At 37.8% G+C, this 56,974-nt stretch overlaps 7 protein-coding genes across 7 annotated transcripts; 6 read left to right on the top strand and 1 right to left on the bottom strand.

Annotated features, from left to right (window-relative positions):
• Positions 1 to 1,672: 1,672 nt before the first annotated feature.
• LOC114539798 lies at positions 1,673 to 2,694 on the top strand. Its single transcript, XM_028560374.1, has one exon. It carries the CDS (start codon positions 1,695 to 1,697, stop codon positions 2,544 to 2,546), a length of 852 nt encoding a protein of 283 aa, XP_028416175.1. The 5' UTR covers positions 1,673 to 1,694; the 3' UTR covers positions 2,547 to 2,694.
• Positions 2,695 to 6,560: 3,866 nt separating this feature from the next.
• On the top strand, positions 6,561 to 9,128 carry LOC114539799. Its single transcript, XM_028560375.1, has 5 exons — positions 6,561 to 6,781; positions 7,337 to 7,613; positions 7,945 to 7,989; positions 8,136 to 8,243; positions 8,888 to 9,128. The coding sequence occupies exons 1-5, from the start codon at positions 6,669 to 6,671 to the stop codon at positions 8,981 to 8,983; spliced, it is 639 nt and encodes a 212-aa protein (XP_028416176.1). The 5' UTR covers positions 6,561 to 6,668; the 3' UTR covers positions 8,984 to 9,128.
• An 85-nt stretch (positions 9,129 to 9,213) lies between these two features.
• LOC114539800 lies at positions 9,214 to 11,806 on the bottom strand. Its single transcript, XM_028560376.1, has 2 exons — positions 11,485 to 11,806; positions 9,214 to 10,266 (listed from the first exon to the last, which is right to left on the bottom strand). Exons 1-2 carry the CDS (start codon positions 11,658 to 11,660, stop codon positions 9,810 to 9,812), a joined length of 633 nt encoding a protein of 210 aa, XP_028416177.1. The 5' UTR covers positions 11,661 to 11,806; the 3' UTR covers positions 9,214 to 9,809.
• A 5,611-nt stretch (positions 11,807 to 17,417) lies between these two features.
• On the top strand, positions 17,418 to 24,182 carry LOC114539792 (kelch domain-containing protein 8B-like). The gene is made up of 5 exons (XM_028560367.1): positions 17,418 to 17,582; positions 17,679 to 17,772; positions 20,384 to 20,870; positions 22,771 to 22,866; positions 22,951 to 24,182. Exons 3-5 carry the CDS (start codon positions 20,394 to 20,396, stop codon positions 24,010 to 24,012), a joined length of 1,635 nt encoding a protein of 544 aa, XP_028416168.1. The 5' UTR covers positions 17,418 to 17,582; positions 17,679 to 17,772; positions 20,384 to 20,393; the 3' UTR covers positions 24,013 to 24,182.
• A 1,825-nt stretch (positions 24,183 to 26,007) lies between these two features.
• Positions 26,008 to 30,796, top strand: LOC114539791. The gene is made up of 2 exons (XM_028560366.1): positions 26,008 to 26,105; positions 28,856 to 30,796. The coding sequence occupies exon 2, from the start codon at positions 28,858 to 28,860 to the stop codon at positions 30,598 to 30,600; it is 1,743 nt and encodes a 580-aa protein (XP_028416167.1). The 5' UTR covers positions 26,008 to 26,105; positions 28,856 to 28,857; the 3' UTR covers positions 30,601 to 30,796.
• A 396-nt stretch (positions 30,797 to 31,192) lies between these two features.
• On the top strand, positions 31,193 to 35,178 carry LOC114539801. The gene is made up of 2 exons (XM_028560377.1): positions 31,193 to 31,373; positions 33,500 to 35,178. The coding sequence occupies exon 2, from the start codon at positions 33,502 to 33,504 to the stop codon at positions 35,176 to 35,178; it is 1,677 nt and encodes a 558-aa protein (XP_028416178.1). The 5' UTR covers positions 31,193 to 31,373; positions 33,500 to 33,501.
• A 7,599-nt stretch (positions 35,179 to 42,777) lies between these two features.
• Positions 42,778 to 43,905, top strand: LOC114539790 (kelch-like protein 14). Its single transcript, XM_028560365.1, has one exon. The coding sequence runs from the start codon at positions 42,778 to 42,780 to the stop codon at positions 43,903 to 43,905; it is 1,128 nt and encodes a 375-aa protein (XP_028416166.1).
• The last annotated feature ends 13,069 nt before the right edge of the window (positions 43,906 to 56,974 follow it).

Genomic DNA, 56,974 nt, shown 5'->3' with positions numbered 1-56,974 from the left:
GGAGTACTCCATATTCGTACCCGAATTGTCAAATTGTGTTTGCCAAAGTGAAACGTTGTCAGAGCTGCTTAGGTTAGGATTAGGGTGAGGTTTAGGATAAAGGTTAAATAATCCACCATAATCTAACCAAACTCTAATCTTAATCTGAATGTCTGGGAAAGATTGAGCTTTGACATTTACTAGAAATTTGCAATTATTTCACGGTCGAGCACTTCCGCATTCGGCTTTTGTTTGAAAAGTCGAGTGAATATGTCTGCTCAGAACTCTTTCTCGTCCTCATCAGCGAATGAAGTTTACATCAAGGGCGATAAGTATAATCCACCCTATGCAAACGATCCAGAGTCATACAAAGATCTTCGCAGAAGACAGGCTTTGAAGCGAGAGGAACTCTTGAAAAATTCAAAGCGTTTTCAAAGAACTAGCGAACGAGAGGACCGCACCGATGTGCCTTTGCAAGCTAGAGTTAATACAAGTCTCGGAAAACATATACCAACCTACCGTGGTTTTGATATATGCAAGTGTCCCGTGGATTATGTTTTGTATCGGCAACTTTTTCAGCTTGTCAGACCGAAAACCGTGATCGAATTGGGAACTCTCTCAGGCGGTATGGCGGTATGGATATCTGACACACTTCGCTTGCTTGATGTTGAAGCTAATGTTTACAGCATGGATATCGATCCGAGCCATCGCAGCGAGCTGGTGAACAAGTTGAAGCCGGAGAATGTCACTTTCCTTCAAGGAGACTCGCATAAAATCGAAGAAACTTTCACAGACGAGTTCATGAAAAGCCTTCCCCATCCTTGGGTCTTCTCTGAAGATGCCCACGCCAACCTAGACGGTGTCTTAGAGCATTTTCATCGCTACATGAAAGAGGGAGATTACATGGTTGTCGAAGACACTGGCCCGGATCTTGTCTTGCAAGTTGATTCAAAAACCGACGATGGTAGCAGCGTCACTCCCGTTGGACCGAAGCAGTTGCAGTGTTTCAAAAGATTCTTACAAGACCACGAGGAATTCTACGCTGTGGACAGCTTCCTGACTGATATGTATGGATACAAGTTTTATGCGACGTATTGAAATGAAATATTTCGAATAATCAAATAATAATAAAAATATTAATAATAATAATAATAATAATAAAGACTTTATTTCTGTGTCAGTATACATCTAGCTGAGGAAAATTTCCTCTACTAATTGGGGACACTTAACTATCTGTTACGATATACCTATACCTAATAATTTAAATTAAAAGTAGTACTATCTTATACTATCTTAGTAGGCTTAAATAGGCGTTGCGTTTTAATAATATAATACGCCACACTAGTTTTGCGTGGTCACGACATCTAAATTAGCTATATCAAAGCGAAATTTACCCCAGAAAATATGATAACTTGATTGCTTTGACATTATCAACCGAACGGAAAAGTTCTTTGGTCAGAAATACCGTAAAACACCACCAGTTTTCCACTAGTGTGAGCTTGCTTGATGTCGAAGCTAATGTGTTGAGCATGAATATCGTATTTACTCGTTTGAGCGCTCTAAATTTTTACTAATCCACCATAATCTAATCCAAACTCTAATCTTAATCTGTATGTCTGGGAAAGATTGAACTTTGGCATTTACTAGAAATTTGCATTATTTCACGGTCGTCGGCACTTCCGCATACGGCTTTTTGTTTGAAAAGTCGAGTGAATATGTCTGCTCAGAACTCTTTCTCGTCCTCATCAGCGAATGAAGTTTACATCAAGGGCGATAAGTATAATCCACCGTACGCAAACGATCCAGAGTCATACAAAGATCTTCGCAGAAGACAGGCTTTGAAGCGAGAGGAACTCTTGAAAAATTCAAAGCGTTTTCAAAGAATTAGCGAACGAGAGGACCGCACCGATGTGCCTTTGCAAGCTAGAGTTAATACAAGTCTCGGAAAACATATACCAACCTACCGTGGTTTTGATATATGCAAGTGTCCCGTGGATTATGTTTTGTATCGGCAACTTTTTGAGCTTGTCAGACCGAAAACCGTGATCGAATTGGGAACTCTCTCAGGCGGTATGGCGGTATGGATATCTGACACACTTGGCTTGCTTGATGTCGAAGCTAATGTTTACAGCATGGATATCGATCCGAGCAATCGCAGTGAACTCGTGAACAAGTTGAAGCCGGAGAATGTCACTTTCCTTCAAGGAGACTCGCATAAAATCGAAGAAACTTTCACAGACGAGTTCATGAAAAGCCTTCCCCATCCTTGGGTCTTCTCTGAAGATGCCCACGCCAACCTAGACGGTGTCCTAGAGCATTTTCATCGCTACATGAAAGAGGGAGATTACATGGTTGTCGAAGACACTGGCCCGGATCTTGTCTTGCAAGTTGATTCAAAAACCGACGATGGTGGCAGCTTCACTCCCGTTGGACCGAAGCAGTTGCAATGCTTCAAAAGATTCTTACAAGACCACGAGGAATTCTACGCTGTGGACAGCTTCCTGACTGATATGTATGGATACAATTGTAGCTGGCATTGGCACGGCTTTGTTAAAAGAATGAAATGATTTGGAACCGACGTGAACCGTACTTTTAGCAAACTGTACTTTCTTCATTTAGTTTTAAAGGAATATTTGATATATTTTTTAATCTTTTAGTATTGCTACATACGTTGTTATTCATACGTTACACGTCTGAGCTTTTAATACAATAAAACAATAATTTTGAACATTTTCTGATGCAATTATTTTATCGTAACAATAACAGTTTCGCTAAATAATTATCTAATCATTTCAACGGCGTTTAATGCAAGTTTTATGCGATGTATTGAAATGAAATATTTCGAATAATCAAATAATAATAATAATAATAATAATATTAATAATAATAAAGACTTTATATCTGTGTCAGTATACATCTAGCTGAGGAAAATTTCCTCTACTAATTGGGGACACTTAACTATCTGCTACGATATACCTATACCTAATAATTTAAATTAAAAGTAGTACTATCTTATACTATCTTAGTAGGCTTAAATATAGGCGTTGCGTTTTAATAATATAATACGCCACACTAGTTTTTCGTGGTCACGACATCTAAATTAGCAATATCAAAGCGAAATTTACCCCAGAAAATATGATAACTTGATTGCTTTGACATTATCAACCGAACGGAAAAGTTCTTTGGTCAGAAATACCGTAAAACAACACAAGTTTTCCACTAGTGTGAGCTTGCTTGATGTCGAAGCTAATGTGTTGAGCATGAATATCGTATTTACTCGTTTGAGAGCTCTAAATTTTTACTAATCCACCATAATCTAATCCAAACTCTAATCTTAATCTGTATGTCTGGGAAAGATTGAACTTTGGCATTTACTAGAAATTTGCAATTATTTCACGGTCGAGCACTTCCGCATACGGCTTTTTGTTTGAAAAGTCGAGTGAATATGTCTGCTCAGAACTCTTTCTCGTCCTCATCAGCGAATGAAGTTTACATCAAGGGCGATAAGTATAAACGATCCAGAGTCATACAAAGATCTTCGCAGAAGACAGGCTTTGAAGCGAGAGGAACTCTTGAAAAATTCAAAGCGTTTTCAAAGAATTAGCGAACGAGAGGACCGCACCGATGTGCCTTTGCAAGCTAGAGTTAATACAAGTCTCGGAAAACATATACCAACCTACCGTGGTTTTGATATATGCAAGTGTCCCGTGGATTATGTTTTGTATCGGCAACTTTTTAGCTTGTCAGACCGAAAACCGTGATCGAATTGGGAACCCTCTCAGGCGGTATGGCGGTATGGATATCTGACACACTTTGCTTGCTTGATGTCGAAGCTAATGTTTACAGCATGGATATAGATGCGAGCAATCGCAGTGAACTCGTGAACAAGTTGAAGCCGGAGAATGTCACTTTCCTTCAAGGAGACTCGCATAAAATCGAAGAAACTTTCACAGACGAGTTCATGAAAAGCCTTCCCCACCCTTGGGTCTTCTCTGAAGATGCACACGCCAACCTAGACGGTGTCTTAGAGCATTTTCATCGCTACATGAAAGAGGGAGATTACATGGTTGTCGAAGACACTGGCCCGGATCTTGTCTTGCAAGTTGATTCGAAAATCGCCGAAAGTGGCGTCTCCACTCCCGTGGGACCGAAGCAGTTGCAGTGTTTCAAAAGATTCTTACAAGACCACGAGGAATTCTACGCTGTGGACAGCTTCCTGACTGATATGTATGGATACAATTGTAGCTTGCATTGGCACGGCTTTGTTAAAAGAATGAAATGATTTGGAACCGACGTGAACCATAGTTTGATTTGAATTGTACTTCCTAGATTTAGTTTTAAATCATATATAAATATTTGACATTTTCATGTCGAAGAGAATTTTACTCCAGAGAGTATGAGAATGCAAAAGTTCTGTGTACGGAGACAGCTTAAAACAACGCAGGTTTTCCACAAACCGCGTGGCGATATTTTTTTGGCGAAGCGAATTTTATTGTTTTGTATTTGAGCAATTTGTTACAGATGGTTGTTGTTTAGAGCTCTGAAAGAGAATTCAAACAATCATCAATTCATAAGCATTTTAGCTTATGAAATCAACCCTAATGACATGAGGTGGTTTATGTGTAGCAAAGTAGTAAAAGTACCATCCAAAGGATGGCACATCAGTCTAGTTTGTCATGTTACATTTAACAATTGCCATTTGTATTATTATAGCAAATTTAATGCTAAACAAGACGCCTGTTCTGGCGTTAACTCCGGCGCACGTGCCAGTCTTTAATATAGAGCTTCTGAACATAAACAATACAGTTCATATTCGCATCTATATTCGCGAACCTATAATTATAAATGTTCGATCGCGAAATTCAGAAGCACATCGTACTTTAAAAAGTATAGAAGTTCAATTGTTCAAAAATGTAAATAAACCGCATGATACATTCGCTTTGTCTTACACTTTGCCTTTGGAATTCGCGCTTATATAGTTATATTAAATCTTCAATCCTGTGCAAACTACGACGTGTGAACGCGCCCATACACGACCACATCATCTTGTTAAACGGCGAAATAGCAGTGATATCATTAAAATAGGACCAGAATCAACATGTATTAATATATTCTTACCCCAATTCAATCTAAACTTAATCGAACAGCATGAAAATAACGGTTTATTTGTTCCTCTTGGAAGAATTGCCGTATAATGCGAGCGAAATCGAATCGCGCATTGGAAAATTAGCCAAAGCTGTGCACCACAACTCTTGGGAGATAAGACTGAGACGTAGATAAATACGATTACATACACGTTTCAAATACTAGAATGTTTCGCGCCATTTCAGACTTGCGACGCATCCTCGTCCCCAGGGCCTATGTGGAGAGCAACGGAGCTAGGCCCTGGGGACGAGGATGACTTGCGACGACGAAAAATAAAAAAAAAAACAACAACAAAACAAAACCGAGGCGAATTTTCAACTCCGTCGCTGACGCCGGAGTAACAAGACGCCTACTCAGGCGATCACTCGGGCTGCAGTTATCTCGTAGTAACATGGCATGTTCGTGACACTCGCGCGAGAAACGATCCTAGGACGATTTTGATTGGTTCGAAGACTTCGTGCCGCCCACGCGTGATTTTTGTAAACTCGCGACGCAAAAAAACACCGAGCCCATTTTACAACTTGGTCTACCTACGGTTGTCCGAGTAACAAGAATGCGGCGTATTTGAAGTATAATTTAACTTAAACACTTGAACTCACATTGATAAAAGTCGTTGCAACAAAAGTCAACAGTTGTAATTCAGATTAAAATCGATTGTAAACCCATTGTATATATTTTCAATCTAAAATGGGTAATAAATATTATTAAAATATTACATAAAGTATCTCTTTGCTAGAGGATTTTTGCGTTCGATGAAGAGGAACGCTTCCTAATTGTCACGTCACGGCTGGATGCTATGTCGTTTTGAGATTTTTGTGTGGCATTTGCCTCGCTTTCGTGTTTTTGCATTTGCTTCGCCGGCTGGATTTCGTGCCGCGTCCTAATTTCATGTGCTTTCCGTATTCCGGTTAAACCGAAACGTTTGAAACGTAAACAAACGTGACAAAAACTTCAGGATTAACGTTGGCTTGCAAATAACTGTAAGGTATTGTAGTGGGGTTGTATTATAGAGCTTGACAGATAAGGTATAAGGGATAAGGTATGTTTCTGATGAAACAACAGACCTCAAACACTTAATAACGCCGATATTAGAAGCTCCTTTTTTAGTTATTTTGTAGACAGAGTAAAATACTAACGCGTTATTTTGTGAACTCATTAACTTGGATTAAAATCAAGGATTATATCAAAGGATTAGAATCAAGGATTATATTCTGAACATGAAATTATTAACTATAGTGCAGCGGTGAAATCCATTTAAAATACTTCATGAAAGACAAAGCATGAGTATCAAAACAAAACGATGTCTGCGTTTTAGGAGATTCTTCCTTGAAAATTGGAATTCAAAAAAATGCCTTACAATTATACTGAAATCGTACCAGGAATTTCAACTTTTTATTCAAGGAATTTGCAAGTTTCCTTCGTGTTGCAATTAATGAGAGAATTGTTACTCGTGTACAAAATTGATTCGTCAAAAACTTGAAAAAGTTTTCTTTATTGAAAAAGATGTTTATGATTCACATCTGCTTGTATAATTCAAGCCATAAATGGCTCGTCCTGTAGTCCAATTGCTCGTCTTATTGCTCGCAATCCCGGCTCAATATTTGATTACAATTTGGAGCTCACAAACCACCAACGATTCTTCCATCAAAGTCCGAAAGTGAGTTTTGTTTATAAATTTAACGTTTCAAGTGACTCGTCGTTGAAATATTTCACTAAACATGGAACCTTAGTTCAGCTTCTTGGCGTTGTAGAGCCGCCTAAAGACTAATTAGGTTTATAAATTTCATTAACTGATAGTGCTCTTCCACTGATGAGTAAAATCATCTGACATTAGACAGAGTAAAATACTAAAGTAGGTCACATCTGGGTGCATTGCAAGCTAATGTGTTAACAAGAGACACTGACAGATAGTTTTGATAACTTATTAACCGAAAGTATTCTTCCACTGATAAGTAAAATCATCTGGCATTAGACAGAATAAAATACTAAAGTAAGTCACATCTGGGTGCATTGCAAGCTAATGGGTTAACAAGAGACACTGACAGATAGTTTTGTTAACTTATTAACTGACAGTACTCTTCCACTGATGAGTAAAATCATCTGACTTTAAACAGAGTAAGATACTAAAGTAGGTCACATCTGGGTGCATTGCAAGCTAATTCTTCAAGGATCAAATCTAGCATAGTTTTCAACAGTGTATTTGCTTTTGTAGGCTTGTAACTACCTTGAGTGATTTTGGTAAAAAATGGATTCAACCAAAAACATGGCTGGACGAGTTGAAAAGGCTATGGTTTTACCTGACAGACAACAGAGGTGAATGCGTCGCAGTGGAAGTGATGAAATATCGTAGCAATGTCGGGTATTTTGCCAATAGCCCTCGACCGAGACATGAAAGACCTCCTAAAATGAAGTATAGGATTGGTCAAGTATTTTTGCACAAGTCTGCTGGTTACCATGGCGTCATTGTTGGCTGGGACGATCATGCCAGGGTAATGAATTAAACTGTTTAGAACTGATAGAGCTATCCAGTATAAATAAAGTAAGTTTAGTTTAGGTTTCCTCCTGTAGTAACACTGGATCAATAAGAGATGATCCTTACTGGACCTCTAGGAAGAAAAGTTTAGAACTGATAGAGCTATCCAGTATAAATAAAGCTAGTTTAGTTTAGGTTTCCTCCTGTAGTAACACTGGATCAATAAGACATGATCATTACTGGACATCTAGGAAGAACAGTTTAGAACTGATAGAGCTATCCAGTATAAATAAAGTTAGTTTAGTTTTCGTTTTTTCCTGTAATAAAACTTATTGTTTTTAATTCAGGCAACTGATACCTGGCTTGAAAATGTATATGGCAGGGAAGCTGCAGTAAGTAAACACAAGTCAAATGACTTACAGACAGATTACTATGAAATATGTATATTATATTTTCTTGATAATATAATATGTTGCAGGATCATTTTGTAAATGAATGATTTGTCATACTCATTGCAATTATATTTTTTTTAAAACAGGAAAAAAGACTGGAACCTCATTATGCTGTTCTGCCCGACCAATCAGAAAATGACAATTTACATGCTTATGTCAGTCAAGATGACATAGAGATTGTCCTCAATAGAAAGGTAAAATTTCATGTTTAATGATTTTTAAACTTACTGCTATTAATACTCTTGTTAAAGTAGGTCACATCTGGGTGTATTGCAAGTTAATGGGTTAACAAGAGACACTGAAAGATAGTTTTGTTTACTCATTAACTGACAGTACTCTTCCACTAATGAGTAAATTCATCTGGCATTAGACAGAGTAAAATACTAAAGTAGGCCACATCTAGGTGCATTGCAAGCTAATGGGTTAACAAGAGACACTGACAGATAGTTTTGTTAACTTATTAACTGACAGTACTCTTCCACTGATGAGTAAATTCATCTGGCACTAGACAGAGTAAAATACTAAAGTAGGCCACATCTGGGTGCATTGCAAGCTAATGGGTTAACAATTAAGAGACACTGACAGATAGTTTTGTTAACTTATTAACTGACAATACTCTTCCACTGATGAGTAAAATCATCTGACATTAGACAGAGTCAAATACTAAAGTAGGCCACATCTGGGTGCATGCATTGCAAGCTAATGGGCTAACAAGAAACACTGACAGATAGTTTTGTTAACTTATTAACTGACAGTACTCTTCCACTGATGAGTAAAATCATCTGGCATTAGACAGAGTAAAATAATCAACTAATGCCCATTTGCAATTGGTTTTCAGATTGAAAACAGTCTTATCGACGATTACTTTGAAGCTTTTAACGGAATTGGGTACGAGCCTAGGCAATTCTTGAAGAAACTGTATCCTAAAGATTAATCAAAACCGTATCCTTGGATATTTGAATAATTTGTACAGAAGCCACCTGAAATCATTTGTATTATACAAAATATAATTGAAATGCTCTCAATAAGAATGATTTATATTGTTATTGAAAGCGGTAAAAACGACTACAAAACGTCGATAAAATGTGGACTTTGCAAAAACTCAGCGCCGATGTGAAAGAAATGTAATTGAAATTTAATTGCAAAGATATTCCAAGAAAAAGTACGGCTCTTTTGACATTAATAGAATTTATGCAAACTGAACCATTATTCCATATTTGGGAATATAAAAAATTAGAACACTACAGCGGGCCAATCATCGTGGATTCCAGATCGACGAACAGCCAATCAGCGCACGTTATTTGCATCATTCAGCGCACGCTATTTTGGATATTTTACCTGGAGTGAGGGAAATTGTCAACCTTACTCCGCTGAACTCGATTTAAACTGGAATGATAACTGCTGTTTATTTGGCCGCCATTTTTGAGACCAATCGTATTTGTAGCCGAATCATACACCAGTGCCATTCCCTTTTTGATCGTTTGTGTAAGCGCGGTCGTCAACCGCGCCTACATAAGCAAAAAAAGGATTGGCACTAGTCCTGTAATTCGGCTTCAAATCGGACTCAAAGATAGTGGCGTAGTTATTATTCCAGTTTATATAGAGTTCTGATCTAACAGTTCTATACAAGCTGTTATGTTAGACTTTTAATATAGACTTGAAGCTAAAAATCTTTTTTAAAAAAACATAGAAAAACATAAACACATCGCCAATGCAATGCAAATGTTTCACCAAGGTATTTTCTCGCACTAAAATTAATTTTATAGTTGAAATATGTGCATATAACTACAATATACAATTATAAATATGGCGCAAATTTTTTCTCCACTCGTATTTTTCAAGCTTCCTTTATTTTGTGGAAGATTCGCGATCTCATTGTCAACTTCCTTAAATTTCTTCCACAGTTTTGAAAATTCACTGTTCGTCGAATCTTCAAAACTTTCCAGACCTGTCTGAACTTTATCCACATTCGTATTCATATCAGAGACTTGGTTCTGTACACCTATTATCCATGAGGTCAGACTACTTTTAACGTTGGTAATCTTGTTTTCCAAAGTGGATTTTGTTTGGGCGATCAGATCGTTGAGGCTCGCGTCAATTTCATCGATTTTCCTCGAAAGACTTTGAATTCTTTCATACGTGTTGTTCCAACATTCATTTATTTCCTCTCTGACAGAATCCAGTTCGTTTTCATTTTCGCCAAGTTTTGTTATGTCTCTATAGAAATTAAAAACAGATGAGCCATGCCACTGATCTGATAATACACTGGATATATTTTGGTTATATCTGTATACTATCCAGTGATCTCTATATACACTGGAACGATAACAGAATCTGTGGCTGGTGTTATAAAACTCTTTAACTCAGAAATACACGACTCTGAGTGGCCAATTCTGTCCTTAACTACAGTTAAATGTTAACTTCTCTTTTTTATATAACTGGCCTCTGGGCGCCATCTTGGTTCCTCAATTCGGATCAAGCTGCCAAGATGGCGGCCGAGTTATCGTTCCAGTTCACATAGAGGTCAGAGGTGCGACGGGGGAGTCTTGAGGAATTAAAATAGGAATATTATTACTCGGGCTACCGTAGGTACACCGAGTTGTAAAATGGGCTCGGTTTTCTGTCTTGCGTCGCGAGTTTACAAAAATCACGCGTGGGCAGTACGAAGTCTTCGAACCAATCGAAATCGTCCTAGGATCGTTTCTCGCGCGGGTGTCACGAACATGCCATGTTACTACGAGATAACTGTAGCCCGAGTGATCGCCTGAGTAGGCGTCTTGTTTATAATAAATTCAAACCGGCATCTCGAGCTCTTTCATCCGTCGTTACGGCTGCTAGGAAGCCGGTCAACTTGTTAAAGTCATTCGCAATTTTAATTAATTTTAAACACCCAACACTTCACATTTAAGCACACGTTAAGGGGTTGTTTTTATGATCCTCAGCCGAGATTCAGCGAAGCGTGAGATGACTTTGAGGTATTGAAATGAGCATATAATATGATCCTGGCAGCATTGTAGTCATTAATAAATAATAGCATGTACTTGTTTGGTATCAAAAACATTTTTTCAATACCTCAAAATCATCTCATGTTGGATAACTGGGCTCATGTAACAGCCGTAATACATATGTAAAATGTACCCAATCGTGCATACTGACATGATTTGTGAGAGTTTTCGCCTTATAAAGCACATCTTAGCAATCACAACACCAAACTAACGTATTTATTCATATATGGTCGGAGACGATTTAGTTCAAATTCCCTTTTAACTATGAACAAAACATAAACAGTATTGCCGAGCAACGACACATGTCATTTTTTTATATTCTACGAGTGTCGCCAACAAAGTTTGCTTTTATTTATAGTTCTGAAACAACATTTCAAAACGATATCGATTGCAACAATCGTGAAATATCTAAGTTAAATATGAAACTTACCCGGCAGCAAGCACTATGGCTGTAATTGCCAATCCGATCGAGGCAAATGTCGCCAAAATAGAAAGATTTTCGAATATCATTTTCCACCGAATGTTTTGAAAGCATTCAATACATGTCGAACAACGGCCTCCTTCTACTCTTCGTTCTTGAATCGGAGGTCTTCGTTCCTCACCCATTTTTGCTGGAATAGTGGAATTTTTCAATGAATACAATTTAAAGCGCGCTTGTGAAATGTTTGCCAAGGAAATTACCTGGAAAAGCAGCGTGTGTTTCCTGGAAACACCCACAAACGGAACTCAACGACACATGCGCATTAACCCCCCGGGAATTGGGTAATTTGATAAAAGGTTACGGGGGAGTCGTTGCTGGGTAAAATTTAACTTCGGAGTGTCCAAAACGAATCTCATCGACATATGTAACAGAACCTTAAGAAGGGTCAATTAATGATATATCTGGCATTTTAGAACCGTTTCAAGAGTCAAATAGCTCTATATTATCACCTTCTTCAATTTTATTGCGTTTTATCGAGCATCGAACTTCATGCGATTGTTGAGAGAATTTCTGTCTGAATATAGTCATCAACTCCGGTACCTCCATATGGAAAGACGAGCAATATTTACAACATTCAATAAACAATCTCGTCTGTATTGTTTTTTGTTACATTAATTTTATGGTCTTGTAAATGGTTAGTCATGCAAAAAAGCTTCTTCCGCCCCAAGCCAAGCGTATCAATTATTCTCAATTAACATCGCAAAAGCCAATACAATTCAATATGAATTTGTATGTATTTCAATTGATTAATTAATTGCTATGTAATATCGGTCAAGTCAATAACGGACCTTCCAAGTTTCTTTGTAAATCAGCCATCTCAAATCCATGCTTTTATAAGTTAGTACATGCGACCTAATTTTGCCTTATTCCATAGCTTTTGATAGATGTTTTGTAGGCTAATGTCGTGTAATGTATATAGACAGCAAAACAACTAAAACCAGTGCAGTACCGCTTTATCAATCAACATACTACATTCCATACATCAGAAGTAGCTAACTTTAATCGGACAAATACGGTTCTTTTAAACATGGTCTGTTACAAAGCGACACTTATATTTCGCCTGGAATACAAGTTCATTGTTTATTATTTATCAATAGACAATACCATCGTCTATTAAATGGATTCTGTGACCCATGTTTTGTAACATTGTAACGTTTTGCAATATATCAAGTGTAGATAACCCAAGTTATAGCGACCTGCTTCTGTTATTGACCACGCTTTTTCGCAATTTCCGCTTCTATTTTGTCAAATTTTTCCCAAACCTTTGTAAATCTCGCTCCTATCAAGTCTTTAAAGTTTGCAAAATTCGTTTGAAGTTTATTTACATTGGTTTTCAAGCTCGAGACCTGACTTTGCAGAACAGTCAAACGTTTATTTAACATTGTTTTGGCATCGCTAATATTGTTCGCCAACGCGGATTCCACTTCAGCAATAAGTCGCGTTTTGCTCGACTTAATCGCCTCGATTTTTTCTAGAAGTTGAGAAATTCGTTTTAAAAATATTGGATATGTACCGTTCACTAGACACGGTGTAATCTTCAATCGAAGAGATACAATCTCTTTGTGCCTTTCTGTCAAAGTATCATCGATGTTGCCCTCTTGTATCATTAACACCGCGCAAATCGATAAAGCGAGCGTCGAAATTGTAACAATATGGTAAACGTACTTCTTTGAGGCTCGAAAATATCCAGTGATATCTTCTTCACAGTATTCCATCTGATCATTTTCAAAGTCAACCGTTTCCCAATTAAAAACCATTGCTTCGACCACGTTTGCGAGCCGATGACTTTACGGTTTAGTCGGTATGAATTGCTATATCGCGTTCAAATCGAAAGTGCGAACTTTAGCGGTTTACCGGGAATTTGAACGGAAATTTAGCGGTTTACCGGGAATTTGAAGTGTTGCTTAGCGACCTCATGCATGAATAAACGGTTGCCATGGGCGAGTTGCCATGAGAGGTTATGCAAGCGAGAGTTTACATGAGAGTTTCATCAACTATCATTGCTTGATCAAACGAGAACAAGAGTTGCATGACAGCATGAGAATTGACAAGCGAGAGTTTACATGAGAGTTTCATCCAGTATCATTGCTTGATCAAACGAGAGCAAGAGTTGCATGAGAGTTGACAAGCGAGAGTTTACATGAGAGTTTCATCATTTATCATTGCTTTTATAATCAAACGAGAACAAGAGTTGCATGAGAGTTGACAAGCGAGAGTTTACATGAGAGTTTCATCCAGTATCATTGCTTGATCAAACGAGAACAAGAGTTGCATGAGAATTGACAAGCGAGTGTTTACATGAGAGTTTCATCAACTATCATTGCTTGATCAAACGAGAACAAGAGTTGCATGAGAGTTGAGAAGCGAAAGTTTACATGAGAGTTTCATCAACTATGATTGCTTGATCAAACGAGAACAAGAGTTGCATGAGAGCTGACAGCGAGAGTTTACATGAGAGTTTCATCAACTATCATTGCTTGATCAAACCAGAACAAAAGTTGCATGACAGTTGACAAGCGAAAGTTTACATGAGAGTTTCATCAACTATCATTGCTATATAGATCAAACGAGAACAAGAGTCGCATGAGAGTTGACAAGCGAGAGTTTACATAAGAGTTACATCGACCTTTGTTGCTTTACTAAACAAGAACCTTTGACGAGCGTTGAACAAGTTAATAGGAATTACGAAGCATAAAGTGCCTCGCTGGGATTTAACAGTGCACAACCAGTACAGCAATGTCCTGGTAGTTTACCAAAAGATGATGAATGTATATATAAAAAAAATGCTAGGATATCTGCCAACAAACTATTCTATAATATCTATCGATTTATAATTCGTTTAATGATTGGTTGGTGTTACGACCAGAGTCAGACAGGATCCGTTTCCAAATCAATTCACAATCCTTTCATTGTTAAGTTTAATTTATATATTGAGAGCTCAATATTTTTTTTCAAAAGTGGCATGTGCTTAAAAGTATTTTTTACATGCATTAATCCGTCATATATATAAAGATAAAAAAATGGAAAATATTTTTTTGCTGAAAATTTCAACAAATCTTATATGGCTTCGGTTTTTTGTCCTTTATTTACCCAGACACTTTTTGAAACACATTTGATCGTTGAAAACAAAGGTCCGAAAACATGTCCGAAATCAATCAGCTCAAAAGAAAACCTCGATAATTGTTTCCTAAATTCTGATTTTTGAAAAAAATCTTGCTATGGAAAAAGTTTAAACAGAGTAAAAATAGCCAAAAATGCTTCATCAGCCACCTGTGCTCCTTGTGGAGAAACTATTGTATTTCACCAGCAAAAAAATATCTTTCAACTTGTGGTAATATTCATCCTAGCTACGGGAGTTAGCCCAAGTCAATACAAAAATGAATGATGTCTTCCCAAGGGGTATATCGCATTGCCATTGATTAAATGAATCTTTAACTGTCGCGCTGTTCTGCTGTTGTTTTAGAACGCTTTGTATTTCGAGCAGTTCACATTTTGAAGCGAACATTTTGTAAGCAGTTTTCTACCTTCGAATGGTCGTTGAATTTCCGTACCATAAAATTGTGGGAACACCGATTATGTATACTGTAAGTTTGTTAAAAAGTTGTTTGTTTGATCTTTTTTAACAAATCGTATGTAATCTCTTGTATGTTGTTTGGATATCAGTTCTAAACTGTTCTTCCTAGAGTTGCAGTAAGGATTATTGATCCGGTGTTACCACTAAACCAAAGTAACTTTATTTATACTGGATAGTCCTATCAGTAACTGTTCTTTCTAGAGGTCCAGTAAGGATCATCTCTTATTGATCCAGTATTACTACAGGAGGAAACCTAAACTAAACTAACTTTATTTATACTGGATAGCTCTATCAGTTCTAAACTGTTCTTCCTAGAGGTCCAGTAAGGATCATCTCTTATTGATCAGTGTTACTACAGGAGTAAACCTAAACTAAACTAAATAGAGAGTTTAAAAAAAGTTAGTTTAGTTAATATTTCCCCCTGCAGTAAAACTGGACCAATCAGTGCCGATCTTTTGGAACGACAGAGCTATCTAATTTAAAAAGAGTCCTTATTTTAGGAAAGAAACATGGTTTTTCAGATGATTTCGCTGCATTTTATGATATGTTTGAGTCTAATGTTTCTTGGAGCAATGGGAACGAGCGCTCCGGAAGAAGGCGGACTTGACTTCGCCACGCCTCGGGCTGCGGTCGTAAGCGAGAGTGAAAAGTCGGAAAACATCGATTACAATACCTTCTGCAAAGTGAAAGACAGTATTCCTGATGAAAGCTTGTTTGGTTGTGAGCTGAAGGAACCAAATGATGGCTTTGAATTGCGGGTTTGCAAACTCGAAAGTGGTGAGTTTGGTTTCACAGCTGAAGAAGCATTCCAAAATTAGTAAATTGGGAAGTTTGGCTCGTGAAATGTTTAAAAATGTGGCAATATAGCGCTGAAAATTTAGCAATTCTTCTATAATAAATTAGGATTAGGATTGGGTCTGAGATTAAGATTAGGTCTAGATCTTAGCTTGGGATTATGATTGGGTCTGAGATTAAGATTAGGTTTGAGATTAAGATTAGGACTAGATCTTAGGTTGGGATTATGATTGGGTCTGAGATTAAGATTAGGACTATAACCTAGATTGGGATTATGAATGATTATAGTTAACCGTAATCCTAAATCTAATCCAAACCCAAATCTCAAGGATTAAATTCGTTTTTGTCGGATTTAATACTGAACATGGATTATTTGATTAACAATTGCTCTGTTGTTTGTTTGTTTTTAGGTTGTGCCGATTTGGTAAAATCGAGCATTCGATTCCATGATTCCGTTCACGGCTCAGAGGAGAAGCTGAGCGTTGTTAAATACAGCAAGATAATAACCGATAATTTGAAATGCAAGGAGGAGACTGATCCCGTGAAGACCACGTGCAAGGGCTACCTCGAGGAATGGATTCCGGAGGGGCAGGCAAAACTGGTCCGATTCAACGAACACGTGTTTAAGAACACGGAAGATACGATGATCTCCGAAATCATGGAATACCAGACGACCGCCGGTGCCAAAGCGAAAACTGTCACTGATCTCCAAAACATCGTCAACTGGATGACACCGCCCGACGGGGAATGCACCATGTACAAACAGCTGTGCGATTTGGAGGGATTTTTCAAGCTGAGCGGGGGTTTTGTGATTCACAATCCAAACGTCAATGAAAAAATGATGCTCTCCAGCCATTGTCACAGCGGTGAAGGTGATCCAACGAATAAAAGAGTTCTGGAAGTTTTGAAAAAGTTTATTAAAGAGTTCAAATCAGTTGCCGTGGCACCCACGTCAGAGTCCGACTAAACACAACGGAATTGTCGATCTACTTCTTCAAAATCGCCTGAATTTCTAGGATTTCATTAGGTCTTTCATGAAAAACGATTTTTTCATGAAAATGGCAAGTCTGGGTGATTTAAGAGGATAGCCTAATTTGATTCAAGGCCATTTTAAGGAGTAGATCTGAACTTTCTATTTTTTTGTCATGGTTATGAGTGTTTAGATATCAACTCTTGTTGAACTGACAAGAGCAATTAATTCATTTAATTGTTGTCAGGTTTTTGAGATATCTCGCTTTAATAAATAGTAATGCGATTGTGGTATTGGTGTTTTATTTTTCGAGCATTTTGTTCACCGTTATGCTAGTTCATACGAATGAGTTGCTTTTGATTACTTTGTAATGTCACAATTTACCCACATTGATCCAAATTAGAGAAAATTTTACCACTCGTGCGGGCTCGAATTCTCAGCGGATATCTTTTGTAAATATCGGCTTCTTCGGTAAAAAGCAGCGCTTTCTAAAGAACTGAGCCCGTTGTACTAAGAACAAGATCATACAAGATTGACGCATTCCACTTGGAAGAAAATGAAGATTTCAATTTTATTTCTTCATGTGGAAGCACAATTCTTGGAATGCTAATTTCAGGAAATGTAATTGTAACAACGTGCGAGCAATTTGTAACATTTTCCAACATTTTTGGGAACTCAAACAAAACATTTCGCCGAGAATCCTATATGGTAAGTTTTTTCTTATTCTACGGTCAATCAAACGCAACTTTTTGTGTTTATTTATTTTCTGTGTAGATTTATTGTATTTATTTATTTTCTTTGCAGATCGATTGTGGATAATAATATTTGGTGACGCTACTATGGTTTCCGCTTTCATTTTACGAGAGTATTCTGTTTTACGAATTTGAAAGAATCCCTGGTGAGTTAATTTGGACATCTATTTAAAATTACAGGCGAGAAATTGTTTGTGTTTTAATTGTTTATATCTGTCGTTGCCTAAATTCTTTTCAAAATTATCCGGTTTCGGTTTGTCTGATGCGGAACGAAAAGTCGATGGTTCACGTACCCGCTGTCATATGTGAACTGACAAGGCTTTTATATAATAAGAGGAAGCAGGACAAATATTCCTCCAAAAGGCAAAATCCAATGCTTCAAATGTTTCTCTGGACCCGAACTTGAGATCATATTCATTTAGCTAGGTTAGATTGGTTGTGGCACAGTTAATAGATTATACGTACATGGTTTAGAGACTACATAAAATGATAAAACTACAATAGAACTCGATCATTAACTATGTTGGGGAACATTTATGCAAAAAAATGTTATTTATTCGTCATGTGTCTATTGTATTTTGAACAAATAAACCAATAGTAAGGTCTGAATTAACATGTTGTTCAAGTCACGGTTGAGGAGCTAAGCCAAGCCATTGCTATTGGTTAGTTTGGCAAAAATACACATAGACATGTGTTGGATAAGGAACCATTTTTTGCATAAACCTGGACAATAACATAGTTAATGAGTTGTATTGTACTTTTATTTAGTCTCCAAACCATGTATATTCTAATAACTGTGGTTGTGGTGAGGGGGTGTTGCCTTGATCCAGCCACAGGGTGGGTGTAAGGGATATTAGAGTTTGTGTTTGTTTAATGACAAATTCCTTAATATGAGATGCTGCTCAATGTGTCCAGATCTGGTCATTTTTATTACTAGATTGGGTCGGATGTAAACAGCCCCATCTGATTTTGATAATTACCAAATTTATACCAGGAGGGGACTGTCTAACTAGATCTTGAGCAGCTTTGGTTATAAAATATTTATATATGTGCTGCATAGATTTTCAGAGCTGTGGTCAAAATTCTAAACTCCACAGTACACCAAAATATTTAATATATAATTAGGTACAAATATGAGTTTTTCTACATAGTCATACCCAAATTTGCACTCTGCCTGCACTCTCTCTGGTCTACGCTAAGGATATGCACCCCCCGGCCCCTAAGACCGTCTATTGAACCCATCCCTGCATTCGAGGTAGTTAGCTTGTTGTCTGCAGTTCATGTGGTAAACCTTATCTGGTTCTTGCTGGCTTTGAGTTGGACTTGAGCTTTGAGATATATATATATATATATATATATATATATATATATATATATATATATATATATATATATATATTATAATATATATATATATATATATATATATATATATATAGTTCTTCCCATGCAGTTAACTCAAAAAAGACTGGAATGCTCCCCTCTGATATTCCCTCATTAATGAGTGAAGCCAAGATGGCAGATCATGAAGCCTTTCTTGTAGGTATGATCCAGGCCTTTGGCACGGTAAAATTATGATTGCTGCCATTTTATTCCGTGTGGAGGCCTGGGTCATACCTACAAGAAAAGGCTTCAGTGTCCGCCATCTCAGGTTCAAACTTCCGACAGAGTGAGTGTTCCAGTTTTATTCAAGTTCACTGGTTCTGCCAGTCAGACTGATATCCTCTTGCACTGTAATTAATTGTTTGCACTTTAAAGCCTGCATGATGATCGAAAGGGGAGACAAACAGGGTTTGGGAGTTAGGGGTATTTTTACCCATGAGCATAATTTACACTTCTTTTTACTGTTGTATAATCATGCATTCAACTTACCCCCTCTGCATGTGCCAAGATGTTAGAATAACTGAATGATTAGGGTCTGTGTAGTGATTAGTAGCTATATAATGATTAATAATTTGCAGGTTAGGAACTTAGAGTAAGACTATTGCAATAGCAACTCTGTATTACAAGTTGAACAAGATGTTTCTAGTGCAAAGTATTCTTTACAAGTGACAGTGGTTGAAGATATTTTGTATTCTTCACTTGCATATGACTTCATGTACAGGCCATAACACATGTCAAATTATTTTTGCCCATTTTTGACAACAAACACTACCCGTTTCTTCAACCGTGTTTACACTTCAGGGACCGGTTGTATTAAGCGCGTTTAGCTTAAACGCGGTGGTTATATTAAGTTCAAAATAGAAAGCAAGTCTATCGTTTTATTCAACAAGCACACTAAATGTTTTTAACCTTAATACAAAGATACTGTTTACAACTACATATTCAGTGCATAATATTCAAGTTGACTCATTCAAGAGAGATGTAAGAGTGTTATTTAATTTTGACCTATCCACTGTTTAAGCTAAACGGGCTTGATACAATTTACCGGCCCCTGAAGTGTAAACACGCTTGAAGAAACAGGTAGTGTTTGTTTTGTTGTCAGAAATGGGCAAAAATCATTTGACAAGTGTAATGGCCTGTACATAAAGTCATATGCTAGTGAAGAATACAAGATGCTTTGCACTAGAAACATCTTCTTCAACATCTAATACAGAGTTTCCATTGTAATATATAGTCTAGAATTACTCTAAGTACGGATGAAAGAGACGCCGGTTTGAATTTAATAGTTAAGTTATATACATATTCTAATTCCTCAAGACTCCCTGGTCCAGGCCAGGTGAAAGCACGTAGTCTAAATTGTGCTTTACATTTTAGATCATTTCCAATGGCAGCGAGATGGGAAGACGATTTGCAAGGTTATGACGTGGATCGTTTTCAAGGAGAAATCAGCGAGGATCTGCTTTGTTCCATTTGTCAGGAAGTTCCAAAAGATCCCAGACTTTGCCAACACAAAGATCATATATTTTGTTTCGCTCATATATCACAACATCTCGTTCAAAACTCTCAAACATGTCCAGTTTGCAGAGATCCTCTGACTCAAGAAACCTTAAGACGACCAACAGGATTTCTGAAGAATTATTGGGAACGTCTTAGACTCAAGTGTGATCATCATGAACGAGGATGCCCTGACTACGTTCGTCTGGAACATCTTCCAAGACATGCCGAGGAATGTGGATATGGTCCTGTCATGTGTCGTAATGAGGGATGTGAAACAGAGGTCAATAGAAGAGATATTGAAACTCACGAGAAAGATCTTTGTCAGTTCAGAATCGCTAAATGTCACGACTGTAAAGATATCAAGGTATGTCAAGATTTCGGTGAAATGTTGGGTTAACTCCCGTTTACACTAGCGATTTTCGTCTTTTGATAGATGTGAACGAGTAATTAGTCACGAATGCTCTGATGTGTACGAGTTCCTATTTCAACATCCGTAACTAATTCGCTCGTTCACATCTCTCAAAAGAAGAAAATCGCACATGAAATCGCAGCAAGGTATTGTCAAGATTTCGGTGAAATGTTGAGTTAAGTCCCGTTTACACTTGCGATTATCTTCTTTTGATAGATGTGAACGAGTAATTAGTCACGAATGCTCTGATGTGTACGAGTTCCTATTTCAACATCCGTAACTAATTCGCTCGTTCACATCTCTCAAAAGAAGAAAATCGCACATGAAATCGCAGCAAGGTATTGTCAAGATTTCGGTGAAATGTTGAGTTAAGTCCCGTTTGCACTTGCGATTATCTTCTTTTGATAGATGTGAACGAGTAATTAGTCACGAATGCTCTGATGTGTACGAGTTCCTATTTCAACATCCGTAACTAATTCACTCGTTCACATCTCTCAAAAGAATAAAATCGGGCCTTTAGAAAATGCTTCTTCTATAGCTGCACGATGTTTAAAGGAACATATTAGGCGGAGAATTTCGATATTTTCACTGTTAGTTGCTACATCAAAGAGTCACATGCTTGGCCTAAGGCCTTGTAACAGTGTACCCGTCCCGATTCACATTTTCACAACATCCAGATTAACTACTTAAAGTTTAGTCTCGATTTTAAAATAATAGCAAATAATAACTAAATAATTTTTTCGCTTTAAACGCGTAAAAACGCACAAGTTGTAACAAGTCTGCAACGATTTGCTGCAAGTCTGCAAACAAATTGTCAACAGTTGTGTTCGCACTTATTGCTGCAATTTGTTGTAACAAGATTGGGACAAGCTGTTAACAACTTGTAGCAAGTCCGGTGGCATTATCAGACTTGTTACCAGATTGTTCTGACAAGTCTTATTAGATATGATACAGCAACATTGCTACGAACTTGACAGAAAACGATTGTAGCAATATTGTTGCATCATGTTTGTACCAGACTTGTTGGAACAGCCTTGTAGCAAGTTTTTAGATTCAACAAGTTTGTTACAACTTGTTGACAAGTTGTCCCATCTCGTCGACAGCTTGGAACAAACAGAGCGAACAAATCTTGTTACAAGCAAGTGAACAACTTCCTAGAAGATATGATATTTTTACGCGTGTAGTTAACATCCCTCTCTAATATCGCCACTCTCTAAAGGCCTGTTCCCACGATCGAATTCTGTCGGAAAACGTTATTAGCGTATCTCAATGTTTTAAACTCATTACTTCTGGTTGAATACTTCGGAAACAAAGAAACGTAACGTTAGGTTACGATACGATAGAGTTGAAGTGGAAAAACAAGCCTTATAGTTTGGTAACTCGGAATGTGTGTAGCAGCAAATCAACTCAAGCGAATGCTGGCATTGTCAATAACAGACTTCATCCCCATACGTCAGAAATGAACTGCATCCGGCAAAATTGGACAGTGTGGACAGGCCTTAATATAACCCCACCCTTCGTAGTAATTTCATGTCCCCAATCCACGAATATAATCCTAGCCTTAATCCTATATCTGAACCCTTATCGATTAGATTCTAATATATTAGATCCTAATCTAATATTGAGATTGATTTATTTACACCTCCCTCCCCCCCCCCTTGCCGCCATTCAAGTGTCCGAAGTACAGAATAACCTCCCCCCCCGTGGCCTTATGTGGAAAAATCGATAGATAATTAGTGTGGCAATGTATATTTTAAACTTTTTCTTCAAATGTAAGATTTTCTCTTCTGCACGTTTTCGTCAACAAAGCAAATAAAAAAGTTAAATTTTAATCAAATTTCATCCTGTTTCGCAGGTCAGCATGGCTGAAGTGAAAGAAGACTTGAAAAATAAAGTGGACGAATTGGCTGAAAAACAAGATGAAATAAGTGTCAAAGTGAATCGAATGGAGGTAATTTTGTTATACTTTATTATCTATTACATTACAATTGTCCTTTGTATTGATAACCGTCGCGTCATCAATTTTTGAATTCAGGAAAATGTTAACGAAATGAGACGAAGCCAAAAAGAAATGAACGCACGTCAAGTGAAGTTTGAATCTGTGGTCACGCAACAGTTGCAAAGGATGACAGAAATGTTGAATCAGTTATTGCAAGGAGGAATACGAAGTGAAAAATGCTTGCAACCAATTGCTTCGGTCGAGAATCAAGAAATCATAGTTCTTGGTGGGTATTCCTCCCGAGATTTTACCAGGCCTTTGAAAACGGTCGAAAATTTCAACATGGTCCTGGGAAGATCGACGCGGTACCCAGACATGTTGGTCGCCAGAGGAACGCCCGCGTCCTGTGTTCACAATTCCGATGTATTTGTCTCGGGTGGTTACGATGGTAACACGGGCACTGGCGTCATCGAAGTGTTGAAGATTGACCAGCAAACTTTGCAGTGGGTCGAGTTCGCAGATATTTCGCATGTCAAGTTATCAGATCACGTCGCTGTTGTCTTTCAAAAACGCCTCTACCTTATTGGCGGGCAAGATCGGATCTCTGAGGAGATGAGTGATCGTATTTACGCCGTCAATCTTATTGGGCCCAGCCTTGCGCTTATGATGGCTAGGATGCCTCAGCCAAGACGACATCACCAAGCAGAGCTCGTGAACGGAAAGCTGTTCATCTTGGGAGGAAAGTCGATCAACGCTAAAGCACTTGACAGTGTTGTCGCTTATGATTTGGATAAGAATGAGTTTACGACGTGTCCATCGTTACCTCAGCCTGTTACCGCCATGTCCACAGTTACCTGGGGTAAGATGATAATCGTTGTTGGCGGCGAAGATAAGAATGGTCAGGTTTTAAATGATGCCTACATGTATGACACTGAGACGGGGCAAATTCAGCGAGTGCCCTCCATGATTTACAGAAGAAAAGGCTGTTCAGCTGTCATAGTGAACAACGTCATTGTCGCGTTTGGTGGACGGAATAAGGAGCAGGGATTTCTCAACTCAGTGGAATCTTTCACCATTGGTGGAGATCGCTGGAAAGAACTGCCAGGAATGATAGAAAAACGATGCTGGGCAACTGCTGTAGTGAAACCTCACATCTGAAAAAAAAACTTCATATTGTGTTCTTGTTTGATAAGATATCAAACCAGGTGACATCAATAAATAAATTAGCTTGTAGGTAGCTTATAGATTGATTAGATAAGGTAAATTAGTTATGTTATATTAGTTCTGTTTAAGGGCTGATTACATGGAGTGTTTTCAGCCAGGGCTGAGTTTCAGCCTGGCTAACTGGGCTGAAACTTCAGCCCGGGGTTGTTATAAAATCCTAACAAAATCGCGCACGCGATTACATGACAAGAATTTCAGCCCGGTTTGAGTTACTCGGGCTGAAACTTCAGTCTGGCCTGAAACTTAGTGTTGTTGCCATGTAATCGTAAATAAACTTAAACCCGGACAGAAAAATTCGCCTTGACAATGCTTTTTCGTTTGTTTATTTCACTTTTATGTGCAGTCATAGTCCCTTAAAGGTCAAGTTATTGTCATTCGGGGTTTTAAAGCGCTCGAAGAATCGAAATAGGTCTACTACCAGCCTTTACAAACTCAGCCAGGGCTGAAATTTCAACCTGGTTTTAAAATAATTCTGACGTGTCCTAAACACAGCCCGGGTGGAAACTTTCCATGTAATTGAAAAGTATTTTGGCCCCGGTTTGTTGGGCTGAAAAGACACCATGTAGTCAGCCCCTTAATCTGTTATATTACTTTGTGACAATGACATGTGTCAGTTCGACGCGACAAAGTAGATTGCATGTTAAAGTTAAATCCAATTGAAACTACGAACTTCTATCGAAAGGATCTTAAAAGAAAAGCTATTCTGTATTGTAGAATATTCAGTACATTTGCTAACCAGATAAATATTTAATGTAGCCCTGAGGTCTCAGGACACGCCAAAGAAGTAAGTAGCAACGATTAATTTTCTTAACTCATTTACATTACTTTTTCCCCTCATCCGCATTTTATCCCTTAATCCGCATTTTTCCATCCGCATTTTATCCCCTCATCCGCACTTTCCCATCCGCATTTTATCCCCTCATCCGCATTTTATTCCCTCATCCGCACTTTCCCATCCGCATTTTATGGCCCTAATTGGCATTTTTCCATCCGCATTTTATCCCCACATCCGCATTTTATTCCCTCATCCGCATTTTATTCCCTCATCCGCACTTTCCCATCCGCACTTTATCCCCTAATCGGCATTTTTCCATCCGCATTTTATTCCCTCATCCGCTTTTCCAATCCGCATTGTATCCCCTCATCCGCATTTTCTCGTCCGCATTTTCCCATCCGCAATCCGTATCCGCATTTTGCCCCCACCCATTACTTTACTTATAATTCTTAATATTGTATATATAGATCGAATAGCATCAGTGTTAATAAACAATCAAAAGTCAAAACTATACAATTACGTGTCTACTATAGTAGACATTCATCAAAATAAAACGCATAACTCCAACGGACCTATTTAATACCGCAAAGCTTTCGGTCCGTTAACCCGGGCCTTCGTCAGTTCAATATTGCAGTATTAACTGATACTAACGTGGTGTACCTACAAGCTCATTTACATGTTATAACACTTTATCCGTTTTTCGACATTACGTTATACGTAGATACCTAATCAAATTCTTGGCAAAATTGAACGAAACTTGGAAGTTCGGAAAATGAATGCCCGTAATCTTGCAATCTTAGAACTTGATTTTGCAATTTTAAAATGTGTTTAGTTTAGAACACACTACATGTATGAAATAGTAAAACAAACGCAAATAAGTCTATTTCGTAGTCGCCATTCATTGAACAACGCAGAAATTGGTGTTTATCAGTGAAGTTTCAAGCCGAAGATCTAATAACTGGTTCACAATTGTGCATTTCTGTATCGCTATCAAAGAGAAAACTATTGAATAACTTTAAAAAGTTCAATTTTTCTTTCTTCCGGCTTTATGAAAAAGGCCTTTTGCCAGGCACAAAATGGGTGCTTTCAAATGAGACCCTAATATGGTACACGGAAACATGAGTTTTGTCACGAGACACTTGCGCAACTCGTTCTGACCCTCGGAAGTCTTCTGGTTGATGGCCGAAGATTGATTTCTCGAAAAAACGAGCAAATTTGCGACGAGAAATGTAGTTGGTTACCACGATTTTTGGTAAGTTTGTTTAATTCTTTTTACCACTTGCTCTGTTTCGATTCTAAACCCGGAATAGGCAGCAACTACGACGTAAAACTTAGCACAATCGCATAGCATAAACATTTGTTAGCCTTGTTGATCAGATTAAAATCTATTTTTGCTCTTAGGCTTAGCAGCCTTAGCACACAGCTTTGGCTTACTGATGGGTTCAATTTATAGCCATCGTGAAAGAGCACTTTCTGAAGCAACGTGCGCTTTTACAATGATTATGAGTCTTATTCAAATGAAGCAAAGGTATTTTAGTACCAGCGCAAATGAGCCTCGGCTGAAATAAATCGCGAAGAGCTCGTATTGCAATTTGTAGACAATAGAATCGTTTGATGGCTTTGGCTAAAATAAACCCAGGGTTAAAAGCTACGGCTAAACAAACCGCAATTCGTTATTAGTTGACAACACAGCACAGCTTTGGACGGAGAAACTAAGTCGGTATATTTTGACGATGTCGATAGGTTGCGTTTGTCGAGAGTGTAAAGGCTTCAAGCAAGCTGCATTAGGGGCTGTTTACATGAGCCCGGTTACCCGAGATTCAACGAAGCGTGAGATGATTTTGAGGTATTAATTTACTTCTTGAATAGGTATAGTTTGTTCTGAAATATTGCTTTTCACATTATAATCGTCTACAAAAAATCACAGTACCCCAAAAGTAGCAGCGTGAGAAAGGCTAATTACCACAATCTAACTATATATGATACAAATGTATGCCTGTAAATAGTAGACGGTTTCTATTTCGTTATCGCCGTCCATTGGACGAATTGCGCTTTAGACTAATTTTTTACCTCGGCGATAAAAAGGACATTTTCTGAAAGAGCTTACTAAAATAAGTAAAACTGCCAAGTTTGACTGCAAATTGTTGTAAAATACGGAAAATATAGCCATGCGAAGTTGTCGATTTTTGTATACTTTTGTATTACGTGCGGAAATGTGTAACTAAATTAGTTACACATTTCCGGTCGTAATACAAAAGTATACAAAATTTGCCAACTTCGCGTGGCTATATTTTCCGTATTTTACAAAATTTCGCAGCCAAACTTGGCAGTTTTACTAATTTAAGTAAGATCTTTCTAGCTGGGGTGATTTATTTTCCTCTAGTTACTTCGATCAAAAGTTAGTCTAAAGCGCAAGTCGTCCATTTCGACGGCAAATAAAGGTTGGGGCAGAGAGTGGCAAGATATTTTGTAATGTGTTTTTGTGTGTTTAATGAGCTGAAACCAATATATTCGAAGATTGGTGTTTATGTTTTACAAGTCCATGTTTTACAAGTTCATGTTTTACAAGTCCATGTTTTACAAGTTCATGTTTTACAAGTCCATGTTTTACAAGTCCAGTGCAGTCCAGTCCATAGTTTACAAGTCTAGTCCAGTCCATAGTTTACAAGTCCAGTCCAGTCCATAGTTTACAAGTCCAGTTCAGTCCAGTCCATAGTTTACAAGTCCAGTCCAGTCCATGTTTTACAACATGCCTGGTGTGTGAACGTACAAATTGTGCACTGTTTAAAGAATTTGATCCCTTACATTGATAATCACTGTCATCAGACAGACAGATAGCTAGATTAGATAGGGTTATGTAGCCGGTAAATACACTGCACTGAAACTGAGCTTATATAGATACACTTCCGCGCGGAAGACTAAGCCTGCGACACGAAAAAAAAAATCGCAAAACCTAGACTCAGTTACCACAGTAGCCGGAGTAAACATAGCAAAGAACCCCAGCAATAAACAGTGAGTCTGCAGCGGCTCACTTGCGTGACGTCACCGAAATCTCTAGTTCCAGTGTCCTGTAACGACGGTCAAGGGTAAAAAATATTTACATTCAAACGGCTCTAAGTATTTTTCGATTTTATAAAATCGAAATTTTCTTTCACCGTGCATAACACTGCGACACGGGCAGTGTGAAAATCGCATTTTGTGTAAAAGGCATTTTAAGCCGTATTATTATACGTTACAGTAGTAAAAGCAATTTGATTGGCTAATAGTTGACAGATAAATCGCGCAAAATTCAGTTATCTGCTAGCATATCACAAAACCGCATCGAATAATTGTTTTCAATCGGTTGCAATTAACAATTATTCGCCGAACGCGAGGTGAATATCGGGGAATACCGTTATAGTATTTTTGCAGAAGCGAATTCGCACAAAAACTGCATTTGGTCGCTTATCTCTTTGTAAGAAACTATAGCGAACAAGATGCGTTGCAAACGAAGTCGTATTTCAAAAATGCCACAGTTCAGAATCAGTAAACGAAAAATTTGTTTACATTACGACTAGTTAGCACTAATAGCGAATAGCGATCATGTATCCTTAACCTGAGAAACCGGCTGGCTTATATTCTCACCATAGAGCGTTTTTTTCATCATTTTGATACATAAATAAATATGCTCTTAGCTGGTAGTATCGGTGATATGGTTTTAGCTGGTGATATCAGATTGTAACTATCGATATCTATATCTGTCCATTAGCGATTTTTGCTGCAATTTCCAAAGATAGATGTGAACGATTCATTACGGGTAAATACCAGGGGATTATCATAACATTACGTAACTATAGTGTATCCCTGATCAAGAATGTCACCCAGGGGCTTTGCCGTAACCAGCACTTTCATATTCAACCCCCCCCCCTACAATAGATATCAGCCTGTTAGCGGCTTTAAGACGTCAAACACATTACAAGAAAATTCTGTCTAAATGATGCAAAATTTCTTTTCAATTTCCAGAAATGGCGTCGAAGTTTGCCAGAGACCGAGGTTATGATGGGGAACTTTTCGAATATCCGGTTAGCGATAATTTCAAGTGCTCCATTTGTCTCAACGTTTTGAAAAACCCGAAAAGTTGTGGCAGGAATCAGCATTACTTCTGCTTCGGCTGCATCGGTCAACATCTTGAGAATTCTCACACATGCCCAGAATGCATGGAGGTCTTGACACCTGATACGCTGATGCAACCTCCGAGATTGCTGCTGAATTGTATCTCAGAGTTGCGAATCAAATGTAGCTTCAACGAACGTGGTTGTCCTGAATTTGTTCTGCTTGCCAGGCTTCAAAATCACGAGGATGAATGTGAGTTTGCACCAGCAACTTGTGGGAATGATGGCTGTGGCGCGGAGATCAATAAAAGAGATAAACTTCTCCATGAATCCACACTCTGTAAGTTTAGAAAGGTGGAATGTGATGGTTGTGAGGTGTTGAAGAAAGAGATGGAGGGGATGAAAGAAAATATGGAAAAAGAGATTGGCAGGATGAAACGAGATCAAGAGAAGGCAGCCAAAGATGTGGAAGAAAAGCAGAGGAAAGCAAATGAAAAACAAATGGAGCTTGAGAAAAAAGTGGCGCTTCTGGTGGAACGAATGAAAAAAGGCGTAAAAGGCATCCTCGCGGTCAGCCTTCACGCAGAAGTAGAAAGAATTTTCGGCGATACCCAAAGTGATTCCCGACCGGAGCAAGACACCAAAAATAAAGATCATATTGTTCAGCGAAGCCACCGTCATAACCCCCCTATCAACCACGATATTATCATAATTGGTGGCGCAAAAGCTGACGATGGGAAAATCACTAATTCTGTGGAGAAGTTCTGCTGTAAAGAGGGGAAATGGATTGAACTGGCTCCAATGATCGTTCCACGTTCTCATGCTTCATCAGTTGTCTTCGAAAATCAAGTTATTGTCAGCGGTGGAAGAATATCTTCGAAGGGGAGTTATGTTCCCATTCCCATCGACAGTATTGAGATTTTGAGTCTTGATCAACGCCCTTTGGCATGGGCAATGTCGGATGCTAAACTTCCTAAGCCTATGTTTTGTCATCAAACCTTTGTTTATCAGAAAAAAGTGGTTATTTTTTATAGATTTCGTGATGGTCCTATTAAACACAAGTCTTATTCTACTTATAACTACACTTGCAAGGTTTTTGAAGTTTCGCTAACTCCTCCACATGATTCCAAAGAATTGTATGCCTTTCATTTGATACGTTCTCAGCAAATCTGCAACTATTATACAGCATCACTCATCAACCACAACCTATTCATATTCGGTCCAGGAATTTCTAATTATGGTAATGTTGTTGTTTACGACCTTCTCGCGAACGAGTTAAGACGAATGCCTGGTTTACCGCATCCTGGCTGGTGGATGTCGACGGTGATTCGAAGCGATCAAATTATCTTACTAGGAGGATGGAAGCTAGAGGAAAGTCAGAGTCAGCTTCCCGGCTTCCATGCTCGGCAAATGGTTGAAAAGAAATCAAAAGATGTCATGATATATGACACAGAGACGGGAGAAAGCCAGAGTTTGCCACCCATGACACGTGAAAGAAATGACTGCACGGCAGTCCTGACTAATGACGTGATCATTGTAATGGGTGGCGAGGATAACTCAGTGGAATTGTACGATTTTCGCACAAACGCTTGGCATTTTTTTAAAGCCATGAAATATGCCAAGCGTGGGCTAACAGCGGTTGTCTCCCCGTTGTAAAACTATCGTATTGTTCCTGCTTTGATAAACTTTTCGTCAAAACTCTGTTGTTTTGAAAAGTCAGCCAAAAAAGACGAAGCAAAAATATGACTGCACATGAACTGTATACAAAGGAATATATCTCTATAATTTAGTGATTTAATATCAATTGACATTATTTTAGCAATTATCATCTGATTTAAGATTTACTTTTTCATCAGCAATTATCATCTGACTTAAGACTAATTAGTTAATTAGATTTTGTTTACAATTATTTTGTGAAACATTCTGTTCAATGAATAAACTTATATAAAGTTTTCTCATTTTTATTTTTATAATTTTTTTTAAAATTTTTTCATGATGTCTCACTTTACAAAGGAATGCTTTTTCTAAAAAACAAAGTTAATCGTTACGTCATACTAACGTAAGATAGTATGACGTAACGCATCGCCCAGGCCCGGATCTGGTTTAGTCAGAAATTTACGGTTCAAAAGTTTTAGGTATTAGGATCAAATTAAGGATTAGGATTTACACTAATCAACCATATTTTTTCCTGAATTTTTCGATCGAACGAAATTTCCGCATAGTGAAAAACCGCTTTTATGAGAAAGGTCTTTCGCTGGGCAGGAAATGAGTGCTTTCAAATGAAGTCCTATTATGGTACACGGAAACATCAATTTGTCACGAGACACTTGTTGAACTTCGGAAGTCTTTCATTTGATAGCCAAAGATTGATTTATCGAAAGAACGAGCAAATTTGCGAGGCGCAATCTAGTTGGTTACGACGAGTTATGGTAAGTTTGTTTAATAATTTTTATCACTTTGGTCTGTATTCAATTCTGAACCCGGAATAGACAGCAATTACGACGCAAAGCTTAGCACAATTGCATCATAATATAAACAATGATATGAGCATAAGTTCAATATAACCAAGGAGCAGCGTGGCAGCGTCTTCAACTGACAACTTAGCATCAAATATGGTATAACAACTGCCTAAATAGACAAAACACTTCTCGACGTTTCGACCTGAGGGCCTTCGTCAGGACGAGAAGTGTTTTGTCTATTTTGGCAGTTGTTATACCACATTTGATGCAAAATGAAATGGAGGTCATATGAGAGGTCATATTGAAATCTAGCTTTTAGTAGCGACAAACTGACTTTGTATTATTGTTTGGTTGAATTTAACCACACAACTAAAGTAACGTGTGCCTTTGCAATGACTATGGGCCTTATTTAAATGTAGCAAATGCCATTTAGTTCGAGTACAAACTGCAACCTTGGCTGAAATGAATCGCAAAGGGCTCGTATTGTAAACAATAGAGTCGTTTGATAGCTGTGGCTAAAATCAATTTATCCAGGGTTGAAACGTATAGCGAAATAATTCGTACTAATGACTGGTTGCCATTTCATCGTGAATCTCGTGAACATGTCAAGGTGGTTGATGTGATAGAATATTTCTAAGTGTGCAGTCAACAATGACCGATATGAATACAGATTATAAAGTTACATTAAGTCACATTCGGACTATTTCCCATCGGTGAAAGCGACGTGTTCACGACAATTGGGACTAAATGGAAACCAGACTTAATCGATTATCGATAACACATCGCAACACCGAACGGAGGAACTAAAGGCGATGTTACACTATGCAACTTCCCTTGCAACTTGCAATGCAATTCTACTCCTGAGGGATCTAAAGCTGTCAAATACGAACATTTCTTTCGATCTGCTAACGTTTTCTTAGCATTTTGAACACTCTTTACTAATTAACACCGCTCAAAATTATAATTGCATTGTAAGTTGCAAGGAAAATTGCATAGTATGACAGCGCCTTAAGCCCACCTCCCACGAGAGCTAGTAGAGAGCTTACGCAAACAGGACGACACCTTCGTAATGGCTTGTAAGAAATGGCGTTGCTTCTGCTTCTGCTAATCTATGCAGTGGCGGATCTAGGGGTGTGCAGAATAAATTACTACAGCTCAAAATCGGAATCGCATTGGTAGATTTTAAAATATTCTTTTCAAACCTATAACAAATAGCGTTGTTATTAAGGTGTTTTGAATTTAAAATGAAGCTGTGTAATTTATTCTGCACACCCCTAGATCTGCTACTGAATCTATGCATATAAATGGTAGCAAAAGCCGAAACAACGCCATTTATTACACGGTATTACGAAGGTGCCGTCCTGTTTGCGCACTGTTAATAGAATATACATGGTCTGGAGACTAAATAAAAGTGCAATACAACTCATTAACTATGTTATTGTCCACGTTTATGCAAAAAATGGTTCCTTTCTCGTCACGTGTCTATTGTATTTTGGCCAAACTTACCAATGGCATTTGCCTTCCTAAGCTCCTCAATATTGACTTGAAAAATATGTTAATTATAAAATTGCTATTGGTTTATCTGTGCAAAATACAATAGACATGTGATGAGAAAGGAACAATTTTTTGCTCAAATCTACCTCAACATAGTTAATGAGTTGTATTGTAGTTTTATGTCGTCGGTCCAAACCATGTGTATTCTATTAACTGTGGTTTGCTTAAGCTCTCTATTAGCTGAGGTAAAGACCTCGCGAGGCTGTTAGCTCAGCAAGTTACTCTCGTGTGCGGATAGTTTTTCGTTAGGAATTCGCCTCGAGAGGCAAGTTTCTATCGTGTGCGGATAGTTTTCAGGCTGAGTTAACTGCTTCGCGTGGTCGTTAGCTCGGCTGATAGCTCTCGTGTGCGGCGGGCTATACGCCATCGTCTATTAACCCTCTAATTGTATTTTTCGTTAATACCAGTAATCTGTCTATGCTGAAATACGAGAGAACCGGTCTTGCCGTTTTTACCGTATAAAATAAAGCGCCTTTTAGACGTCACTCATAATGAAAAAAAGTTCTGTCAACTAATTCCAGCAAATTTCTTTCAATTCGCAGAAATGGCGTCGATGTTTGCCAGAGACCGAGGTTATGATGAGGAACTTTTTGAACTTCCTGTTAGCGATAATTTCAAATGCTCCATCTGTCTCAACGTCTTGAAAAACCCGAAGAGTTGTGGCAGGAATCAGCATTACTTCTGCTTCGGCTGCATCGGTCAACATCTTGAGAATTCTCACACATGCCCAGAATGCATGGAGGTACTGACACCTGAGACGCTGATGCAACCTCCGAGATTGCTGCTGAATTGTATCTCAGAGTTGAGAATCAAATGTGGCTTCAACGAGCGTGGTTGTCCTGAATTTGTTCAGCTCGCCAGGCTTCAAAATCACGAGGATGAGTGCGAGTATGGACCAGCGACTTGTGGAAATGAAGGCTGTGGCGCGGAGATCAATAAAAGAGATAAACTTCACCATGAAACTGAACTGTGCGAGTTTAGGAAGGTGGAGTGTGATGGCTGCGCGGAATTGAAGAAAGAGATGAAGAAGGTGAAAGAAAATATGGAAAAACAGATAGAGAAGTTAAAACAAGATCAGGTACAGTCAAACAAGGATGCTGAAGAACGGATTGGCAAGTTGAAACGCGATCAAGAAACGGCTGAGAGAAATGCCAAAGAGTTGGATGGAAAAATGGCAGCTCTGGTGGAACGAATGAAAGAAGGTGTTAAAGATATGCTGGTGGGCAATCTCGACGCGAAAGTAGAGAGTATTTTCAATGATCCCCAAAGTTCACAAAATACCCAAGGTTCAAACCAACAACATGGTCCACCAATCAGCCATGACGTTATCATCATGGGCGGTTGTAGCTTTGATGAGAAAATCACGAATTCTGTAGAGAAGTTCTGCTGTAAAGAGGGAAAATGGATTGAGCTGGCACCGATGATCGTTCCGCGTTCTGATGCTTCATCTGTCGTCTTCGAAAATCAAGTTATCGTCAGCGGTGGAAACATTCCTAGTGAAAAAGATCCGGTACCCACTGACAGTATTGAGATTTTACATCTTGATCAGCTTTCTGCGACGTGGGTAATGTCAGATGCCAAACTTCCAGTTCCGATGTCAGAGCATCAAACCTTTGTTTATAAAGGAAGGCTGATACTCGTTCGTTTCTGCGAGAATAAATCGGAAAACTTCGTATGCCAGCTATTCGAGATGTCCCTCATCCCTCCTTATGCTAAAAAGCAATTGTGCATCCTACCCTACACGAGGACTCTATTTCACAACACCCCGTACAAAGCGGAACTTCTCGACGACAAATTGTTCATATTTGGAGGACAACCGCCAGATTACGACAGCATCTTTTTTTACGACCTCGTTAAAAAGGACTGCTGGAATATGCCCAGGTTGCCATTCACAAGATCAGGTCAGGCAATGGTGCCGATAGGGAAGAAGATTATGGTACTCGGTGGAGGAAGGTTCTTTCGTGAAGGCAGAATGTCAACTCATAAAGTGATAAACGATGTTCAAATGTACGACACGGAGACTGGGGAAAGCGTTGAGCTGCCCGGTATGATTCACGAGAGAAAGTATTTATCAGCCGTCCTGGTAGATGGTGTGGTTATCGTAATGGGTGGTTATTACAACTCCGTGGAGTTCTACGATTTTCGCTCGAACGCATGGCAAGCTGCTCGAGCTATGAAGAAGATGAGAACCAAAGCAACCGCTGTGGTTTCGCCGCTTTGAGGCAACGTATTTTGGAGTTTTAGCAGTGAATACGAGTACGAGATTCGTCATTCTCGTGCCTTGTTTGCTTACGCCATCAGCCAAAACTCGCAGTCACCGGATTTTTGAGTAAATATCGTTTGTTGGCAAATTTCGTACTCGAAAACCCAACGACTACGAGTTTTGACTGATGGCGTAAGCAAACAACGCGCAAGAATGACGAATTTCGTACTTAATTGCATTGCAAGTTGCAATTAGAAAAATTGCACCGTGTAACATGGCCTTTAGCCGAGTTTCAACGAAACGTAATGTGATTTTGATGTATTGAAAGGAGTAAATAACATGATCCTGGTAGTCGTGTAATCATTCGGACAATAACATGATCCTGGTAGTCGTGTAGTCATTCGGACAATAACATGATCCTGGTAGTCGTGTAATCATTCGGACAATAACATGATCCTGGTAGTCGTGTAATCATTCGGACAATAACATGATCCTGGTAGTCGTGTAATCATTCGGACAATAACATGATCCTGGTAGTCGTGTAATCATTCGGACAATAACATGATCCTGGTAGTCGTGTAATCATTCGGACAATAACATGATCCTTGTAGTCGTGTAGTCATTCGGACAATAGCATGATCCTGGTAGTCGTGTAATCATTCGGACAATAACATGATCCTGGTAGTCGTGTAATCATTCGGACAATAACATGATCCTGGTAGTCGTGTAATCATTCGGACAATAACATGATCCTGGTAGTCGTGTAGTCATTCGGACAATAGCATGATCCTGGTAGTCGTGTAGTCATTCGGACAATAACATGATCCTGGTAGTCGTGTAGTCATTCGGACAATAGCATGATCCTGGTAGTCGTGTAGTCATTCGGACAATAACATGATCCTGGTAGTCGTGTAATCATTCGGACAATAACATGATCCTGGTAGTCGTGTAATCATTCGGACAATAACATGATCCTGGTAGTCGTGTAGTCATTCGGACAATAGCATGATCCTGGTAGTCGTGTAGTCATTCGGACAATAACATGATCCTGGTAGTCGTGTAATCATTCGGACAATAGCATGAGCTTGTTTTGTTTCACAAGAACTAATTTCAGTACCTCAAAATCATCTCACGTTTCGTTGAATCTCGGGTAACCGACCGGGCTCGTGTGAACAACCCCTTAAAGACGACGTGAAAATGGCGAAAAGTGACTGAAATTCAACGTACAATGAGTTCGCTTCGGAAAAGTTGACTGTAGCAGCTTTCAGCTTCATTAAAACAGGAACCTTTAGTTAAATAGCGGATAATATTATATACACAAGCGCCAGATATGAGGTATGCTGCAATTTCATTGTTTGGCTACTAGACAGATATTAGCTCATATCTGTCTAGTAGAGAAAGTAAACAAAATGGCGAAAAGATTTAGGGAGTTGAGTGAAATAGAAATCCAAACTTTAGTGGATAATAGCACACCAAAATGCACCGAAAGGGCGACAAAGTTTGTGTATATAATAAAACAGTTATTCTGCTCGCTCTCGTCGCTCACTATCAGCTCATATACGACTCGAGTTCGCAGAATAACTGTTGAATATTACGCGGTAATAATTTCCGATTTGAGGCATGCGAAAATAATCCTTTTTCAATCCGTTGGTTCTGTGCATTCGTAAGGCACAGTCGCACTTAAAATTCGTGTCGTAAAGTACTTAAGCTATTCGTTTATAAGTATTTCGTAGTTGCACTAATGTCCACTCAACGTTCGACTACGAAATACTTATAAACGAAAACCTAATAGGGACCTTAAGCATGTAGGACGGCAAAACGACGACGACGTGGTTGGAATGCTCCTTTAAATTAATGTTATGGTTAAGCGTTCTTCTTTATTATCAACTGTACCAATATAAAGAGATATAAGACGTTGAAAACATCGTGTTTACGTTTAGGGACAATTCTATAGAGCCTAATGTATATTCGAGGTAGCGCTTACTGGTTTCCTGAAATGCAGACGTTCTACAGGGTGTCCCAAAAAAAAGTCCCCGCTATTGAAATGAAGCTTTTGTTGGAATTTGAATGCATGATCAACGCAGTAGTGTGTAAACAGCATATTTATTAGGTTGAGGCATTCAAATAAAGCGTCTTGCTTTCAATTGGGTTTATCATAATATTAAGGCAATCAGATTCGAACAAAGGCTTGATTTCAATAGAGGGGACATTTTTTTGGGACACCCTGTACAAAGGACGTAATAAACGACGTTTTGCCGTTGTAAACAGAACGTAGATCACGTCTAAAACTCCCATAGGTATTTAATAATTCATTTCTTTTCAATGAAGCATTGTATTGATAGCTGCCGTCGTCGTGTTCCCATCCTACATGCTTAAGGTCCTTAATAACTTTATGTCGTGGTTTGCACATCGCCTCAAGAAGCGGGTCTGTTATGTAAGTTTATTTTTCCAGTTGTTTTTAGTTTGTGTATATGTTTCTTTGTTAACGTGATAGTTTTAGTAATTTAGAATTGAATTGATAGAATTGAACGATCGCTTTGTTGGCTTAAAACTAATATAGGGATAATATTCTTGTATGTTTGCATGGTGACAGTCGATAAGTAATTTAGCTTGTAGGTACAACACTAAGTATTTGATACTGCAAAGCTTTCGGTCCGTTAACCGTGTGTTATTCAGGTAATTGCACTGATGAAGGCCCGGTTTAACAGACCCGAAAGCGTTGCAGTATTTAATACTTACGTGGTGTACCTACAAGCTAAATTACTTAATGTAGGGATGTTTGTCAGGAGTTAGCGTTCCAGTTTACATATATAGTTCAATGTCACGTCCTCAAGCCAGTGAACTGTAATAAAACCTGGAACGCTAATTTGGCCGCCATCTTTGCAGCCAAATTTGAAGGTAGTTTTTGAACGTTTGAGACAAACGTATCTTGGAATGTCTAGAACTATGTAAAATGCAACGAGAAACAGAGTAAAAACTCAGTTTTTTCATCAGCCAAAATCCCTCTTATGTTAATGTGATTGTATTAAAGATTAATATTGTTTAATTTGTGACTGAAATTCAACTCCATGCTGACAGTGAAATATGTATATATTGTCTTTAACAAGCTACAATTTTTTTCGCCTAGAGCTCGGATATGCTGTTCCTGCTAAGCTAAGATTACAGGTAAACCTGTTCAATCACTTGTTTCTTAGCCTTTTTGTCGCTCTGTGTTTACAACTACAACACATGCAGAGTGGCGTCATTTCACGAAATGATTGTTTTGTAACCAAGCGACCAAATTATGCGCTTAGAAATGTCGATATCTTACTGATGTGGAGATAATAAAATCGTTTCTTGAAGACGGTACTTGAAAATGAAGTAATTTTTAAAACACAAAGAACTGACTCGCATCACGCAATTTCACACGTATGAATTATTAACACAACGTTAATATTTAATGTTAAAATATAATAATTTATGTTAATATGTCAAAAACTGCGTCGCAGTTCTAATTCTTCCCCGTAACAAATCACAAGAATCTTAATGCTCGGTAACAAAATTTTCAAACAAGCTCTTCTGATTGCTCAAAATGAAGCTTCAAAAACACCAAAACCCGCTAAAAATATTGAACCGTGCTGCAGAAACGAAATTTTCATTTCATTATGGACTTATTTTAATGAAATTCTGATATAATTGAAATATTTTAACTAGATTGAAAAGCTGGCGCCTGCTGTTTTCAATTTCTTGGTTGCCATGGTTGCTGTTAGTTGTCAGTTGTCAGTTAGATACGTGCTGTTTGTGAGTGGAAAAGTGTACTTAAAAGAACATCACAGTATTTACCAACTTCGGTAAGTCTGATTTATCCTATCTTTATCAAGTTTATTATAACTGATATTCAGGATACTGAAGAGGCCAACGTCAGTGCATGCATGATGTGACAAACGCCATATGAACTGATGCCGTGAGAAATATCAGTTACCCCAGCGACAAGGAATAAAGTGTTGATTTTGCCAATACGAGAATATATGTCAACGTGAGTAACTTCTCGGGGCTAGTTGGCAGGAATACTAATTCCATCCGTTAAACGAGTGCTAAGTTTACAAACCTCGCGTGCAGGGATGAAATCTTGTCAAAATTTTTGACTATTTTTCAAACACCTGATCGACTAGACGAGTTCAAAAGCAATGAGTAAAGACCGCTATTAACTGGGGCCGGTTGCTCGAAAGGTGGATAAAGTTATCCACTGGAACTGTTAGAAAGTTGAGTTTAAATCGTATAAGTATGAAATAGTCACTATCCAATGGATAGTGATTCTAACTAACATTATACTCGCACTTTTGTCATCATTTACAAACTTAACAACTGGGCATGGGAAACCTATTGTGCATTTTTGCCTAAATACTGAACAGTCTTTTCTTTCCTGAAAAAGCGTATAAGCCAGAACGTCAAAAAGGTTTTCGTTCATCTTTTATAGTTTTATTATTTTATAGTTTCAAAACTCGCGAGCAGCTGTTTATTTGTGGCTATATTTCGGACGTTAAATAATTTTGCGATCTCTTGTGTTTCCCATTTCGAGAATATCGAATGAGTATTTCTTGGTATAATAGCTATAATTTTGTTATACTTCAAAATACACCGTTTTAACTATTTATTTATTTCTTGATGTATATATTTGGGAACAACGAAAGTCTTGGGTTTATCACACTTCATGCACTTTACTTCTGCAAGACTTTTCACTAATTTACATCTCTTTGCACCGTGTAACATGGCCTTTAGTTACACTACATATTATTTGACTCTTCACAGGGTTGTACGTATGGGGGGGGGGGGGTCGGTATGAGACATTATTACACTCCTCCAAAGTGTAATTTGAACACTGAGTCATAAACGAGACTAAACCAACAGCAATATCTCGCATAATTTAAAAAATTTAATCTTAGAGCAAACCATAATACAATGATATAATGCCATGCATACCTGTTGAGAGCAAATAAAGCATTGAAAGGTGCTGTTAATTATCTAGCTGACATTTTTAAAAACTTGTGTACAAGGAAATGACGCTAACAGTTTTATGAGCCATATCGAAACAAATGAGTACAATTGTTTCTGACAAATAGTTGCAATATCTGTCTGAGACAGATATGACTGTCTGAAATCCTCACAGCATCATACTAAAAGTTAAACTGAAATTGGTATTGACATTATAGCTATGCATTATAGCTATATACTTGGAATCTGTAGTTAATACTTGGAATACGCCAATTATTGTGTGTTTGGTTAAAAGAACAATATTCTACAGCATGATTTCGCTGCTTTGCGTGGGTCTGTTTTAGGAGCGGTGTTGACTTTGTCTTTGTTTGCAACCGACGCAATAAACTTTGCGACATATTATCAAGCAAAAGGTGTTCTCTTGAGCATAGATACCGATGACTACGTTTTACTAATCTATTGCAGAAATGGTTAAAGTGCTAAAACTCTGTCATTATTTGTCAACTTTGGTAAGTCTATAATTTGACTATCTTTGATCTTTTTATTATTTAGAAATGTCTAAAAACCGAGCCTGTGCTTGTAGCTTAATTAAAGATATGAATCCTAGCTGTGTTTGTATGAATAATAAGAATATCGTGAAAGTATATTATCGTGTCAATTTAGTGAAACCCAGTGCAGTGTAAACCGACAAAGCGTAGAGTATTGGACCAGATTGGTCTATCTTGTGTAAAGTATAAAATAACTCGCCATGAATTTCTGTAGATTTGATAGTTCAACAGTTAGAGCAGTCGAGTAGATTACTGGGGTCGGTTGTTCGAAAGGTAGATAAGTCGCTATCCAACGGATAAGTTTTATCCAGCGTGTGATTTGCGTTACACGAAGCTTGGATAACTTTATCAAGCGGATGAAAATCGCTATCCACTGGATAAATTTATACAAGGTCCGGATGTAGTTTAAATCCACTATTCAGTGGATAAATTCAAAGATACAAGATAACACTGTAAACATTTACGATAAAAAAGGTTCCATCATGACAAAAATGCAATATTCCTGTTACCTTGTTTCAACAAATGTACATAATTGCACTCACTATTAAAAATGTTTTCGAAATGCAATCCAGCCATTGTCATATTTCGTTCCGCGAGTGGCGTTTTTCTGGACATCCTTACGATGATAACAGGCTGTAAGTTTATTATACACTTCTTGTCTGTTTATAAATGCGAATATAGAAAAAAGATTCAATCTATTCCAAGGAAACTGCTCATATTGTTTGAACTAAGTAAAGTGATCTCAATCACGCAATAGACAACAAGTCCAGAAATTTTTGTTCTTCGCTTTGATTAGCCAATCAAAACGTAAAAACAGTGTTCCTAAAATTTTATGGAACCGGAAGACAAAGCATTGCAAGGTCAAAGAATAAAATTGCATTGTGTTCAAAATCGAAATTTATATTTAGATATCAAGCAAATCAATTGTTCCAGGCTTTCCAAGTAACTAATCGAGAATTCATATGATTATGAATTCCTACGTTCAAAGAATCCTTGATTAGACGCAATCATATGCAAACTAACTATGAACTTAGAAATAGTCATACAGATCTGGCTCTTTCTAAGCCCGACAGGGAACTTTTAAAAAAGAGCTTTAAATATAGTGAAGCTAAGTTATGGAATATCCTATGGCTCCCTATCGACACCAAACTGGGAGAGTCGATTCATGCATTCAAAAGCCAGCTGAAACTTAACTCCAACGTAATGAATATCTGAGAAATATATTGTAACATCTTCGAACCATAATATCCGGGGTCAATCCGATTAATATCATTGACATTATAAGGTGTTGTTGACGTATTAAAATTCTAAAATGGCTTGCAGAATTTATAATTTTTATAGTTTATTCATTAAATTTGTTGTATTTTTTTGTGTTTGATAAAGTCAATAAAGTCAAGGTTAAAAAATAAACACGTTATTTACCGGCAGCTTCGGTCCGGATGCAGTGGCGTAGCCAGAACGATAATGGGGGGGGGGGCATATTCATATTTTCATGTTACGCAGGATTAATTTCTTTTCAAATCGATTGTCTTTACAGTCTGTTATCATGAATATATGAATATGCCCCCCCCCCCCAATTATCAACGCTGGCTACGTCACTGTCCGGATGCAAAAAATGTCCCCTCGGTCTTGAAAACGTTCCTCAGCCTGAGACCTCGGGCACAGTTTTTTACATCCGGACCTCGCAGGTGGTAAATAACATCCAATGTAATCATGATATAATTATATTTCAGAATCAATTTGAACGTTACTGCTAATGGCTCATGGTTACGTTCCAAGCCGCTTTATAGATCCAGTCAGACAAGATTATCTGTGCGGTATTTGCCACTGTGTGTTGAAAGATCCACGATCATGCGAGGCAAAGGAACATTACTTCTGTTTGAATTGTATAGCACAATATCTTGATAAAGAGTCACAAACCTGCCCAGAATGTCAGGAACCCCTCGCATTGGAAACGTTGAAACGTCCCAAATATTTTTTGCCGAAGATTTTGTCGGAGCTGAGAATCAAGTGTGATTACAACATTCGAGGCTGTCCTGAATTTGCTCAGCTTGGAATGCTTCAGGATCACTTGAGCGTTTGCGAATACCGTCCAGTCATGTGTGAAAGTTGTGGCCAGCAGGTCAACGCAAAAGATGAAGACAACCATAAAAAGAGTTTCTGTCAGCTTCTTCGAGCCAATATTCAGGTAATAGAAGGTATCAAAACCCGTCAAGATGAAATGTTCAATGAAATTAAAACCATCTCAGCAAGGCAAAAAGAAATCATGGAAAAACAAAACAAACTGGAGGAAACTCAAGAACGTCATGCAACCTACAACCAAAACATTTTCATAATTGGCGGTGGTTATGGTTGTGAAAGAGAAACCACTGCTGTAAAGACTGTTGAACTGTATAATATTGCTGAGAGAAGCTCTAAAATTGTGAAAGAATTCGAGCAACCTCTAGTATCATCTGCATTGTGTGTTCACGACAATCGCATCCTTGTTTCTGGTGGTGTCGGTGATGAAGATAATAGTGACGAGATCAGGGTTTTGAACATTAACCAACATCTGCAATTCGCAATTCTTGGAAAACTGCCTTTTAAATTATTTGGCCATGACGTCGTTGTACATGAGGGATATTTATATCTAATAGGGGGGTGTATTTGGCATGAAAGAAAAACCTTGAATGAAATCTATCAGATCTCTCTTACCCCACCTTATACTGCCAAGCTGTTGACGAAAATGCCTGAGCCAAGAAGACATCACAAAGCGGCAATTGTTAATGGAAAACTGTTTATCTTGGGCGGAGCACCCACCGGCAAAAGTGAAGATGCCATTGGCAGCGTTTTTGTTTATGATTTGATTAGGAAGGAGTTCAAGGAACGTCCATCGTTACCTCGACCTGTCAGTCGTATGTCCATAGTCACCTGGGGAGATAAGATCGTCGCTTTCGGCGGCATGGATAAGGAAGGTCGAGCAATCAATGACGTCATAATGTATGACACAGAGACGGGACAAAGTGAGACACTGCCGGCCATGATTCACAAGAGGTTCGGCAGCTCTGCTGTAATTACAAATGACATCATTATCGTGCTTGGTGGATGGAATAAAGAGCAGGGATATCTCAACTCAGTGGAATCTTTCAACATTGGTGGAGATCGCTGGAAAGAACTACCAGGAATGATAGAAGGAAGATGCTGGGCAACTGCTGTAGTGAAACCTCACATCAAGTTTCCTAAATGAACCTGATGTTTTATACGGACACGATTAATAATTTCGCATTAATTGCACTCCGATTCGCTCTATTAATCATGCATTTATGGATTCGTACACTGTAATGCCTTGTTTTACATTACTTTTTGTCTAGCTTACTCGCTTGAAAATAGCAATATCCAATAACGTATTTAATTCTTGCATATAATTCATTTTTAATAACACTGTATGTAAGTATGTAGTTCAGTATGAACATAGTTCAGACTCACAATCAAAACTGCCATAACTTCGTCTTTACTTAATAAAATAATATCAATTTCAACTAATAGAAGATGATTATTTATGGAGGGTAAAAAACTGAACCTTTTAAATTACAGTAACACTGCGGCATTTACGTCTAGCCTAAAACATATAAAGTTGCATTCATGTATTGTATAGAGGTGCTGGGGGTTTTGTCACCCCCGTGCAGTGAACTCTAATAAAACTGGAACGATAACTCCAAAATGAAGTCTGGTCATTGGATGAAGCAGATTTGAATATAATTTGCTGATTAAGGCGGGAGCCGCGCGAGCAAAACACGCCTTCAAAAAAACTGGGAAAAGTGTCCTTGAGTGAGAAATTCCGCAAAAAGCGTATTTTGTGGCAAAAATTTGCCATAAGAGTACACTTTTCATTTGACCACTTCAACTCCGAACTACGAATTTACCCTTTCTGGATAGACGTAAGTAATCCGCATCATCTTACTGTAAAAACCGGCGAGGTACCAGCTTTGTACTTGAAAAATTTAAAGAATTTGAACGGGCCGAAAGAAAACTTCGCCTTCAACTAGCAAAAAAATAGGTTTGCACCTTTTCACGTTCATGAAACTTGTTTTATGGTAAAATCTGAGTGTCAATGCTTGCATTAAGCTTATATTCATGCTCAGTTGAGATGGATTTGTGTATAAATTAAAAAGCCGGCGTTGTTTTGGCGGTTTAATTTCAACTCTTGACCTTCATGACGGCCATCAGTGCTGGCTCATTAAGCTGTAAACAAACTGGAGCGATAACTCTGGGAGGGAAATTGAAGCCAGTGCTTTTTACTTTTTCTGAGTTTTGAGCTGAAATACTTGACGCCAAATGTTGAGCCGTATATGAAATTAAAGCTATTAAAAAGTTGTATTTCGTGTAGAAATTTCAAGAGTTTAGCAGGAAATATTTCAAAAATATTTGAAAATTTCCCGGTTTTTTGCCAGTTGGTAATTTTTTTTTATATTTCCTGTGCATGCAGTTTAAGTCTTGAAATTTCCACATTAATATATAATTTTTCAATAGTTTTAATTTGACATATAATTCATCTGATGAAGACCCTTGGCTTAACTTAAAGTCTGTTCATAAGATCCAGTTTACTTCTGATTGATGTTTTATAGTCTCTAGACTTGCAATGTGTATGGGTAGGAAATCGACTAAAACCAATGCAGTACTGCTTTATCAATAACAGATTACATTTCATACGTCAGAAATGAATTGGGTCCGACAAATTGGATCGTGTGAACACACTTTTCTGTCGAAACGTCGAGAAGTTTTCAGTCTATTTTAAACATTTATTATACCACATTTGATGTGGAATTGTTAGAACACGCTGCTTCCAGAATATATTGTAATCTTATGTTAATCATCAAAACATCAAAAAATGCAAATGTCGATGAATGAACATAATTTTCGCAGCATGATGGTGAAGATGTTTTGATATTCATGTTCTTGGCTCCTTTAAGGATTTTAACACAATAAACATTACGACATATCAACTGCTTTTTCAGGCACAAAATCTTATTGACGGCGTTTGTATGGTCCAACTTCACTCTAAAAACAAGTATTAACTCTGGTATGTCGAATTTCATAATTTTTGTTACGCTTAAGTTGCATGGTCAGTGAGTATACGTCTGTAGAACCATTAGCAAAACCTTCAAAACCTCGCTGATAATGACCGCAGACACTCCACGACGCTTTCTAAAATGAAACTGATTATAATAGGTTTGATAGTTCCACTGGTCGCCACGTTTACACTTTGGTTTCGCACACGTCATTTCATGCCAGCCTACACTATCATGGTGTGTGCACGGAACTTTGTACCCCCATCAAAAAGTTCCTGCCAGGATGGCGTGAGCGAGTTACAAACTGAATTACGTATTACGTGATACGCACGTAAAAGTTTCAGTAAAATAATTTAAATGATACTAATGAAATGAAGGATTAAATAGTTGCATAGGGTTGAATTCTGTTGATGATTTGGTGTCTTTTTTCAGGCATAAAATTAATTATCTTTGTAAGTTTTAATTTCTAAATTAAAAACTTTCTAACGCGACAGTGGAAGGCGTTCGTGAAACAGACCATAGTGGACGATATTTAATCAAATTACCTGTATTTCGCTGTATCTATATGCAGGAATGCACGATATTGAGCATGCACTTTCTGTTATGGCAGCGATATTCACATCGCTTTCGCTTTTATTGTGATGATGCATGCAAAAATAATATGTTATCTTTCTTTAACTTTCAATAAAATATATCAAATATGTTTCAGATATATCAAACATTTATATTACCAATGGCTGGATCCAACGAAGGTTACCATCTAGACCGCTTCGTTGATAGAGTTACATCAGATTTCAAATGTTGTATTTGCTTCTGTTTCGTAAAGGACGCACGATCATGCGAGCGAGAAGAGCATTTGTTCTGTTATGATTGCATATTGCGATGGCTCGCTGATAATCAAAAGTGCCCAAAATGTCGGCAGCCCCTTACACTGGACACTTTAGAACGTCCTGGAAGGATTCTAAGAAACCTTCTGTCAGAACAGATAATTAGGTGTGATTACAAGGATCGAGGGTGTCCAGAGGAACTTAAGCTTGAAAATATTGAAAGCCACGAAGGTGATTGTGGATACCGCCCAGAGACGTGCGACAACTGTAAGCGTAAAATCAATCACAGGGACATTGACAGGCACCGGTTTTCATGTGAAAATTCTGATATTCTCAATATTCTTGACAACAAATATGAAAAAATTATTACGTTGACAAGTTCCCTTGACGATAAGGTGAATACAATTGACGAGAAGGTGAATACAATTGACGAGAAGGTGAATACAATTGACGAGAAGGTGAATACAATTGAAGGAAGACAAAATTGCATAGAAGAGAAAACAAAGAAAACTCGAGACGAAATGAAGGTAAAAATTTTTATTCAGATTTTTAGATTTTTATCAAGATTTTTATTGCCCTCTGTGTAATTTGTTAATTACCAGATGTTGCTGTCAAAATGCTCCTCGTGTTTTAAATACTACTTCAGAGTAAACTATAGCGCCACGTAGGTAGTAACCATCAAAATAACTATTAATTGATTTTAAGGTGCTTATTTCTCGCTCAAAACATACCTTACGTCGATGAACTACAATTGTTATATAAATGCCAATGTTTAAATATTTTTATGTATCATTTAGGAACAATTTGATGCTATGAAACAAACCCAATCTGAGATGAAAGTCAAAATAAATGAAATGGACGAAAAAATAAATTAAATGGACGACAATTAATATAATATGGAGGTAATAAAATATCATGATAATTCTGCATAATTGCTGGGTCATCATCTTTAATAGCTGTTGTAAGTCTAAGACTACGTTTACACTACTCCGGATCGGTCTGAAAACGGTGCAAAAAAGTATCAAAACGGGGTTGCGTTTACACTGCACCGGATTTTCAATTTCACAATTCTCTAACAAGTACGATCGTACTATAAGGACCAGGAACTGCGTAACCGAGTTTAATTTCTGAACTGCATTGTATTTATAACAATGGAGAGGACAATGTATTTCTAATCGTTTGCGTTTACTTATATATAGGCTGAATATTAATGATATATAGGCTGAATATTAATGATATGTATATATTACTTGCTGCAAATATATCTAGAATTGCTTGAAAGCTTCAAAGGTCAAAAGTAAAAATTCGAACTCCGTCAATCGATGCGGAATATTGCTTAGAATAATTGTGCCAAGTTTCATTCCGATCAAACAAGTAATGCTAGAGCCTTAGGGTTTTTTTAAAGGGCGTCGCCCCCTAACAACAACAACAATAACAACAACAACAACAAGATTAGCAGCGGTTAGGGACCAGTTCCTGGTCCAACAATTTATCAACAAGCACCTTTCTCGCTATCGGCGGTATTATTTTCATTGTTTTTGCGACCCACGACTACAGATATAAACGTCAAGCAATGTTTCAAAAAGAAATGGCGCAATTTCCCGCGAACAACTTACGAATGTTGACAGCGAAGAACGCTTGTTTGTAAACGCTAACGAGACAGTATCGGAATTCAAACGGAGCAGTGCATGTAAACGCAGTCAAATTCTGCCGTCACTTTCTCGCTCTGGAGCTGTGTCAACGTAGTCTAAGAAGTAGAAAACACCCTGAAAACACAAAACATTTGACATCGTGGTATAAAAATGACCCCGTTTACACTACACTCGATTTATTGGCACAGCTAAAAGAGGGTCTGAATGGGGGGGGTCTGAATGTCAGTTATCAGCTAAAAATTTCGTCTTCTGTCAGTTGTCAGCTAAGAATTCAATATGTCAGTTAAACTTAATTCGATATGTTAAACAACCCTACTATTTGATTTTTTGATGCAATACCTGCCTGTAATGTCCAACAACCACGCAAATCCCACACATAAATAAAATATCATGAGATTTTCATGACATACATTTGGTTTGGCAGGTCCATTATATTAGTTTGTCAGTTAACAGTAATATTTCGTTTGTCAGTAAACAGTAAAAATATGACCCGCTTGTCAGTTGTCAGTCGTTTTAAAGTACGTTTGTCAGTAGTCAGTTAACCCCATTCAGACCCTCCTAAAACTGATACCAGTATTATTTTCATTTCCTTTGTATTCATATTATTAGTGCTTACTGTGTAGACTGTGTAGGTAGTCTTACAGTCTTACTAGTCTAGATAGATTCAATTTGATATTTTAATCTAAACCAATGCACATTATTAGCAATAAGCAGGACATTATATTCATTACATAGCTAATTTTAAGAATTTTTTATCACTGCACATATGATTACAACAGTATCGGGTAATAGTACTGGGTAGAGTAGATTATACAATTGGTACTAATTTGGAAATTCGTAATTTAAAGATGGATGAGATGTAGGGGGTCTGCAGTACATGCCACAGAAAATTTTCTGTATTTTCAAGTCCCTTTAACAAGTAATTTTTAAAACACACTGTAATTCATATTTTACGCAATGTTAAATCTCATCTTAATAGTTTTGAACCTAATTAAAGGAACAACTGTTAGTATATATTATGCACATCATAGTCGAGTATGAAGTATTATCACTTTCTGCATCTAGGATCCTAATTACAAATATATTTGTTGTTATTATTTTGTGTAATGCCAACCTGGCAAGTGTTATTGTGAAACTTTAGATTTACCCTAGTGAAAAATCATAATATACATCCCTTTCAGTAAAAATTAAAACTACAGATAGCATAATGGTATTGTTGTGTGGCTTTTAAAATCATGCAGAAACTATAAGCTAGTGTGTTCATTTAGTTGGCATGCAAATTTTCAATTGAATAGTGATATCTATTCAAAATATTATGAAAAATGCAACAGAACATATCTTATATGGGAATAGCATTGCTCGAAAAACTGTTCTGTGTATATAATTTTCATTTTGCTTTCTAATATGTTTTATATAATACATTATACACATGTATAATTGTGATCAGATCCATATGAATAATAGAAATTGTAGTATTTACAGTTTTGTTACTTCTGTACGTAACTTTGTAGGGACTGGGGAGTAGGAGAACTGGGGAACAGAGCCACAGAGGAATTCTCCTTTCCCCCGCCTCCCCATCACTTGTTCCTCCACTCACCTGTTTCTATGTTCCACCAGTTTCCTGGTGCCTTTGCTCTCCTGCCCCCCAGTTCCTCCATGCCCCCCAGTTCCTCCATGCCCCTGCTCCCCATCCCCCTGTGACCCAGTTCTCCCACTTTGCAGTTCCTCCATGCCCCTGCTCCCCATCCCCCTGTGACCCAGTTCTCCCACTCTGCAGTTCCTCCATGCCCCTGCTCCCCATCCCCCTGTGACCCAGTTCTCCCACTCTGCAGTTCCTCCATGCCCCTGCTCCCCATCCCCCTGTGACCCAGTTCTCCCACTCTGCAGTTCCTCTATGCCCCTGCTCCCCATTCCCCTGTGACCCAGTCCTTAGTTTAGTCCTCCCACTTTGCAGTTCCTCCATTCCATTCCCCTGTTCCCCATTCCTTCCACTCCTCAGTTCCTCCATTCCCCTGCTCCTCAGTTCTCCCTCTCTCGAGTTCCGCCATTACCTGATTCCCCCATGCCCCGATTCCCTTTTTAAAGATTGCCAAGTTTAAAAATAGGCACTCAAAGAGTGCATAAGGATTTGGAAAACGCATACCATTGTTTTGTTTATTGCGAATGGCGATTGCATGAACATAGCAGACCAATTCCCGAACATTCAAAGCCATTTCCTCAACGTTTAACCTGCTTGTATTCTTCAGTCATATTAAAATTGTTGAAGATATTTTAGCGTTTTTAAAGAAAAAAGCAGTATGTATTGATAAATGCACGACGAAATTGTTCCAATGCTTCCGCTACAAGCAATTATATTTTCTAAAGTTCCATGAGTGAAAAATGGAACTACTAGGTGGAGACACCTCCTTCAATCTTGTATAAAATCCCGCTCCTTTAGTTTAGCGAATATGGCTTTTAGGACCTTTCCCGCTTGTATTCCCAGCACAAAATAGCCATTTATCCCTTCGCTTAGCTCTAAAAAATTGGCTAAATCTTTAGTTGTTCGTGAATTTCGAAAATAAGCGGTATTTTTTTGCCCAAAAGATCGCAAATATTCACAAACTGATTCAACGGTAATGGCCACTGAGCTATATAAGGAATTATTCAGTGGAATTATTATATAGCTCAGTGGTAATGGCGGATAATAGTTTCCGACGGTTCGCGAATTTTTGAGTCCTCGGAGTCCTTTTTGAGTCCTTGAGTCGTCACATTCTTAGTTCTTACTATCATACACGTTGTGAACAGTGGTTGTGAATGACTGAAACTACGTTCTTCCATTGAAAATTAAGCTATTTACATCGAAATATTTCAGCTCAGTTGTTCAATAAATCACCTTTCGAACAATCGGCCCCTGCAGCCTGCTACGCAGATACAATAACCTCGACAAATTTTAATATTGGTGCCAATTCATCGAGGATACTGTGCTCTTTCGGTATGTAAACTATTGCTATTGTTGTGGAAGAGTATTGTCAGTTAATAAGTTAACAAAACTATCTGTCAGTGTCTCTTGTTAACCCATTAGCTTGCAATGCACCTAGATGTGACCTACTTTAGTATTTTACTCTGTCTAATGTCAAATGATTTTACTCATCAGTGGAAGAGTACTGTCAGTTAATAAGTTAACAAAACTATCTTTCAGTGTCTCTTGTTAAACCATTAGCTTGCAATGCACCCAGATGTGACCTATTTTAGTATTTACTCTGTCTAATGTCAAATGATTTTACTCATCAGTGGAAGAATACTGTCAGTTAATAAGTTAACAAAACTATCTGTCAGTGTCTCTTGTTAAGCCATTAGCTTGCAATGCACCTAGATGTGACCTACTTTAGTATTTTGCTGTGTCTAATGCCAAATTATCTTACTCATCAGTGGAAGAGAACTGTCAGTTAATAAGTTAACAAAACTATTTATCAGTGTGTCTTGTTAACCCATTAGCTTGCAATGCACCCAGATGTGACCTATTTTAGTATTTACTCTGTCTAATGCCAGATGATTTTACTCATCAGTGGAAGACTGCTGTCAGTTAATAAATTAACAAAACTATCTGTCAGTGTCTCTTGTTAAGCCATTAGCTCGCAATGCACCCAGATGTGGCCTACGTCAATATTTTACTCTGTCTAATGTCAGGTGATTTTACTCAGTGGAATAGTACTGTCAGTTAATAAGTTAATAACAACTATCTGTCAGTGTCTCTTGTTAACCCATTAGCTTGCAATGCAGCTAGATGTGACCTACTTTAGTATTTTACTCTGTCTAATCCAGATGATTTTACTCATCAGTGGAAGAGTACTGTCAGTTAATAAGTTAATAACAACTATCTGTCAGTGTCTCTTGTTAAGCCATTAGCTTGCAATGCACCTAGATGTGACCCACTTTAGTATTTTGCTATGTCTAATGCCAAATTATCTTACTCATCAGTGGAAGAGTATTGTCAGTTAATAAGTTAACAAAACTATCTGTGAGTGTCTCTTGTTGACCCATTAGCTTGCAGTATACCCAGCTAGCTTATTATTTTACTTTGTCTAATGCCAGATATTTTTACACATCAGTTGACAAATACTGACAGTTAGTGGGTTAGCAAAACTATTTGTTTGATTGGAGGCAAACTGTTTTGAGGTTTTATATACTATTTACTGTATCATTTCTATTATGTTTGTGATATTGTTTTTAATGTTTAATTCTTGGCGGGTATCTTGCATGGTTCTTGCACTAGTTCCGTTTATACTTTGCCATTTAGGATCATTATCTGTTTAGTATTAATTTTGTATTCTACCGTACATGTATTAATGAGTGATCCTAATAAAGTCGACAATAATAATAATAATAATATAAAAAAATATAATACGGTCCTCATTGTAAAGTAGGAATCATGCTATAAAATAATATCCGTTTACAGAGCAACTTTAAATGGTCAAATTCAGTCAATAATTACTATTCAGTTGAGTACTTTCCTACTAAATGAATTAACCCATGGTTTTACAAGGCACACTGCAATGTCCAGTATGCTATGAATGGTTTCTACCGCTAAACGAAAGGTAGGCATAATATTTAGTAGAGATTTCTGTTGAGAATACTACCCACATTGATTTGGTTGTCTGCGTGATCCCATGACACAGATTTGCAGTCAGTAAATAGCTACCATTTACACAATTCATATGTAGATTAAATATTTGTAATCCTTACTATTACTATATGTTATATTATTAATTTATTACTTACTACAACATACTATTACTATATGTTATTATGCATATTACTAGATCAGATTTATTGAACAAAGTTAATGTTATTTCATAGCAGATGCATGTTTAATAACTTCAAGTGGTTAAAATGCAATTTTTGTACAGTTGTACAACTTTAAGACAAACGAGTTATACTGAGAATCAAACAGTGGCTTTAGTGGCTTTCAATTATGATTTTTGGCACTTCAGTCGATTCAGGAATATTCTAGAGGTTTAAAGGGTCTTAATTTCGAGTGGAATTATACACACTTCAAATTCAAGCCAGGAACAGTTGATGCAAAATGAGTTAAATATCGGTTCTCCGACAGGAATCGAACCTTCGCTTTTGCGATGCCGGTGCAATGCTCTTGCCACTGAGTGGTATGATAAACAATAATCTCGGCCATTTGTCTCGGCTGACGAAATCGAGTATTGAACACTTCCGGTCATGCAAATTTTCGAACTTTTTCCTTAAACATGTGAAACCATTACAGTATTTCTTGAAATTTTAAGCAAGCTTAGCAGCGCCTTATGAACATGGGCTTTATCAAGTTCCTAGTTTGAATTCTTCACGTCGTCGTAGATTTTAATCGTTTTGGACTTTAATCCAGAGGATTTTTAAAATAATAAAAATGAGAATTCGTGTGAAATTTTAAGGAATTGTGATCTTTTCACTAAGGAAAAATAACATTTGGAAGAATTGAACGATTGTCGATTCACAAACGACAAACGTAGAACGTCTCACTGAGCAATGTGAGTTGAATTTTCAAGCGAGATTTTTTCTGTCATTTCGACGAAGTACGAGCGTTTTGGCACAATAAAACGGTCTGGTAAGTGTGTTGTGTTAGCATATTTGCTTTAGTTTGTACGCATTGACGACGCGGAATACTATTTTAGAAGAACACACCGTCACACGATATTCCGACGTTTGAACACAAATTTTTGGTGTTTCAATAAACAACTTACACTATACTGGATTCATAAGGTCACAATCAACATGTTAGGCCTCGTTTACGATATTCAAGTATAGAATATCGGATTACCTCAGCGAATTCAATAAATTTGACAGTTTCACTTTATTTGGCGGTGTCAAGAGTCACGAATTTCGCGGCTTGAGCGAAAAACATGACGATTGCGAAATCTATGATTTCGGCGGCCGAGAGCGACTCAGTTGGTTTTGGCTAATTTTGATCAAAATTTTAGTAAGTTTCGGTATGTTAATCGAGAATAAGTGTAAAGCAAAGATTTACTAGGACAGATAAAACATCATTGAAGGCTATTTAAATCGCTAAAATACTATAGATTATCGAATTTGAAAAAGTATAAACTGCATGTTTTATACGATATTAACCCAGTCCAAGGTTCACAATTTTGTCAAGAACTTGACTTTGACTTGTCAATTTCTAGCAAGACCTTACACAAGATCCTGCCAAGATCTTTCTAAGACCTTATTAAATCATGCAAGATTTGTCAAGATTTTACCATGATCATGCAGAATACTGGAAGATTTTGCCATGATCTTGCAGGATCGTGCAAGGCTTATCTAACCACTTCTTTACCAAATTGACTCTAGTACCCCACCCCTCTGGTACTCATCTACTTGTATATAATTACCCAATGATTACCAGAATGGCATTTATTTCATGATATGGGTACTACAGTTGGGTACTAATGTCAGTTGGGAAATTAAGTGGTTGAGTAATAGAGTGGTTAGATTATTTGTTTGGTTAGGATATCACAATAATGAATGTAAGGATTGAGATAGCAATATAGTTGGTATCATACTACCACAAAAATTCAAGTATGTAATTTATGCACGCATTTGCGCATGCCCAGAACTGCGACACTCATATATATTTCGCAAGTCATAAATTTCGCGTGACAGCTGTCGGAAGGCACTAGATAGGATCGACTGAAACCACAAAGAGCCTGCAATAAGTTAATATTTCATGTATGCATTCAGCGGTAATTTTCACACAATCTCATTTCCGAATTTGATTTCCGTAATCTGATTGCGTTTTGGTCAGTTTTGGCATTTTGCTCATCTCGCCATAAGCAGCCCAATGGCGAATGATTTTATTTTTTATTTGAAATAAAAATGCACACTTTAATGAAATAGACACGTTATGTCACTTATTTACATGCTTATGTGCTTGTCTATAATTTACATGCTAATATGCGTGTCTGACAATGTTCAGGCAATGTAGGTTACATAGTATAATATATCCTATATAATATTTGCAAGATATATCCTACATCCTATTAAAGAACTATCATAAATTATTAATTAGGTAAGTTTTGTGAACTTTCCTACCTTTTACATAAATACTCATATTAAAAAGTATAAATACACGCAAATAATTATTAGGCTATTCAATTTACTTCAATATTAAAAGTGAAAGTGCACAATTCTCTCCATAGCAATAAATTTACAAAGTCATAGCATGGTTTTGCTGTCATTTACTGTCCTTTGGGGATTCCACATGCATGCATGGAAACATGCATATGAATATTATTTGAATATTACACCTCCTAATTATCAAGTTGGCAATGCCACTGACATACGTATTTTAAATATTTCTAGGCATGCATGGTTTAATAACACATACATTATATTTTATACTTGTTGAACATGCAACATGCTGCGCAAGGTTAGGTCATTGTATCAGTGAGCTACACTATGCCTATGTCACAGAGTAGATGATAGATACAGAGCTGGACCTAGATTGCATTTTATTTATTTATTTATTTATTTAGCTTCGCCTGTAATTACACAATCAACAACACATACACGCAACCATTTCTGTCCTGCCCCAAAAACGTGTAAACATTATACATTCGTCGATGTCTCAGTAAAAAACCAAAAAATATGCACTCTTGACCGCTTTCCTCGGACGGTTTAATTGCAAATGATATTAATAAAACGTGAATTTTGTGAGTAGAGAAATACGAAAAATTGCTCAGAACTTGGCGTAAACCTTGTCAAACTTGTCGAATGCAGCATTTTGTCATTAAATATAGCATTTTTGTGTACCCTCTTTTGTCATGCCCTAGGCAAAAAAAATTATCAACTGCACATGCCTGGCAAGTGTCCTGGCCAAAGGATATGATCAAATAATATTCATATGCAATGTTTCCATCACATGCATGTGGAATCCCCAATGGATGAAAGGACAGTAAATCTGTAAATGACAGTAAAACCATGTTATGACTTTGTAAATTTATTGCTATGGAGAGAATTGTGCACTTTCACTTTTAATATTGAAGTAAATTGAATAGCCTAATGATTATTTGTGTGTATTTATACTTTTTAATATGTATATTTATATAAAAGGTAGGAAAGTTTACAAAACTTACCTAATCAACAATTTATGATAGTTCTTTAAGACTATTTGTTTTCCTCATTTGGTCCTTGTTGCCTTGTTGGGTCTTTTATAATACTCTTTTTAATTAATTTGGCGACACGAGCAAAATGCGGGTAGTTACTTTATGTGACCCCTATTATAATGTATCACATATTATAGTGTATCACATACCTTAGTCCTCCTCAGTCTCCCCCAGCCACCCTTAGCCCTCCTTTGCCCTCCTTAGACATCCTTAGCCCTCCTTAGCCCTCCTTAGGCCTCCTTAGCCCACCTTAGCCCACCTTAGCCCTCCTTAGCCCTCCTTAGACATCCTTAGCCCTCCTTAGCCCTCCTTAGGCCTCCTTAGCCCTCCTTAGCCAACCTTAGCCCTCCTTAGGCCTCCTTAGCCCACCTTAGCCCACCTTAGCCCTCCTTAGCCCTCCTTAGCCCTCCTTAGCCCTCCTTAGGCCTTCTTAGCCCTCCTTAGACCACCTTAGCCCTCCTTAGCCCTCCTTAGCCCACCTTAGCCCACCTTAGCCCTCCTTAGCCCTCCTTAGACATCCTTAGCCCTCCTTAGCCCACCTTAGCCCACCTTAGCCCTCCTTAGGCCTCCTTAGCCCTCCTTAGACATCCTTAGCCCACCTTAGCCCACCTTAGCCCTCCT

This window comes from Dendronephthya gigantea, unplaced genomic scaffold (assembly GCF_004324835.1).
Source record: "Dendronephthya gigantea isolate DGI-Jeju-01 unplaced genomic scaffold, DenGig_1.0 000218F, whole genome shotgun sequence".
Taxonomy (NCBI): domain Eukaryota; kingdom Metazoa; phylum Cnidaria; class Anthozoa; order Malacalcyonacea; family Nephtheidae; genus Dendronephthya; species Dendronephthya gigantea.
The sequence above is the reverse complement of the archived record's forward strand: the minus strand, read 5'-3'. Positions and strand labels throughout refer to the sequence as shown.

Excerpts from the sequence above, each read along its gene's own strand:
- LOC114539798 (XM_028560374.1), top strand. The coding sequence starts at position 1,695 with ATGTCTGCTCAGAACTCTTTCTCGTCCTCATCAGCGAATGAAGTTTAC.
- LOC114539799 (XM_028560375.1), top strand. The coding sequence starts at position 6,669 with ATGGCTCGTCCTGTAGTCCAATTGCTCGTCTTATTGCTCGCAATCCCG. Across the intron at positions 6,782-7,336 it reads TCTTCCATCAAAGTCCGAAA|GCTTGTAACTACCTTGAGTG; the intron begins GTGAGTTTTGTT and ends TTGCTTTTGTAG. Across the intron at positions 8,244-8,887 it reads AGATTGTCCTCAATAGAAAG|ATTGAAAACAGTCTTATCGA; the intron begins GTAAAATTTCAT and ends ATTGGTTTTCAG.
- LOC114539800 (XM_028560376.1), bottom strand. The coding sequence starts at position 11,660 with ATGGGTGAGGAACGAAGACCTCCGATTCAAGAACGAAGAGTAGAAGGA. Across the intron at positions 10,267-11,484 it reads GCCATAGTGCTTGCTGCCGG|AGACATAACAAAACTTGGCG; the intron begins GTAAGTTTCATA and ends TAATTTCTATAG.
- LOC114539792 (XM_028560367.1), top strand. The coding sequence starts at position 20,394 with ATGGCAGCGAGATGGGAAGACGATTTGCAAGGTTATGACGTGGATCGT. Across the intron at positions 20,871-22,770 it reads ACGACTGTAAAGATATCAAG|GTCAGCATGGCTGAAGTGAA; the intron begins GTATGTCAAGAT and ends CCTGTTTCGCAG. Across the intron at positions 22,867-22,950 it reads TCAAAGTGAATCGAATGGAG|GAAAATGTTAACGAAATGAG; the intron begins GTAATTTTGTTA and ends TTTTGAATTCAG.
- LOC114539791 (XM_028560366.1), top strand. The coding sequence starts at position 28,858 with ATGGCGTCGAAGTTTGCCAGAGACCGAGGTTATGATGGGGAACTTTTC.
- LOC114539801 (XM_028560377.1), top strand. The coding sequence starts at position 33,502 with ATGGCGTCGATGTTTGCCAGAGACCGAGGTTATGATGAGGAACTTTTT.
- LOC114539790 (XM_028560365.1), top strand. The coding sequence starts at position 42,778 with ATGTGTGAAAGTTGTGGCCAGCAGGTCAACGCAAAAGATGAAGACAAC.